This window comes from Miscanthus floridulus, chromosome 9 (assembly GCF_019320115.1).
Source record: "Miscanthus floridulus cultivar M001 chromosome 9, ASM1932011v1, whole genome shotgun sequence".
In the NCBI taxonomy this organism is placed as follows: Eukaryota; Viridiplantae; Streptophyta; class Magnoliopsida; order Poales; family Poaceae; genus Miscanthus; species Miscanthus floridulus.
Window position 1 is genome coordinate 39,079,339 of NC_089588.1, and position 72,089 is coordinate 39,151,427.

The window sequence follows — 72,089 nt, forward strand, 5'->3', positions numbered from 1 at the left end:
CAGTTTCTACCCTTATTATGCTCAACAAAGGTGATTGTGACATTACCAAACACATACACACCATGCTGAATCAACCGATCCCTATCAAAAACATTCCTGAATCTAACAAACGCCTGACCAAGATGTGTTGGTTGCATATCGGTGATGACAACATGCTGCTCATTCACCAAGAAATCTGAGACAACTTCTCTGATAGCCTGAAAAGTTACCTGCTGCTCAGGCATTGGGTCGATGGAGACGATGGCCAGATCATGATGCTTGGCATGCGGACGCATCAGAACCACACGCTCCATGGGCTTGCGCGCTTGGACGTCAATTTGGTGCAGACCCTCAGGGATGAAAGGCGCTGGATCAGCACGAAAATATGCCATTGCCGACCCTTCTTTGTGATGATCAGGAGAATGCGAGTGGTGAGGACTGGGGTTACTTGGGTGAGCAACACAATCCACCGATAGCTTCGGAGAGCACGGAGGGTCCCAATGAATAGTACGGGAAGGCCAAGGGGCACCTGAGAAATCCGAGAAGTCTAGGAACCGTGGTGGTGCAAACGGGCCTACAGTAATTTGGGCTGGGTTAAACCAGTTGGTGTGATCAGAAGATGGACCAAAATCCTTAGCGAAATTATCTAGGGGCCGTCCACCCAAGACATTTATCACATTTAATGGGGGCTTTGCATGCAAACCTCGAGTGGGATGAAGAGTGACATCACCGACAAGACACAGGAACCGAAGAGGAGAGATTAACTGAACCTTTGGAAGCCCCAAATAAAGATCCCAAATTCAAATCTAAGTTAAGTTCATCCCGCTCAACACTGAGACCAGGAGAGTTATGATCAGAACATTGTAATCGTACCATTGTAGAAGAGCTAGAAATTGGCTGATCGAACTGTTTCTGAGATACTTGATGTTTCACTGAACGCTTTGGAACCCAATTCAATCGATCAAAGGCAGAAATTCTTGGAAAGGATAAGCGATCAAAAACTGACTTTCGCTGGGCCCTGGAAGTGGCATTCTGTCGAACAGGTGCCGAGCGGATTGGAACTCTGTTTGCACCGGTAAGAACTGCAGCCGGTTTTTCACTACATCAGCATAAGAAGATTTCTTCCTTACTTCCACCCAAGGGAAAACCAGCAGATTACTTGAGAAAGAGCGAGCAGAGGCCAAGCCAGAGTCGTTAAAAAGATGGAAAGAAAGCTCAAGCTCATCACGAACAAACTTTCTGATTGTGTAGATTTCAAAACCAATGGCCTTGGACGAAACAGAGAAGATGAAGATTCTATCCTCAATCAAACTGACACGAAAATGCTCAGCAAGATCACCTAGAATGGCACTGAGAGTAGTAGCAACGAAACTTTCATCTAGTCGGAAACGACACCTGCCAAGAGCGACCAGCAGAGCGAAGGCACCGGCAGATGATGCACCAGGAGCCACAGGCATCCCAAACTTGCCGAGAATGAAGGAGGAGAACTCCCCCCCCCCCCCCCCCCCCCCCGCCGCCGCAGCAAGGGAGGGCAGCTTAGCAGGGGTGGCCATGGCAAAGCACTGCCAAGAAGGGGAGGAGGGGGCGGGGGTACGAAGGGCTCACCGGAAGTGCAGAGGGAGGGGAAGGGAGGGGAGGCGCATCAGGCAGCAGCCGCCTAGGCCGCCGAGCCGCCTACTCCCCGAAGATATTTTTTTAACAGGATGTTCTGTTATATGCATGTCATGTTAATTAGAACATTTTGATTGTCCATGCAGGTGAAACCAGGCCTGAGCTCGTATGCTGGACGACCCAAAGAGGCCGCGAAGTCCATTCTGCCTCTTCTTGACAAGGCCCAGAGCATTGTCCCTTCATGGCTTATGAAAAGAACCCCTCTTAAGCTTGGAGTACGTATGTGAACAATTTACTATTATGTTCTCATCACTTTCAAATAATTTTGAGAAATGTGTACCTTCTTCTCTAGTCGCTAATTGCAGGATCCAGTAAAAGCAGTTTATATATAACCGTGTTCATAGTTGTTTTGGTCCAAAGGTTTCATAATTTGCGCAAATCATAGCAAATGACCCTTAAAAGTTATAGAAATGTGTGTGAAACACTACTTCCTCTTGCTACCGTTAAAATGTTATACACTATTATTGTTTCTCAGTATTTTTCCTTGTCTTTTCATGTCAACAATAAACTTGCAGGCGACTGCTGGGTTACGCCTTATCGGAAATCAACGAGCAGACCAAATTCTTGATGCGGTAGATTCATTTTCTTACTCTCCAGTCTTGTGCTGGCACATGATAAATATGTATCATCATCCATGAATTTTGTTACTTTGATCTTTAATACAGGTCAGAGATCTTGTCCACAAAAAGAGCAAATTTCAGTACAAGCCCAACTGGATCAATGTTCTTGAGGGATCTCAGGAAGGATCCTACCTATGGGTATGAGTTAGCAGTGACACAACAACAAATTCATGTATACTCATGCATAGTTTATCTTTACATCACCACATATTTACATGCACTCTGTAATGTTACTCCAAAACCTTAGCGTGCATGCCCTGAGATGTAGATTGCTCTGAATTATTTGCTGGATAAACTGGGAGGGGACTATTCCCAGACGGTAGGCGTGATTGATATGGGCGGTGGATCGGTGCAAATGGCCTATGCTGTCTCTCCATATGCTGCTGCGAGAGCACCCACGGTGCCTGATGGCGAGGATCCCTATATTACCAAAGAGTATTGTAAAGGAAAAGAGTACAATGTATATGTTCACAGGTTTGAATCAATCATACTCCATTAATTTGTGAGACAGACAGGTGTAATCAGTTGGACTGATCACTCAAGACCTTCTGCTTGCAGCTACTTGCGCTATGGTTCCTTTGCATCACGAGCGGAGATTTTGAAGTCCAAGAACGGACCATTCAGCTTCTGCATGCTGCATGGATTTAGTGGTATTTTAATGACTCTGCCACGGGAATTTATGCTTAATTTGCTAATTTTTGAAAGAACATTGTCCAGCATAACTCTATATACAATGTCCTTCGTTCCTTAAACTTTTTGTGAAGGTAAATACACCTATAATGGACAGCAATACGATGCAACTGCCAGACCAGAAGGAGCATTATATGAGACATGTAGGGAAGAGATTGCCAAGGCAATGAATCTGAAGGCACCATGCAAGACAAAGAACTGCACCTTCGGTGGTGTGTGGAATGGGGGAGGTGGAGCTGGCCGAAACAATATCTACGTCGCATCAGGCTTCTACTACCTTGCCTCACATGTAGGAACAAATACTATGCTTAACCTATATATAGGATTATAGGTACATTTAGTTTGGATGTTTGCAAGTAAAAGGAACTGAATTTCCTCACTTAATTGGCAAGGTTGGGTTCATAGATAGCAAAGCTCCCAGCGCGAAGGCCCCTCCTGCCGCACTCAGGGCTGCTGCTAAGAAGGCTTGCCAATTGGATGTCAAGAAAGCAAAAGTTGACTACCCTAATATTTCTGACAGTGATGTGCCATACTTGTGTATGGATCTTACTTACACATACACATTGCTCGTTGACGGCTTCGGTAAGTTGCATCAGTTCTTAAACTCAATGATTTTCTTTGTTGCTTTGAAGTATTACTAGTGCTCTTGACAATCAGAGTTCAGAAGGCAGAGTTCGATTTATATATATGTGATTGGATGCATTATCGCAGGTCTGCAGCCAACGAAAAATATCACATTTGTATCCAAGGTGAAGCATGGAGAATACTACATCGAAGCAGCATGGCCTCTGGGTACTGCTATTGAGGCCGTGTCACCGAGAAAGCAGATCGGAAACTAATGATTCAGTATCTTGGTCAGTAAGGACACTTGGGCTGTTGGCACTGGATTCTGGATTCGTGGGATGTTGTCATGATTGGAGTTAGCGCTCCTGACCAATAATGTTTGACTCTCAAATAATTTCTGTACTACTGCTCGGCAGCGTGCATGCAAATTGTACATTACATTGGAATTTTGTCCTAATTTTTTTTCCGAGAGTATATGTAGCACGTATTTCATTAAGAAGAAGAGATTGGATAGAAATGACGAGTCTAAAAGGCGAGATGCCCTAAAGACACCCTACAACTACGGGTTTACACTAAGATGATATTACATGACGAGTTCGCGACTATGGGCTTTTGCGTTTGCAAGCAAGCTCAGTCCGAGACGGATAGCACCACTACAAGAGACGGCTTCTTTGCCGAGTGTCCCAGACTTTGCCGAGTGCTTTTTATCGGGCACTCGGCAAAGAGGCTGTTTGCCGAGTGCCGGAGAGAAAGCACTCGGCAAACAACTGGCACTCGGCAAAGAGGTTGTTTGCCGAATGCTGAGCACTCGGCAAACAATAACACTCGACACAGAGGTGGTTTATCGAGTGTCAGGATAAGACACTCGGAGGGCCGCCTCCGTTAACGGTAGGCGGGCACCGTTAATCCTTTGCCGAGTGTCTTATCCTAACACTCGGCAAAGAGGCACCTTTGCCGAGTGTCATTTTTTGACACTCGGCAAACCATATTTTTTTTATCACTTTTGACCTCCAAACTTTTTTTTAGTCCTCATACAATACCTGTTACTCCATGTTCCAATGTGGCACATTTCGGACTTTTCTATATTTCTTTAATTTATTTCATTTAATTAAATTTTCTTGGATAATTCAAATTATAACTGCTAGTCATTCGAATAATGAAAAAAATGGAAAAATGGTATTCATGTTATTTAGTATAATGTGAGGCCGTATCCAGGAACATACCACCAATTTCGAACATCTTGTTCACGAAACATGACTACGAACTTGTGGTCGAGTTGTTTTTAAATTCTATAAAATGCAAACGAAGTTCGAAAATCATGAAACTTGTCAAGATGTCATGATATCATATGTGGAGGCTGTGATAAAAAATTAAGAATGTTTCACACAAGTTGTCACGTACAATGCTTACAAACCGAAGAATCTGTGAAGAAGTTTCATGATTTCGTGAAGAGGGCGACGAGGTGGTAAGCATCGTACATGACAAACTTGCACGAAACCTCCTCAATTTTTTATCACAGCCTCCACATATGATATCTTGACATCTTGACAAGTTTCCTGATTTTCGGACTTCGTTTGTTTTTTATAGAATTTAAAAACAACTCGATCGCAAGTTCGTGGTCATGTTTCGTGAACAAGATATTCGAAATTGGTGGTCTATTCCTAGATACGGTCTCACATTATACTAAATAACATGAATATCATTTTTTCATTCATTTTTTTCATTATTCGAATGACTAGAAGTTATAATTTGAATTATCCAAGAAAATTCAATTAAATGAAATAAATTAAAGAAATATAGAAAAAGTCCGAGAAATGTGCCACATTGGAACATGGAGTACCAGGTATTGTATGAGGAGTACAGAAAAAGTTTGGAGGTCAAAAGTGATAAAAAAATATGATTTGTCGAGTGTCAAAAAATGACACTCGGCAAAGGTGCCTCTTTGCCGAGTGTCAGGACAGCTAGCACTAGGCAAAGATTTTTTAATTTTTTTTAAAAACCCCATCTTTACCGAGTGCCAGACTGGTTGGTACTTGGCAAAGAATTTTAAAAAATTAAAAAATACTTTGCCGAGTGCCGAATCGGGGGCACTCGGCAAAGAAATTTTTTTAAAAAAAAACCTCTTTGCCGAGTGCCAGGCCAGGTCGCACTCGGCAAAGAATTAAAAAAACCTTTGCCGAGTGCCAGATCGGGGGCACTCGGCAAAGGGGGGATTTAACCCTGCCGGCTGGGCCGACCCACACACACCGCACACACGCCCGCGCCGCCCCCCGCGCCACGCCGCTGGAGGAGGAGGAGAAAGAGAGGAGGAGGAGGAGAGGAGGAAGGAGGAAGAGAAGGAGGTTGCCGAAGCAACGGCGCCTTCACATCCGGCCATCTCGATCGCCATTCTACAATGGTGTGCCCCTATGCCATCTCCGCCTGATGGATGTGGATGCATGAATAGATTAAGATGTCCTGGTTAGGGTGCCTTCGTGGACGCTGGTTATGGTGCATAGTTGCAAATCTAAGGTTTAGCATGGATGGATTGTGGATGCATGGATTGATGTTTGTCATAAATTAATATAGCTTATGGAATATATTAGTAATGGGATACAAATCCTGAATTTGTAATCCCTGATCCTTGCTTATCCTAATTACGTTGCTAGGTGTTTCTTACATAATTTTGTGCATGTCGGCCATCATGACGTTCATATATATGTGCATGTCGGCCATCGTGCTGTTGGTTTTCTTGTAGGTTTTAGAAACCTCACCGTGCAGGGGAGGTGCTGCCGAAATTTTGTATTGATAGTTTTATATTTCTTTTTTTGCAGAGAAGAGCCCGTCGAAGCGGAGCCGGAGTACCTCGGCGACCCTGATCGCCTTCCTCGCTGCTGCAGGTCTGCCTGCACCGCGTCGCCTCGCCACTGCACCGACCCGCCACGGCCCCGCTAGCCGGACTCCACCACCACCCTAGGTATAACCCCTCTTTCCGTATCATGGTTGTAGATCACGTAACCCAGTTAGGTGTCTCCCGTTCAAAAGAGATATGGTTGGAAATATACAGATATTTCCATATCTAAAACCGTATCTGTTTCGAATTGTCCACGTTTTTTGGATAGCCCGTGGATGCGTAGGTGGGGTTAGTTTCCATGGTCTGCTCCAATTCGAGACAGAGTTTCGGTATCATCTCCCTTTTGTTCTCCAGATACACACTCTCCCTAGCAGGATGTGTATTTGGAGAACAGCGGGGAGGTGCTGCCGAAATTCTGTCTCGAATAGGAGTAGAGCATGGAAACTAACCTCATCTATGGATCCTCACGTGGGATTAGGACATATCCTCACCTATTAGATAGTAGGAACGTTGTGTAGATGCAATTGATGTTTATATTACTCGTCGCTATATATGTTAGAGGATGGAGGACCTAGAGTGGATGTACATGGGCCGCGCAAGTCAGGGGCAAGTCACCAATGAATGGATCGACAAGACCGATGCTTTCTTGGAATGGACATTTGGTGTGGCTGCTAAAGGAGCGAGTAAAATTTGTTGTCCCTATAGCAAATGTGCAAACAAAAAAAGACAAACGAAGAAGGTCATGGGGGAACATCTTTGGAAGAATGGATTTACGGTAGACTATACCCGGTGGGTTTACCATGGTGAAGCCGATCGTATGAGAGAGGAGGTGGTGAGACCACATGTCGAGGATTATGATGATGATGCCGGGGTAGCAGACATGTTAAATGACTATCACGAGGCACAGTTCGCTGGAGGACGTACGGAGGAGGAGCCAGAGGCAACCGCAAAGGCGTTCACGGCCAGACAAAGGTTTCTCAACTGGATGCCATTGGACGCATAATGGCGTTAAAGTCCCAGTATAGCCTGAGTCGAGACGCCTTCGATGGTATGTTGATAGTTATTGGCAGCCTACTTCCGAAGGGTCACCTTCTGCCAAGGAGCATGCACGAGTTACAGAAACTCCTTCGTGCACTTAAGATGCCGTATGAGCAGATACATGCTTGCCCGAAGGGGTGCGTCCTATTTAGGAAAGAATGCATGGAAGCAAAGTACTGTCCAAAGTGTAAATCCTATAGGTTCCTGGAGGTAGATTCTGGTGATGGCTAGAAGAGGCAGCTTGATATTTCCATGGCAATCCTACGGCACCTTATGTTCATACCGAGGATCCAATGGCTATACATGACCGAGGAATCCGTGAAACAGATGACATGGCATAAAATGGCAAACAATATAATCCTAACAGGATGGTACATGCATCCGATGGTGAAGCATGGACCCACTTTGATGGCATTCATCATGAGAAAGCTAAAGAGGCTCGTAATGTACGTGTTGCGCTGGCAACAGATGGGTTCAATCCTTATGGAATAATGGCTGCCCCATACACATGTTGGCCCGTGTTCGTTATCCCCCTCAATCTCCCCCCCCCCCGGCGTATGCTTTCATTCAACGACAAAACATATTCTTGTCATTGATAATTCCTGGACACCCGGGGAATAATATGAGTGTATTCATGGAGCCTATGATTGATGAATTGGTCCGTGCTTGGGAGGAAGGGATATGGACATACGACCGAGCTATAAAGAAAAACTTCAAAATGCATGTTTGGTACCACTACTCCCTACATGACTTCCTGGCGTATGGCATATTCTGCGCCTGGTGTGTTCATGGAAAGTTCCCATGCCCAGTATGCAAGGAAGGTCTGAGGTTCATTTGGTTGTAGAAGGGTGGCAAGTATTCATCATTCGACAAACATCGACAATTCCTCCCTCTTAACCATGCATTCAGATGAGACATCAAGAACTTTACAAAAGTTGTCATAGTGACAGACCCTGCACCACCAATAATGACTAGTGCCGCAGTTTGTGAACAGATAGATGGTCTCGTGGTCAATCCAGAAGGTGGTTTTGTGGGATATGGAGAGCAACATATGTGGACTCATAAGTCAGGCTTGACTCGGCTCCCCTATTTTGATGACCTTCTTCTTCCACACAACATTGATATAATACACACTGAAAAGAATGTCGCTGAGGCAGTTTAGGCAACAATCATGGACATTCCTGACAAGTCAAAGGACAACATTAAGGATAGAGTGGATCTAGCAATGTTATGCAATAGACCAAACCAACATATGAAGCCTCCTAGTCGCAGCAAGACATGGAGAAGGCCTAAGGCTAATTTTGTCTTGAGCAAGCCCCAAAGGAGGGAAGTACTAGAATGGATCCAGATGTTAATGTTCCCTGATGGGTATGTAGCTAATCTGAGGAGGGGAGTGAACTTATCTACTATGCGAGTCTTAGGTATGAAGAGTCATGACTACCACATATAGATTAAGCGGCTTCTTTCGGCGATGGTTCGAGGTTATGTCCCTGAGCATGTCTGGCTAGTGCTGGCAGAGTTGAGCTATTTCTTTCGCTAGCTTTGTGCCAAGGAGTTATCTCAGACCATAATTGCTGACTTGGAAAGAATGGCACCTATGTTGCTCTGTAAGTTGGAGAAGATCTTTCCACCCGGCTTCTTCAATCCGATGCAGCACTTGATTTTGCACCTCCCATATAAGGCACAAATGGGGGGCCATGTAGGGCCATTGGTGCTATCCAATCGAGAGATGTCTAAAGGTTCTTCGAAAGAAATATACAAATAAATGCAAAATCAAGGCTTCCATTGTAGAGGCATACATTCTGGAGGAGGTGGCGAACTTCACAACAACATACTATGGTGACAACCTCCCTAGCGTGCATAATCCAACCCCTCATTACAATGCTGGCGAAAATTAATCGAACCTCAGCCTTTTCCGATGGCAACTCGGAAACGCAAGTGCATCGACCCCCAAGACCTTGAATCATGAAGAGTGGTGCCATATCATGCTATACGTGTTGACCAACCTTGACGAAGTGGCGCCGTACATGCAGTAAGTTCTCAACGAACTTGTTAAATACGTCGTCACTATTCTGCATCCAACCCCTTATTTCTCATTGGTACAGGGAATTTCTTCATGAATTCTGGCATCAATCAAGGGATCCTACTACGCAACAGCTAGATACCCTTCTTAGACAGGGTGCGAGAAATGGAATGCCCGATTTCATTTCTTGGTTCAAACGGAAGGTACCGTCCAATTTAGCTCATACTTAGTTTGACATTCTAAGTTACTCATACGTGTGAATAATATAACGATGTATTCTGCTTGAGCTTGCAGGGCCAGAGGGATGCGTCTATGCGTGTCGAGTTGAGACAGGTTGCCGATGGCTTTGCCTATAGGGTCAGGTCATTTTTCGGTTATGACGTGAATGGATATCACTTTCGCACAACAAGCTACGAGCAGAGTCGACCCAATCCAAGAACCACAAGTTCTAGAGTTTTTACGCCCAGTGTTGATGAGGTCGAGTATTATGGAAGAATTGAAGAAATATACGAACTCAAGTTTCATGGTTCAAAACCTTTTAATCCCATCAAATTCAAATGCCATTGGTTTGATCCTGAAGCAACGAGACGGACATATTGCAATCTTGGTCTAGTCGAAATTCGACAGGATTCCGTCTTACCAGGAGACGATGTCTATATTGTGGCCCAACAGACCACGCAAGTTTATTATCTCCCATATGCGTGTCAAACCAAAAGGCATCTTAAGGGTTGGGATATTGTGCACAGGGTATCGCCACACGGTAAAGTGCCTGTCCCAAACGATGAAGATTACAACTTAGACCGAAACACATATGACGGAGAGTTCTTTCAAGAAGATGGACTAGAAGGGAGGTTTGAGATAGACTTAACCGAAGCGATCGGAATGGAAGTAAACAATGAAACGGTTATTGAAGAGGACGCTAGAGATGAGGTGCAAAATGTGAAGGACTTACAAATGCTTGAGCGATTACATTTAGACAATGACAATGGCAACATTGCTCATTCGGATAGTGTTGATTATTTCGACATGATTGATAGTGATGATGAGACTTATGATGCAGCTAATCCCGATCATGAAGATTATTTCTAATACATGTAATACTATTTTATTTTGTAATTACGTTTTGTTTATTTTGCATCTCTTTCTAAGTACTTCTTGTTTATCTGTGCTTATTGGTTTACTCTTTTTAATTACAGGTGATTGAACAAAGATGGTGCGTGGTGGGATGAGGAAGCTAACGTCCTTGTACTAAAGGACAAGCACCACTGCACCAGGGGAGAGTAGGAGGAGGAGCAGCCGCAGGAGGGAGCCATCGCCTGCCGCCCCGTCGCGTGAGGAGGAGGAGGAGGAGTAGGTACCCTAGGACGACGCCGAGGAGGCGCAGGAGGATGCGCAGGAGGACGAGGAGGAGGAGGCAACAACAGGGGGTTCCGCTTCCTCTAGTTCGTCGAGCGTCTACTTGCGAGGTCCTGCGAGCCTCCCTCAGCGACCGATACCTCGTGAGAGACGCCCGCTGATTCGACCCGAGGGGGAAAAGTAAGTAACTTTAGATGTTATCACTACTTTATATGATATGTTGAAAATCAAAATAGGAACTACTAATTTTTCTTAATCACTTGGGCAGGAACTGGACGATTGTGGCGAGTGGAGGTGCTCACACACGCTAAGTCAATGGCATCCTCGGTCTTCTGTGCAAGGAGCACTTCCCTAGCCTAGTTGAGTACACCGAAGTGACGGGGCCGGCCTACTCGTTTGACCACTATGCCGCCGCCCCCGATGCTGCAGATCGGGCCCGTAGGGTATTCAACAACAAGGTGGAGCGGGTGAAGCAAGAGTTGTGGGTAAGTCCTCCTCGCACTACATTGCTCAATACATCGCATTCATTGGACATTCTTGAAATAATGAATGGATATATCGTGTTTGTATGCAGGATTTCTTTAGATGCCAGGACAGACATGAGGCCAGGGCGGATGCGGTGGCTACCAAATGCTACAAAAAAACTCATCGTGGACATGCATTACGAGGCGTGCATCCAGGCCATCGTAACTTACCACGGGACCGTCCTTGGAACGAAGGTCACCAAAAGGGACGCAAGGAGCATGACGCTGACCCGAGACCAGTACTTCTAGGTAAATATAGAACATTAATATTGATTCATTTTGAGATTAAGTAGGCTTAATTTCATCTTCTGATATGTCATGTACTTGATGGCCTATAGATGATTCCTTATTGGTGCGCCGCGCATCCCCAGTGCTGGGAACAGATGGTGGACAAGTGGTGCTCACGCGAGTGGGAGGAGACGCACAACTTGTGCCGGGAGCGGCGTTTGATGATGCCAGGTGTAGCACACCATCAAGGCAGCCACAGCCTTAGTGGATACGCAGAAACATGGGTACACGAATTCATTTATTTATTCTAACGCTCAATTTTGCATGATTTCTAATCATCTTGCTGTTTTTCTCGCAGTTGGCGTCACATGGTGGCCAGCCTTGCTCCATCTTCAAGGCATTTGCTATGGCCCACAAGGGCAAGGCGACGTCCGACGTCGACTACAACCCGGAGGACGGACCCAAGGCGTACAGCAATGCGACCGTCCACAACCGCCTCAGTGAGTACACATCGATGCAAGGGAGGTCCATGGGCCACAGTACGATCCGAGCATCGAGGACCTTGATGGAGAAGTCGTCATGAGGGTGGGAGGAGGCAAGAAGCATGGGCGGTACTGGATTGGCGACGGCGCAATCGACTCGGCCGCTACTCCCAGTCTCTCCCAGATTCGAGCAAGCAGCACGAGCAGGAGCCCGACCATATGATCTCGGCAGGACACTTCACACCATCGGGTGGAGGCACTCGAGGTTATTCCTGGTTTATTCGTTGTTCATTGGTTTTTTTCATACCTTTCCTTTGCATTATTGTAACCTTGGGGTAAATATATTATAGGCCCAGCTGGAATAAGAGAGGAGGATACGGGAGCAGATGCAGGCGAAGATGGAGAGGGTGGAGGCCGAGCAACGGAGGATGGCGAAGATTCTTCAGTACATGCAAAGTCTTGGCGCTGCTACGGGTGTAGTTCTGCCACCTTCGTTATTCGGTCCACCTCCACCTCCAACTCCTCACTATTCTACTCATGTGAGTATAAATGTTTTAGTTTGTATGTTCATGCTTACGGTCAAATCTAGTGGAGTATGAAAGTTTTATTCATGTATGGTATATATTTATCTTATCTCACACATGCAATCTCTTCTTCTTTGTGCATAATCAATCGGCGGCATCGAACGATCCTCATGCTTCAGCGAATCCTTCACCAAATCAGTGATGATACTTGTGGTTGTTAATGGTACTTCTATTTGCAATTGTGGTTGACGATGATGGAGCACTTGGATTGCTTGTGAACTTATTTGTGATATATTGTGAGACATGTGACGTTTGTGATATATATGTGGTGTTGGTGATATATATGTGGTGTTGATGATATATATGTGATGTTGGTGATGTTTGTTATATATATCTTCTGTTTGTTTGGATGGGATGTAAAAAACAAATAAAAAAGGCTGTTTTCGGTCACTTTGCCGAGTGCAATGACCATGACACTCGGCAAAGTAACCACCTAGGAACTACCTGGAAACATGCTTTGCCGAGTGCAATGGCCATTGCACTTGGCAAACATCACAAATTTGTCGAGTGCCACGGGCCAGACACTTGGCAAAGGTCGTCTGTTTGCCGAGTGTCTTGTCGGCGGCACTCAGCATAGTGGCCACCTTTGCCGAGTGTCTAAGTCAACAGCGCTCGGCAAAGCGGGTACCTTTGCCGAGTGCTTGACCTTGACACTCGGCAAAGCCACCGTCACGGTGGCGCTCACCGTCACGACCACTTTTCTTTACCGAGTGTCGGATTGGCACTCGGCAAAGCCTTTGCCGAGTACCCGATAAAGTGCACTCGGCAAAGAGGTCTTTACCGACAAACTGTTTACCGAGTGCCCTTTGCCGAGTGTAACACTCGGCAAATGCTTTGTCGAATGTATATCGGCCTTTGCCGAGTGCTTGAGGCACTCGGCAAAGAAGCCGCCTCCGGTAGTGCACCTGACCCCTCCTTGCACCCACCTTCAGGAACAGCTTCCGCATAGCAGCGCGATTGGAAGAGGAGAGCGGCTCGGTGAACGTCTCATGGAACCCGGTGGTGATGGAAACATCAGGAGTCTGCGAAGCCTTCGCCAGCCGAGGATCCCACTTGTTGATGAGGACCTGCTTCTCTGGGTTTGGCACGAGGGCGGAGTCATCACGACGCGACCTGCGCAGACGTGGGGGAGAGTTGAGGAGGCACTCCTGCAGCGGCAACTTGAGCGACGCGATGAAGTCCGAGACCGATGCCTGCTGGCCGACTGGCGGCTTGGCAATCGGAGGCTCGACCATCGCTGATGGAGATGGCTGCGTGACTGTAGGCGATACGGCAACGGGGGAGGCAAGCAGTTCGACATCTGGCCAAGGTACCTCCGAGGCAAGCCCCGTACCTGCAACCAACATGTCAGTCTCCCCAGGCTCAGACCCTTGGCCGGGCCATACTCCAACAAGCCCATGGGCTTGAGCAGGAGGCGACGAGTGAAGAGAAATTTCAAATAGAAATGAAGAGATTTTTGCACCAGTTACATTTCTGGTTCGAAACTAGCTAGAGGACCATTATTAGGAGACCCGTAGCTAGCTGGCTTGCTTTCCAAAATTGGTAGCATTAGGGAACCAAAGGTAGTCTATCCATGAATCGCGTTCAGTGAACCTATTTGATAAGAAAAATAATTTTATTCAAATGTTCGAATTGTTGGTAAATCTCAATTTTCAGTCCAAATAGTCAAGATGAGTGTAGCTACTCTCCGTTTAGCCAGACCTTGAGAAATATTATCACATACTTTCATCAAAAAGTATTATTACATACCTCCGATATGGTAACAGGATAAATACATCTTTATGTATTTTTTTTATTATTTATTTTCATAGGATTGACATAATATCTTGTAATTATCTACTCTATCCGTCCTAAAAAATGGAAGCCTCAATTTTTGAGAAGTCAAAGAATCTAAAATTTTGACTAAATACATGTAAAATGATATTGATATGGGTAATAAGTATCACAAGATTAATCATAGAGTATTTTTTTTTCAAAATATACCTAATTGAAGATCCAAATATAGATAATATATTTTCTAAAAATCTAGTCAAACTTAAGATTGTTTGACACCTTAGGAAGCGAAATTTCCATTCTTTTTTAGACGGAAGAGTAACAAGCATGCACATGGATCCATATAGGATTATATGTTATGAACGTGCATAGTTGGTGTAACATTTTTTATTCAATTGTGACTGATGACAGTCAAAAGTGGCCAAGACAATGGTCGCTTTTGGAACTCCGGAGGATAAGAAGACGGTTTTGTGCCTGCCTAGAAAAATTGGCCTAGACGGTTTCTCTTAAATGCACCGTGTCGGCCAGCCCGAGAGACCGAGGTTTTCCTGCCTACTCCGAGACCGGTTAGAGTCCAGCTCGTTTTCAGCTCGTGTTTTGACGTGGGAAACATGCAATACATTTTTGAGATATGTTTTCTATTAGGGTAAGACCACCCTCTCTATATATATCGGAGTATCACGGCCGATTGAGGGATCCAACATCCAATCGTCTTCTTTTACATCTATTAACCCATTTGACCTACTTTTCCAATCTCTTGATGTTTGCTGGATCTCTTCGCGAGATCCAGTAGCGTTCTAAGTGCCCTTGCCAACCCTAGGACGATCAACCTTGGTGTGCATCTCCTCGATGAGTGTTCCTGGGATGTGTTCTCGAGTTCTATCGCAAAGGACGGGCTCCAAACCGGCCTAACAGATCTCTCGATCGGTCTCGCTAATCTTGAAGTTCTTCGCTGCATGTGATAGGACATGTGTAACCTCGGGCGTTCTAGCTCTTGCTGGTGGGCGTTTCGAGATCCAATTTAACGTCAACACACTTTTTGGCAATTCCACTGGGGAAAGAAGATCAATTTGAGTTCAAGGTGTCTCAAGATCACGACAATAACGGAAAGGGTGATCTCACTGACGCATCCAATGAGAAGAATATCATTCATCCTTCAACTATTGATCAACTCCTAGAGGAACTCTGCAAGATGGTGGAGGATAAGAACGCTGTTAATGTGGCACCCGCTCTAGCGAGTTACTCAATGTATCGATGGTCAAGTAGCGTTGCAAAGCAATTCAAGCCCATGAACACTCTTGTAGGGCCATGCCTAGGCTGTAGGCACAACCCATGGGCTGGCACGCCACGACACAATGAACTCATAGGGCCATGCCTCATTGGGCCTAGCCGTCATAGGCAGAGCCAGGGGTATGCCACTGTATTCTATGGAATACCCATGTTTTTTGCAATATATATATATATATATATATATAAATAATTGTACAACATGTTGTAAATTGGTCCATAAGCACAATGGGCTTACTACCGGTCCACAAAGTCACTAGAAGAGCAAGTACATTGCCTCATGTCAGTCTCATGCTCTGTCTTATGCAGTACCAATTTTTGTTGATGTGGAGGAAAAAGAGAGAGAATAGAGCAAGAGGTCGTTGTTTTGTGAAACAACCACTTCATGAGCTAAATTAAGGATTGTATGAGTTGTTGTTGTCATACAACTCACAACTTTACTTTTCTTCTATGCATAAATTAAGGATTGCGAGTTACTACGAAACAACTTAATTAAAAGACAACCATTGTGCATATGTTTTAAGTCGTCTTAAAATTACCTGGCACTATATAAGACTGTCTACAAGACAACACCAATATACTTGCCCTAAGCTGTATCTCGTCTCCACTCTCCCATCCGTGGCACAGCACCTCAACGGACCAGTTGCAGCGCATTGACTCGGAAGTTGGAAGCGGTGGTGGCTGTTGTCAGTCGTGGCACAGCCAGCACCCCTCCTCAGCTCCCCGCCCCGCTCCTAGCTTCGTTGTCTGCTCAACTCACCCCCTCGCTCTTACAATCGACGACCAATGTCCAGCGCCAGAGCGGATTGTGTTGAAGTTGTTGGCAGTCACTGTAGTCTGCATCAGCCAATACAGCAGGACCCCTCTCCCTTGGCAGCTCGGCCCCCCTCCCAACTCCACTCAGCTCGACTCGGTGTCTCCCTCTCCTAGATCCATTCTGTAGTCTAGACTCCAGCATGCTTCTACGTACATATTTCATTTTCTTCTCTAATATATAAAAAAATAAATAATGTTGATTAATGAAATCTAGAGTGAATCCCTGCAATCTAATATATTGCATATTTGTATTAGAATTTTTTTAAGTGGAATACCCAGCTGAAAATCCCCGGTTCCGCCACTGGTCGTATCGGGTTATGTTGTCCTTTTGGCCATCTATAGTTGTAGCACACTTTCTCTTTGACAAATATACTATGGGGCCGTTTGGAGCAAAGGATATTCGTAGGAAAATCAAAAGAAACAAAAACGCAGGAACGGGAGGACACTAGAGCGTTTGGAACCATCTTTCCTTTTCCTATGGAACACTGTAGCTTCTTTGCAGTTTCACGGGAAAGCAAAACTCCACTCAAATCTCTTGTTTCTGATTCCTTCGCGGAAGCCCGAGATGACTACGGCAGTAATTCATCGGATACATGGTTGTCTGCCGCTAAAAGCGGGTGAATGAGGATGAGTAAGTGCATCAGTCCGACAATCGTAAAAAGAGCCTAGTAACTAACACAGTATATCATTTCATTAAGCACTAATAGTGACTCTTTATCATTCACAGTCTTATAATTCATGTGTTATGGATTCCTGCGTTCCAAACACCCCTTCTTAATTATTTTCTACGTTTTTCCTCTTCTCAGTTTTACCACTACACACTCACCTTATTCTTGCGTTTTTTTCCTATTCCTATGTTTTTTATTTCTGCGTTCCAAACATGCCCTATATATGCATGATTCATTTGTGAAAACTATAATTTTTATGGCAATGCTCCCGTGAGGACGCCCAGACAAACAAACACGGTTTTTCACTCGCTACCGCGCAGTCCGCTCGTTCTCATTTGTGCCTCTTTAAAAAAATCTCTCTACCCATATTTAGGGGTGCTCGTAGGTGTGCTCATGCATGCCAGCCAGGGGTGCTCGCCAGCTACGACTAGCACAGCAGGTGGTGCTTGTACTTGCCAACCAGGGGTGCTCGCCAACTGCTGGCCTGCTCTTGCTTGCTAGGCAGGAGGTGCTTGCCGGCTGCTGGCCGCTCGCCAAGGGTGCTGCGAGGGGTGCTCGCCGAGTAGGCCATTGTTGTCGCTAGGTGCTCCTCGTGTAGGTGCTCACCTAGTGCTACTCTCGCTGCCTCACGCAGGTACTCACCCAGTGCAGTGCCTCCGCTAGGGCACCAATGACGCTGACTCAACTAGGGCACCGGTGAGCTCCATGCGCCATCGCCAACCTCTGCGCCGGCGTCGAGCTCCGCATGCAACGACGAGACTCCATTCGTCCAAGCAGTAAGCTGATATTGCGCTGAAAACATATGTTTCAAGTGTTTTAGAGGTGCGTTGCAAGTGTTTCACATCGATGTTGGAACAGTAGACTGAGATGTTGTATATGTTGTAATGTCTATACACGCATGTTGCAAGGGTGTGTTTCAAATGTTTCATCTTTTTTCAAAAGCATGTTGCAAGTGTGTTTTTTTTTTTGATGCTGTAAGTGTTTTATTTGTATGTTGCATATGTTTGCAATGGCTTTTGAAGTGTTTTTAGACATTTTGCAAGTTTTTCAGACGTATGTTGCAAGTGTTTTAACTATTTCAGACGTATGTTATAACTGCTTCATCTCGATATTGTAAAAGTAGATCTGGTATTGCATAGCAGGGTAGCGGGCGAGCAGACGTGCCTAGGCGGCCGGGCAATCAGACCGGCCAGTCGGACGAGTAGAGGCGAGGAGACGCGAGCAGCGGCCGAGCGAGCAGACTGGCCAGGCTGGTGAGCAAACGCGAGCAACGGCCGGGCGAGTACACAGCAAGGCGGACGATGCGAGCGGGTGGCCGGACGAGCAGGCGGGGAGGCGCAGCTGGCCTGCAGACGTGGGCCTCCGGACGCCGGGCGTCTGTCAAGACGTCCGGGCACTAGCCACGCCGTAAATTTTATGTATGATTTATTTGTGTAGTTTCTACTATTTCTCAAACGTAAATATATAACGTGTTACAAATCAACTAAAATTTACAGGAAGTAATTGCTGCAAGTTTTTCATGGCATGGAGTGTGGGAAGAGACCGGTCAGAATACGTCTGAGAGATGTTTTCAGAGGGAAGGTGCATCTGGTTGCTTCTCTGGCAATGCAGCCAAGAAGGCAGGATGTTCCAGGAACGCTTCATGGAGCCTCGCCAGGACAGGGTAAACTGACTGCAAGGTGAAAAAATGGTTCCTTAGAGCCAACAGCTGAATATGATGATGTTCTAAGTTCATCAGTTCGCTCCCATTTTCAGTAATAGGCAACTGTAGCTGAAAGTGTTATGCAAACCTACTCCGTTTTCTTATTCAGCATTTCAGAGAACAACAAAATATGGAGCATTCGCATGAGGAATTGTGTATCTTGGTTCAAGAAAACAGAACAAACAAGGTCTTGTGCTTGTACTCCGTTCTATGCCCTTTTGCGATTATAAATAAAGAATAAGCCGTAATTCGCAATGGTAGTGGTACCTACCATATCAATTCCAAAGCGCTTAATTCCACCGTATATCTGTGGTTCAAGAAATACATCTGCCTGTATAGTGTCAGCAAGTAAATATCACCATCCTTAGATAATAGGGTAGAACTACGAGATTATAAGCTAAAAGTTTTAGCCTAAACCTTGTAGTACCATCGTTTTGAACGGACATTTTTGTTCCCCAAAGGGTTCATCACATTAGTAATTTCGGCGTATAATGGTGTACCATTTTGATTTGGTACTTTTGAGTTGCTTATGTGAATAAAGATTTTTGGACAAGAGTAACAGAACTTTTTAAAACCATGAATCCATGGTCGCATAGCATTGCAGCTACCTATTTAAATAAAAATGCTCAAACAAATAAGGAAATGAGGTTTGAAGAGCAAACCAGCTGGATTTCGTTTCCTGTGGCATATTTGGTGCTGCATCCTTTCAACAACTTCTCAAGAGCTGAACATGCATGGAGAAATAGACAATGAGATGTTAGGGCAGCAAAAATTAGGATATCACAAACTATAAAACAACGGAAGTGGACAGAGAACTTTTAAATCATGATTGTCGTTTGATTGGTGTGGTTGTAGATTTCTTTTTCATCTCTTCGCAAAAACAAAAAAAAAAAATCTTTTTCATCTAATCTTCACATAATTGACCAAAATGATGATAGGGTACAGAACCTGTGAAGCCCCTATTGATGTGATGCTGTGTCCACTTAATTGCTTCGTTGGAGTCTAACTTCTCCTCGATGAAATTCTGCAGTTAAGGCGAAGAACAAGTTTGCCACATCTACATCAAAAAAAGAAAGAAACAATCGATACAGTTATTGATATGCGACCACGGATTCATGGTCAGCAGGGAGCTCCTGCGAACGAACTCACCCAGACAGGATAGTTTTGTAGTGGCTGGATGCTTGAACCCACGATGCTTGCAATCTGCAACTCAAAGAAAATATGACCATTTCATTGAGATGCAAGGATTTGGAGGAGTTGGCAAAGTAAATTAGGACGTGTTTTCGTTTCTGTTCTGTTTATCATGAACGTTAAGTGTCTTCAGGATAAAAATTATTTCGGTAGTGTTCCTTTTTCTGAAACTACTTGAAATGATTTTGGTGGCACAGAAATAGAGACTAACCTGGATATTCAGTGCTCTCTTTTTGGGGTCCTGTGGTAGCAGAGGATACTGGGGGTACTTGTCCTCTAGGTACTAGTCCACCATAAGAAACATGAACTTCATGATGGCCATTCAGGATGCAAAAAATACTAAAAAAATCTCAAATTGTACAACCTGTATTACTGTACATCATCAGTATATGTACCCCATGCATGCCTTACCAGCAAGATTGCAAACGAATCTGCGACAATCGTTTCGCCATCGACCAATGCCGGAACATACTTGATTGGGTTCAGTCTCTCAAACTCTGTAGCCAAAAAGGGGGGCAAATTGAGCAGTTTTCAGACCAATACTTCTGCACCTAGATTTTGTGGAGGAGAACACTGGTAGACATGTCTATGCTGAAAACCATTTGTATGTAAGCACCTGGATCTGACTGCTCGTTTGCGAGGAGATTCACCGGCTTATACTCGTACTCCAGTCCTTGAGCCCACAGATTATTTCAGAACGTTCATGTTCAGTTAACACCTCTGAAGCAATTGCCCTTGCGGCACAGACCTGACAGAGCCATGAGGATTACCTTTGAGATTAAGGGCTATGCGGACGCGCTGCGAGCATGAGCTTCGCCAGAACGAGTAGAGCTTCAGCTTGGGGCTCTTCACCGGCGGCACCACTGCCGCCGTCGCGGCTGCCGCTCCGGTGAGCTCCTGAGTGGAATCGAACCAAATCAAAGAAGAGGCGGCCGTGATCAGTTGCTCTGCTATAGCCTACAGGTGATGAAACGGAGACCAAGCTGCATATACCTGTAGTGGCACGTTGGATGAATCATCGGACGCCATGACGCGATCGAGGCGATCGATGGTGTGTGTCGGGGGTCAGCGGCTTCTGTTCTTGGTTTGGATGGTTTGGAGCTAGCTGCCGTGGAGCTAGGACAAAGTGTCCCTCGAGTGGGGTGGGGGAATACTAAGCTCTTGTACAAAAGGCATCCATAGTCGTGAAAACCACCTGTTGTGCTGGTGTGACGGTGACTGTACGAGCTTATCAACCGCAGAGTATATACCCTCTCCCTCGAATGCGACTGTATAACTCGTAGTTTAACTTTAATCAAATTTATAGTAAAAAAATAGTATTAATATTTATATCTCCAACTAGTGCTTTATCCAAGATGGTTGCAGAAATTTAAAGTTAAAATCAATATTTATTTTGCTATAAATGGTTGGAACTTTAGTTATCGCCTTGGGAACTAGTTTGCACCGGTGAACTCTAAGTTTTATTTAGAGTGAGATTGTAATAAGTTTGGTTTGATGTTTCTCTAGAAGCTAAAGCCGGAACATTTGTTTCCATTATTAAAAAAGGTTAATAGAAAATATGTTTTATAATTCATTTAATGGTACTTATTTTGTATCATGAATGTTAATTTTTTTATCTAGTTTTTGTCAAACTTCAAATAGTTTGACTTCAAAAAAAAAGTACACCATGGCTAATTGGACATGGATGACCCTGCCACCGGTGCACCTCTTTAGTGCTTGTCTGAGTACGTTTCTTCGCCTTCATTTGTCTAAGCTTATCATGTATGATGTCTTGAGATTCTTGCTTGTCTTCTGGGGTCTTTCATGCTTCTCTTTGATATTTCTCTATTTGAAATGTTGATTGCTTGATCTTCATTTTAGCCTAACTCAAGTTCATATTGCATCGATGAAACCAAGTTTCTTGTATACTAGAAAACATTGTTTGTCCTAATACTTATGGCCATTCAGCCACCAAAATCACTAGACCCATTCCCAGTGGAAATGTTTCTTTAGGATGGATGAAATGAACCTATATCTAAGAGAATATTCTCTCCTGGGATCAAACCTACTTGTATATCAAATGAACACTACAAATTTTGGGTTCCACCCATCTCAACCTACTTTAACCATCGAATCAAACACATATACTTGTGTTTAAAGCTGGTTTAAGTGCATATTTGGTTTGTACCCCCATTGTACCAAGCCAAATTTTTTGCAATAGCCAATGGAGGGCATGGCAAAAAATTGATCATACACAAGGTGTTTGGATTAGAACCATGCAAAAAATGCTAAAAATCCTATTTTGAATAGCGATATAAGTATGACATGTGGATCCCATGTGTCAAAAAAAATGTTTAATAACTAATGATAGGTAATATGGATCTTAATATGTTGATTTAAATGCAAGAAATACTTTATACATTGGAAATGTTGTTTAACTGGTATAATAAAATGAAACCAAACAATAAATGCTACTAGTGACAACATCAATCTCCTGCTACGTCAGGTTGGCATGCATTTCGGCCGCCTAGACAGCTCGGTTGAAGGACCCAAAAATGACATAAGAGCATCTCTAACAAATTATTTATACTACATCTCCTAAAAATGACAATTAAGAGCTACTCCATCCATCCACAAAAAGATGCAACTATGAGATTTGTACAAGTCAAACTAGTTTAAGTTTGATCAAGTTTAGGGTCTGTTTGGAACTAAGGAATACAAAACAAAGGAACATGGAAAAACATAGGAAAGGCGTAGGAATAAGATAGCAAAACAGAGGAATAAAAAACATAGGAGGACATAGAAAGAGATGTTTGGAACACGAGGATTAAAAAGTATGGGAATTAAAAAGACCATTTTAACAAAACCATCAATGCAAAATACGTGTACTTCATGGTACTAATTAGCGGCCAAAATCTTGGGTAGGTCACATGTCAGTCTATCCTTTTCAACACCACCCGTGATGATTCACTGCTAGCTGCTGCTGTAAATCAAGCTGGAGACACGCCATTGGCCATCGAATGATGTCTGTGCTTCGGGCTTACGCGAAGGCGAGTGAAAACCAGAGACGAGAGTGGATTCTTTGGTTCCTGTGAAATCGCAGGGTGGCTACGGGGTTCCAGAGGAAAGGATCCGATGGATAGGAAGTTCCGCTACTTTTCGTCCACAATTCCCTTAGGGCACGTACAACGGTCGTTGCGGAGCCATTTATGTGCGGTCATTTTTACAAATACATGCTTGGCGCACGTATGAGATAGCGAGGTCGTCGTCTCATGAGACGACGGCTCGGGCTCGTGCTCCCATGTGAAATTAACGTCTCCACACCTATTGCAACGACTCAGACAGAACCGGTGCGGTTGTGCAGGAGAAGAAGAATGCGCGTAGACACCGGAGCTGATGAATGCGGCAGGCCAAAGACAGTCGGGCATGGCGCGGAGGACGTACGACACGAGCTCGTCGTCGCCGCCGCCGTGGCCGTAGACGTCCGAGGGACACGCGCTGGTCGTCTCCCCTTGCTTGCCGTCGCGCCGGCTGTTCCGATCTCTCCAGGACTCCAAGTGAGAGGGCCGTTCCGATCGAGACGAGAGACTGGTCCAAGTCTGGACTACGGAGTGTGAGAGAGAGTACAGATGCAATGATAGAGTTGAATGGATGGTCGCACATGAGTAGAGTGGAAGAGTTTTTTTTTTTATTTCCTGTACTTTTAATATTTGTTTAGTGATACTCATAGGGGTAGATGATCTGTGACAATGGTTCTAAAGAAAATTTGTAATTCCATTCATCTTATTTGTATGTGATTGTATCAAGAATCAAGATGCAACAAAATAATGATATACAAAGATCTTTCTATTTGATCATGGTTTATTTGCGTACATTTAATAGTTCACAGACAGAGACGGCCATTGTATAAGCTGTGTGTGCATTCCTAAAACTTTACAATTGACGGGTTGTACATGGCCTAAGCCTAATCTATGGCCTAATGGACGCAGCAGCATTCTTATTCTCCTCGGCCCAAGTGAGCACCACTCGGTATAGTCCATCCATTCTTCAGGCCTACCGGTTAACTGAATGCTTGATTGCTTGCCATCAAGCTCATTTTCAGTTACGTGATAACAGTGTGTTATATTTGATCTATGAAATATATTATATTACATTATATATGTAATATATGATTTACTTTGAAGGATTTGTTTTGCATCAATTAGAAACACAATGGTACATAGAAATGATATTCATGATTGATCATGACTATATGCAAGCATTAAACGATTTGTAGACAGGCAAACAAACAGCAGCTGTCTGTGGGTTGTATGAGCTGTCTATGTTGTAAATTCCAAGAACTTATAGACAACAGCTGTCTCTCTGTTGTACATACCCTAATCCAAACGAGGCCTTACAGTAAATATTATTAATAATTATGTCTTCAACTAGGTTTACTTTGAAAATAGTTTTAATAATTAATTTAATGATACTTACTACCTCCGTCCAAAAAAAACAATTCTAGCACAGTATCGTGTTTTAGTACCTTAAGTTTGACCAATTATAGAAAAAAGCATGAATATTTATGGTGCCAAATAAATACCATTAGATTAATTACGAAATATGTTTTCATATTAAATTAATTTAGAACCATAAATATGAATACTATTCGCTAGAAACTTAGTCACCACTTTACGTGACACGTAACTCATAATTACATTCTTTTTGGAACAGAAGTAGTATGAGATTTGTACGAGTCAAACTAGTTTAACTTTGATCAAGTTTACAATAAATATTATTAATAATTACGTCTCCAACTAGGTTTACTTTGAAAATATTTTTAATAACTAGTTTGCCTTCTTGTATGTAAATGTTATTAATTTTTATATAACTTTGACCAAACCTGAAATTGATAGACTCCTTGAAAAGTGACAATTGAATCCTTCTGTAGACATCCATGGTACCCTACCGGATTGTAACAGTGTCAGTTCTGTACATCTATATTCACAAAATCACAGTTCTCATAGTTCTTGCTTGGGAATTTTTGCCGTGGGACATCGCGAAAACGGGTATTTGGCTGGAACACACCGCCAAGCGTAGTATTTGCTGAGTAACATTCCAAATTCGTGTTTATTTGCCGTAACACACCGCGTCCATTAAAATAATTATTTCCAGAGATTGGGAGAGAGAAAATTTGTAAAATGACCACTGATGCCCCTTGGACCGCACTTGGTCGAGCCAGACTCGATTTGGTCGAACCGGACCACGTTTCGCAGCCCTGTAGGAACCCTAGCCGCACCTTTTCTCTGCAAATGGACTTTCTTCCTTCTCCGAACACAGCCATGGCTGAGCAAGGCAGCAGCGCAGGGGGCCGCGCGTGGGGAAGACCCGGTCGGGGCTCTCCGGCCGGCCGGTCGGTGGCGAGCTGCGGTGGTGAGGTGGCCTGCTGCTGCAGCGAGCGGCGGCGGCGTGAGGCGGGGCCGAGGTGCTGGCCTGCTGATGCGGCGAGCGGCGGCTGCTAGGAGAAGACGCCGCCGAACTGGTCCATGGTCTGGGAGACGAGCGAGAGCTGGCTCCGGCCGAGCCCCATGAGGCCAGACGTGCCGCCGAACGGCGGGCCCTGGTTGCTGGTGCCGCAGCCGAACACGAAGCCATCGATGACCTCCCCGGCCAGGCTTAGCCTGTCGTGCGCCAGGACGCCGCGGGAGTAGGAGCCGTCGCGGTAGCTGAGCGTGTAGCTGCAGGCCGCCGCCGGCTGCTGCTGGTCCTGGCCGCCGTCGGCGCCGCCGCACGCCGCGGCGCCCGACATGCCGCCCATGGCCAGCTGTAGCGCGTCGCAGGAGGAGGAGTTGCACGGCACCGCGGCGTAGGACGGCGACGAGGACGGGTCGAAGAGCGGGCCCTGCTGGTCGTGGCACGACTCGCACGGCATGCACTGCACCCAGGTCAGCTCGCTGGCCGTGTCCACGATCACCGTGGCCTCGCCGTCGCCCAGCCCGACGGTGGCCACGTAGTTGAGCGTCCGGAGCTTCGCGCCCGAGGTGACAGGCACCTGTGCCTTGGACGCGGTCACCGCCACCGCCGCCGCCGCGGTCGGCGAGGTGGTGATCAGCCTGCTGTACTTGTCGATGCGCCGTTGCAGCGACGAGACGCGCGCGGCGTCGGTGGACAGGAGTCCGTCCACCTCCTCCTTCCTGCTACTGGCCGACGCGGAGCTGAAGATGTGGTGCCTCAGCTCGAGCACCGAGGCGCCACCCACGGCCCCTGGGCTGGCCGCGCCGCCGGGGAGCTCGCCCCTAGGCCGGCCGCGCACCTGCGCCGCTGGGGAGCGTGCCCATGGGCTGGCCGCGCCGTGGGGGAGAGCGCCCCTGGGCTGGCCGCGCCGCCGGGGAGCGTGCCCATGGGCTGGCCACACCGCCCAGGGAGCTCCGTGCACGTGCTTGTGCGCCACCGGCAGCGGCAGCAGCGGCATCGTCTTCTTCTCCATGGCCGGCCGACCATGGCCCTGTTCCAACCCCCCACCGAAAATCAGTGAACCGGAGCGTGAAGACGGGGGTATAAACGACATTTTCCCTACCTTCTCTCTCCGCGAATACGAAAAATGAATAAAATAATGGACGCGGTGTGTTACGGCAAATAAACACGAATTTGGAATGTTACTCAGCAAATGCTACGCTTGGCGGTGTGTTCCAGCCAAATACCCGTTTTCGTGATGTCCCACGGCAAAAATTCCCTTCTTGCTTTGTTGACAAGCAACAGAAGATGTGCATGAAGGGTTTGTTTTCGGGCTATTGCTGCCCTGCGTGCTACTTCTGACATCAGTCGCGACTGTTGGTCTGTTGCCACTTGAAGAAGGCTGTGCGCTTTTGTACCGTCGTACTCGGAACCAAATCACAAACATTCAAAATAAAAGATACAACAGTTATGATTCAAAATTCACTGCCATTTATGAAAGCGTTCTTCTGTACTTTGTTCGTCCTGCCAAAAATGCTGTTTTTTTTCTATCGATGAAAGCATGTTAGGCTGGGAGGTGTTTGACGTGGAGTAAAGTATACGAGGCGTCGCATCGAACGTCGTATGAGATATTGGGGTGTTTAGATATTAATAAAAAAATAAATTATAGAAATTCTCAGTAATCTATAAGACGAATTTATTAAGCCTAATTAATCTATTATTAGCATATATTTATATAGCACTATATTATCAAATCATGAACTAATTAGATTTAATAAATTCGTCTTGCAAATTAGTCTCAATTTATTCATTTAGTTTCATAAATAATATATATTTAATACTTTATGCATATATCAAATATTTGATAGAACAATGACTAAAATTTAAAATTTAGAAGATGAAACCAAACACGCACGCTAGCCTCTGGGGCCTTGTTTAGATTGGGGTTAGGAATCAGTATTTGACACTGTAGCATTTTCATTTGTATTTGACAATTATTGTCCAATCATGGCCTAACTAGGCTCAAAAGATTTGTCTCGTAATTTACAATCAAACTGTGTAATTAGTTATTTTTTTATCTATATTTAATACTCCATACATATGTCTAAAAATTTGATGTGATGAAGAGAGAGTGAAAAAACTTACAATCTAAACACCTCCTGCAGCCATGCTAATGGTGTTATTTTTATCACATCATCAGATGGGTAAAAGCAGAGGCTGACAGAGCTACAGTCTCTGGGGAATGGGTCCCACGTGACAGCGGGTAGGCTTTGACCGCACCAGAGCAGAGCAGTGCAGCTGACCGTTTCCCATCAGGAGCGAACTGAAATTCACACTCCAAGCAGGGGCTGAGATGCAAATTCCTACAGGGGAAAAGGACCAAAGGAGGGAGCCCTTGCGAAACGTTTCATCTACCCCCTCGACGTGATTCAAAATCCGCGCCCTGGTCCCCCATCCCGTCCCTCCCTCCAGCCTCTTCTAAAAATCCTGGTGGCTCTCGCTGTCCTCAAGCTCCGCTGCCCCCCACACCCCGCCTCGCTCCCAGCCTCCCCAAAACCCTAACCCTAGCTAGCACCCGCGCTGGGAGATGGACGGCGGCGGCACGCACCGCACGCCGGAAGACGTGTTCCGGGACTTCCGCGCGCGGCGGGCTGGCATGATCAAAGCGCTCACCACCGGTACGTACGCGCCTGCTCCTCACCCATTTCTCCCTCTCCCTCGCGGAATTTGAGGATTCACGTTCGATCGATTGGTTTCCTGGTGGCTAAATTGGTTTGATTTGCTTGGTTTTCTTGCAGACGTGGAGAAGTTCTATCAGCAGTGTGACCCAGGTGAGCTCGCTCACGCCGCTCCTCCGATTCGCACGATTCGGTGGCGTTCGCGCTGTTTCTCGCCGGACACTTGCGGTCTTCGAGGCGCTTGACTGGGAGGTTTTCTGTGATTTTTGTGTTCGTCGCTGAGAGGAGGAAGCTTTTTGTGGATTTGGCACTGGTTTTGGGTGGTTTGGTTTCTCGCTTCGATCCATCCCTGGATTTTTACGGGAATTTGTATTGTGCTGGTTTTTGGGAATTTTGGCCTTGAAGTTCAAGGCAAAGCTTCTCTGCTTTTTGCCCCAAGCAGAAAAGCTTGGTCGGAATTATTCTCTGCTGGTTTGGTGCTTCCATTCAGTTGTGGATTAGTTTTGTGCAAAAAAAGGATGTTGGACGAATGAGGTATAGGAGGGTGCTCTCTTTTTTCTCCCCTTGGATTGAGCTACTTTCTAATTGGATGACGTTTTACATGTACTATCTTGAGTTTGGGAGAGCAGGGGGGAGTACTACGGTCATGATTGGTTACCCTTTAAAAGCTTAATGAGCTAAAATCTAGATAGAATTTGTCTAAAGAATTAAATATTTTTTTTAAAATCTTCTAAAAGTTTTAGGAGGCTAGTTTTTGTTAGAGCTTCATCCTTCCTAAAATCTCCTAAAGTTTTTTCTGGACCTCTATTATCTCTCATTTATTGTCTTCTCCTCTTCTTTCTCCTTAAGAAGGGAAAAAGTGTTTTTGTTTAACAACATTTATTACTTTTAGTCAGTTTTAGAAGATTCAACTAAGGCCTTGTTCGCTTGTCTTAAATTTGGCTTGTTTAGCTTTTTTTTTAGCCGGAACAGTATTTTTCTCTCACAACAATTCAGTCAGAACAGTGTTAACAATTCAGCCAGAACAGTGTTTTTCAGCCAGTTTCAGCCAAAGTTCAGACCAGCGAACTGAGCCTAAATATTCTTTTAGAAAGTTTTAAAAGACTGCCTGAAACTTTTAGAAACTAAAAGTTTTGGGAGCTCGAAACCAAACAGGCCTTACGTATATATAAAACTGGAAAAGTAGTGGCAGGTGACCACGTTGCCAGCCCACCTCACGCGGGGTATTTTTGGGCTTTCGTTTGGGCCAGCGAGAACTTTGGGTAGCTTTCAGCGACAACGTCGAAAGGAATACTTAATAGGAAAGTCACTGTTTTCTCAAAAAAAAAAAAGGAAAGTCATTGGAGCATAGGTGGCACTGACAGTCTGGCACAATGTTTCATTGGCGTCCTAGTGGAACTGTGCTCTCTTTTTTTTTCTATTTCTGTTATAACAAAATATTTTTACCATTTTAACTCGTAGGTTCCTTGTTGCTATGTAGTTCATGGCTGCTGTTCTACATTCACTAAATTAGGTTATAGTAATACCTTCCTGGACACTAGTAGGCAGTAGCATCTTATCCTTGACGGATATAGCTCTGTACAAAGTTGTGGATTAGTACCCTGGTTTTCCTGTTTGTGTTGTAGCAATGTTAGGGAGGGTATGAATTCCAATTCACCCACTCTGTTTCCTTCTTTGGTCTCTAGGTTTCATTTTCTTGTGTAATTTGCAGTCCTTATCGAACTTTCTTGGTTATGGATTCTTTTAATTAGATAGCATGGAAGAAAGAATCTTGACAAGGACCTGGAATCTTAAGGTTTTAACATTTTGTTTGCAGAGAAAGAGAATCTGTGTTTGTATGGTCTTCCCAATGAAACATGGGAAGTGAACTTGCCTGCAGAGGAGGTTCCTCCTGAACTTCCAGAGCCAGCTCTGGGAATTAATTTTGCTCGTGACGGGATGGATGAGAAAGATTGGCTGTCACTAGTTGCGGTGCACAGTGATGCTTGGTTGCTGGCTGTGGCCTTTTACTTCGGTGCAAGATTTGGGTTTGACAAAGATTCCAGGTATTGTATTTGCTGCTTGTCTATTTCTATGGCTTTCTTATGTTGTGGTAACCAATCTTGTTACGATATGATGCTTTGCTTGTATGCTATTGAATAGTGGGGTCTCTAGTCTTATTGGTGTTTTCTTGCAGTTAATCCTTATCATTGTATGCATTGATTGTCTTGAAAACCATAAAGTTACTTTTGTCATCAAAGTCATTGTGGAGCATATACTGTTATTTTGTCAATTCCAATCTGCCTCCATTCTTTTGGTTGTTTTTATTTCAGTTGTTTCGTACCATTCTTTGTAACAAATTTGTCATCAAAATTTGAAGTTGAATTGGACATCAGTGTCCTACAAATGACTTGCTAAGGATCACTTTTTGTTTATACCAATACTGAAACTTGTTGTTACATTATGTGTGAACTTGCCTAGGTGAATTACAAGAATAGTATATTCTTCACAATCTGCAATAACCTGTGGTCTTTGGACATTGACATGGTTTATATGTGCAACATTGGCTGCACCCTTTTTATATGAACATTATAATAAAACTTGTAAAATCATTGTATTTTGAAAGGATTTTGTCACAACAAATAGATCAAGTTTTCACTCAAATCAATGGTCATAATTAGAGAAGTTTGGTTCATACATTTACTAACACAGGTAGTATCTTCTATATGTTTTACCAAAATAATCTAAAATGCTCGTCATTTACCATTTTAATTAATGAACTTAGCAATCATAATGTATCTCTGGATGTGCATTCATCGGACATAATTTTTTTTGAACTAGATGGAGTACTATTAATAGCCTTTACTATGCTCACGGGAATCAAATATGCGTTGTAACAAAGAGGAATGTGGTTGGGAAGTGCTGCTTTTTTTGAAAAACAAGGTGGCAGGAGCTCTGCCTTGCATTGAAGTAGGAGAAATAAAATAATGACTCAGTGGGCTGCATGATGTCCCCTAGAGAGAGGGGCAAACAGGATACAAAGCAAACAAATCTAGATCCTTCCTTACATGGTTTGAAAAGCCCGTTGCCGTTATTCCATGTCTTCTTTTATGTGTAATGCTACCGTTAGAGGCGTTGAGCTCTTATTTTGGAATATCCTCTGGTTTCATTCTTTCCACAAATTCCACGTGACGTAAATGCATAGGCCATTGAATTTTTGTTTTTTCCTCTTTTGGCACTGTCTTGACAGCAGCTTCCCACCAATCAGCAATGGAGGTGCAGTGTTCCAAAAGGCGGTATAGGTGCTCGCCTAGGTGCGCTTAAGCGCTGGGTAGAGGGCACCACCTGCTGGGTAGGCGGAGAGATAGGCGACGAGCCCACAGATCCAGGGTCACTCTGCTTGAGGGAGGGAGCGGCGCCGTCGCCTCTTGTCCTCCCTCCTACATCTTTGGTCCAGAAACGTTGATGCTCGTTAGTTTGAAGGGGAGGAGAAGGGAGCAGAACTGCAGAAGGGGAAGGTCTTAGGGTCGTTGCCAGTGTGGGGAACGTACGTGGTGGCGCCGCAGCTCGTGGTGGTGTGGGGAGCGCACGGGGCCGTTCCACGGCTGGCCTGCAGCAGCCGCCCTCCACCGGAGAGAGAGAGATCGAGGAGGGTGGGGGGGGGGGGGGGGGAGCCCACGAGAGAGATGCTGGGTACAGCGTACAAGATAAGGATAAGATGGAGCAATTTTGTGATTTGCCCCCTTTCTTTCTAAGAACTTCTGGAAACTTCCTTACTATGATTCTCTTTACTGGTTTCTTACATTCTGCTCCCTAGAAGTTATATTTTCTCACAAAATACTATTAGATGTACTTTTATTTGTTATTTCTCCTCTCATAAACTCCTCTCTGGTACTGTAGCAACAAGAATTACACACACATGTTAGTGTTTAATTCACAATTGGTCAATTAAGTATACATAGTGCAGACTGATATAAATGCCTAGGAAAAGCCCAGGCACGCCTAAGCTCTATGCAATGGGTCACCGCCTAGAGAGCGCCTAGCGCCTTTTGTAACCTTGTGGAGGTGTAACTAGCAACCTGGAAATGTGAAGGTAGAGAGAATTTTTCCCATGCTAGCAATTGCCTCCAAATGTCAGCCTCAAAAGGGCAAAGCAGACATAAATGAAGACCTGTGTCCCCTGTTGACCATGAGATAGTGTGCAAGATGTTTGATGTGGCCATCCTCTTTTTGCCAGATAATCAACTGTTAGAATTTTATCTTGGATTAAGGTCCAAGTGAAGAGCTTGCTTATTTTCTGCCTCTGCTTTCCAAATCAAGTTGTTGCAGAAGGTCTTGAAGGACCCAGCGAATTGAATCTGATACGCCGACTTATGGTGTATTCTACATTCGAAGCCCATCTCTAGGTGATGGAGTCCCTCCACATCCAGCTGCAGGTGTACATCTTGGGGTTGAATCCACAGGGTGATAAATTGCACAAGCCTAGTAGCGTCATTTATTCTACCCTGCAGCATACATTGTTATGTAGCTCTTGGCTGACAGATTTGTTCTTACGCTTAACTAAGTTATAGGGATTTGGAGCCAAGGTTCCGGAGCGACTTCATGCAGCCAACTGCTTTTCTAGAATTTGCCTTTTTTTTTCCATTCACTATGGGTGGATGAGTTGAAAAATAAGCGGTCTGTGGTGTCGCAAGGGGTGTCCATGCCGACCCATGGTTTACAGTCACTGACCCATTCTAGCCAGAGCCATCACAGCCTCAATGCTCGTCCAAATTTTTGCAAGTCTGGGATGCCTAATCCGCCAAGCTTCTTTGGCCGTTTTAGTCTTCCCCAGTTGACAAGCAGTGGCCTTCATTGGCCTTTTCTTTTTCCTTTCCAAAGTAAGGACCTATGGATCTAGTCTATTTCTGTCTGTGCCCATGCCAGTACAGGGAAGGTAGTGAGGAAGTAAGTGGGTGTGGAGGACAAAACGAAACTAGTGTAAGCCTTCCAGCCTTGTTGAGTAGGCGACCTTGCTATCCTGACAATCTTTTATTGATCTTTTTTATTAGTGGCTGCACATGCATTCTTTGAAGTTCAGGAGTGTGTAGTTCAAGTCCTAGATATTTGCATGGAAAAGCTTTCCTCTCGCCTTAAATTTTGGCTTCGTTGCGCACGGTAACTGTCGTTACAATTATGTGGATATGTAATAGGACAAAGTTAACTTTGGCCTGTCGGGCCATTCGTTGTATGCATATATCCCCTCAGATTTCTAGGTTTGCGTAACATGGTATTGGAGCATCCTTAGCGAAGGATGGGATCCTCACATGCTGTCATTGGCATTCGAGCTGTGCTATGTGTTGTGTCCATTCTTGGCTCTCATTTGGTCAGATTTGACTTTGTTGTTACCTACCCACGATGCTTGTTGTGCTTCCTTTTTCTCTACTTCTCTTTGGGATGTTTGGGCCCAGATCATCAGAATCTTAATTGAGAAAATTCCTTCATTGCCATCCAAAGCTATATTAATCCCTTCATTGCCATTCAGATTTACATGTTCCCTTGGTTGCCATTGGTTTATATTTTTTGTTCTCTTATCTGCCATCGTCGTTACTTTCTCGTTAAACCATCGTATGCACCGTTAAAACTTGTGGCGGTCTCGTCTCTTTCGCTCTTAGCGCTCGCATACCGTGACCGGCTCCGCAGTCCCAGGCCCCTGCCCTGACCCCTCCTCGGCGGTCGACGTGACGGGCGGCGTAGATGCGCTGCCGGCTGGCCGTCCTTCCACGCTACGGCGCGCGCGCTCACGTGCGTGCACCCGGCACCCCTGTAGCCCGCGTAGCCTGTACCACGACGCGACCGCGCGCATGGGGGAGGGGTGCCGGCCTGCCTGTGCTGCCTGCCTCCGATTCAATTCCTGTCCCGACACCGGGGGCGGGGCTGGGGCTTCGCGTTCGCGTTCGCACGCACGAGGGGCCTCATCACTCGCGCCGTGGCTGCCCAGGCAGGCCTTCAATGGCCGCAGCTAGCGAGCCGCTGGCTGGAAACTGGAGTGGCGTTGACATTTGCGCATGCAAGCCAGCAAGCCGCACAGGCTGCCTCGGCGATCGGCCACCGGGCTGGCAACTGGCATGCATGATGAACGTACTCCTGCTCGTCTGCTCCTGCAGCAACCAAATGCAGGCTCCTGTTACTGCACTATTACCAGTGTCTTGCTCTGTTTCATGGGTTGTCAGACAGTGAACGAGCCGGCTGCCGGCGGACGTGACGAACCCCCCGATCGCCATCGTTCCGTACGGGCATGACACAGTTGGCGCGTGGAAGCAAACATTCCAGAACGTCCCCGGCCGGCCAGGACAGGAGAGGTGGACGCTCAGTGCCTCCAGCTCGCGCGAGAGAGGACGACGACGGCACAACTCTCATTACCCGTGCTCAGCTGCTCAGGTCATCCGATGGCGTGGCCTCGTGGGTCACTTCACTTTCGTCGTGAGCTGCTGCGCCTGCGCGACAGACAGGCACGCGTCGCGGATGCGATGGATTGAAGAATCCCCAGTCCGTTCACGCACGCAACGGAGACGGCGACGGCGACGCACACGCCACATGTTTTAACGGTGTATACATGGATTAACGAGAAAGTAACGACAATGGCAGATAAGGGAACAAAAAATATAAACCAATGGCAACCAAGAGAACATGTAAATCTGAATGGCAATGAAGGGATTAATATAGCTTTGGATGACAATGAAGGAATTTTCTCATCTTAATTGGTGCCAACTTCTATAGAGATAATTTTTGCAGCACTGTTTGCTAAGATTTGTGATGTCTTTGGTCAGAGTTCAAAAAACCTCGTACATTTATACTCAATAGCTCAGTCATAGCATTCGAAACACCTTTCACTGAAACATCCTTGCTCCTTTTGTTAGTTTTCATTGGTGACTCCATCTTATCAGTTCTGGCTGCTCAGTGTCCTCCTGGCTGATGTTTGACTGCACCTGTCCAATGTTTACACTCAGAACTTAAGAGTCAAAAGATCCTGCATGGCTATGTTGTAGGCTTGAATGGTTAGAAAGGTCATGCATTTTCCCTCTCAAAAAAGAGTGAAAGGATTTATTCCTGTGCTACTTGCTGGTGGAGGTTGATATGAAAAAAAATCTTATTATCTTCTGCTACTATCTCCATCACTAATTCTTTAGCTCCAGGAGAACAGTAACTCAAACTTGCGTCACATTATTTGTTAAATATCTGTATCTTAGATGAATCTTTCTTCTGTGTCAAGACCATGGGCATATTCAGAATTTCAGACCATCTCAAACTTCCTACCACGCGTTGCTAATCTATTGGACATTCGATGCTTCTGCTCGTTACACTTTACACAAGATGCCAATTTGCTTTGGTTATGCTTTATACTACACTAAAGCATCTTGTATTCAGACAGCTGAATAGTTGATAATACATCATTACTTGTTTCTTCTCATTTGGCTCCCTCCATACTTCCTGTTTTATTACATTGGAGTTGCTTTACATGCCTAGTGGAATCAATCCTATGCCTATATATGACTCTGCTTAGCCCTTATGTTCCCCACATTTTGGAGATGAAGTTGGGTCCACTATTGTTTACCGTACAATCTTCAGGTATTATCTGTCCGCAAGGTTGATGTGCAGGTGAATATCCGTTCTTCCTCTCCCACAGTATGATCATCTTTGATTTCTTTGCTACACCTGTTATTTTCTTTTTCTTCATGAGCATATCAAAATTGTATTATCACATGAAGTGTTTTGTTTTGCTGGTTACAAGCACTAGGGCTATGATGCTATGATCTTTCTAATCATTATCTTTGTTCTATCATATCTACGATTTCTTTCTTTCTCATGAGCAAAACCAAGTTCTCTTCTAAGTCTATGGAAGTTTTTTTTCCCTTTGGTCATGACTTCGCACAAGGGATACAATGTTATGATATTTTCTTACCAGTGTTATGTGAAGTCATCCGGTTAATCGTCCTAGTCGGTGTCCTAGTCAGTATCCTGGACTTGACTAGGGGCCACGACTCTATTAGTCCGATTAGTTGATGGCTAATTGTGATTACTGCACCGACGGGGGGGGGGGGGGGGGGGGGGGGGGGGTGGTGGTGGTGGGTGGGATGACCACAAACAGAATGGAATAATTGCTCGGCTGCATCTGGGATGGCTTAGGCCACTTGGGCTCATGTTTTTCAGCCCAATTTGTATCCTGACATGCAGCCACCATCAGAGATCAGCAATGCTTTCCAACACGGGAGCTGATCAGCAATGTGGTCAATAATGGGCTGGACATGTTCCTTGGTGAGTTTCTTTAAAGAGGGGGGCAAAATCGTAAACATTTGCATGGGAAGTCTGTAAGTGCACAAGGCAGCAGGTTTTGTACAGCTGCTGTTGGGGTAATTGTTGTATACCTAAACCTATGGGACTTCTTATCAGATTTTTATTTGCAACCAGATGTTGAGGACAGACATATATGGTGGCTTTCTCCAAATGGACAGTATTCGGCCAAGACAGCATATGATGGCTTATTTCAGGGGTCTACACTTTTTGGGTTGTGGGAAAGAGTTTGGAAGACATGGGCACGGCCCAAATGCCGCTTCTTTGTATGGTTGTGGTTGCTCACAACCGATGTTGGACAGCGGATCGACTTGCGCGCCGTGGGCTCCCTCATCCTGAGTGTTGCCCTCTGTGCGACCAGGCTGCGGAGACCATTGATCACCTCTTAGTCCTTTGTGTTTCCGCAAGAGAATTTTGGTTCCGTTTCTTTTCACGAAGGACTCAAGCCTTCTCTCCGCAGCCCACAGAAACCTCTTTCCATAATTGGTGGGAAAGAGTGAGCAATGCTGCTAGTGGCATGATAAGGCAAGGAATGAACTCTCTCATAATCCTTGGAGCATGGACTTTATGGACACACCGCAACAGGTGCATTTTTTATGGCGCAGCTCCAAGTATCGCAGGCGCACTTGTTTTAGCTGAAGATGAACGAAAGTTGTGTTTGGCGGGTGGCTCGAGGTATATTCCTCTTGACTTCCCCCGCTCCAGGAGGTTAGAGTCCTGTTTTTGATCAAATTTAGTACCATTCACGGGCACGAATGTAATCAAAGAACAGTGGAATTGCTGAGTGGGTGTGAGTTTAGGGGTGTGTGACTTGTGTTGTGTTGTATAGGTTCTTGTCCCATTTTATGTTCTTAATATAATGATGCGCAGCTCTCCTACGTTTTCGAGGAAAAAAAGAGTTATCTTATGCTTGATTTGTACTCTAGAACATACAGGATATAAGTATATCTTTGGTATATTAGTCTTGATATATAGGACGGTTAGGACCGACCAGGGTGGTCAACGACTAATCACGACTGTTCACCTGGTCGGTCCCATGGCGACTAGGATGGACTAGACTTGATAACATTGTTTCTTATTGTGATCGTTCTACTCAATGTATTGGCGTCTTGTGTTGTTTCATTTGTTTTAAAGTGTCATTTGATACATCTAATCACTCATTAACCATTGTCTTCACCATCTTCTGTTGGTTTGCCTTAGATATGAATCCACATGGTTACGGTGTATGGTTGTTTCTCTTTACTTTTCCAATTGTTTCCGTTTAAGAGCTTAATCTATCATGATACGTTAGGATCAAGCGTACTGTCACAAATTCATGATAGATTTGGGAGCTCTGTCCTGCTGACTGCATGCAAACATTGTCTTCATTATGGGCTTGAGCTTCTATTGTATGAATTTAGCCTTGTTGCAAAACTACATTACCTTCGAAATCACTAGGCACTAGGAATCAGTTAATGACAATGTGGCATGTGCTTTTCTCACAGTTTGTTAGGATAACTCTTTAAGATGTGGCTATAGTTTTCTTCTTTATACAAAAAGAAAAAGATAACACCTTTTCTTCTTTTGCTTGAGCTACTGGGGTGTAATTCTAGTTTGTACTGCGTTGCTGAAGTTAACTGAGAAGTGGTCAAAGTAACTTTAGTAGCATTGTTAATTTGGTAATCCTGTGCAGTCCTATATTCCTCTGCTTCAGCATTAGTTTGTTTTAGCGTCGATTAGTTATAGTGTTCTGTGAAAGCTACAGAAATCAATGGTAGATATCATGGAAAGGCTGTCCTCCATTGCTATCTAGACTGAAAAGTGTTGGGTATATTGAATTTGAGTCCACATTTGAACAACAAAATTCCAAATTTGGAATTTTAGCAGTCAAACTCAAAGATGAAAGTTAACTACGCCCTTGTTTAGTTCCACTCCAACTTCTAAAAAGTTGCTACAGTACCTGTCACATCGAATGTTTGCGGCCCGTGCATGGAGCATTAAATGTAGACGAAAAGAAAAACTAATTGCACAGTTTGGTGGGAAATTGCGAGACGAACGTTTTGAGCCTAATTAGTCCATGTTTGAACATTATTTGCCAAATAAAAACGAACGTGCTACAGTAGCTCCAAAATCCAAATTTCTCCAACTAAACAAGGGCTACTATATGAATGTCAAATCTTTAAATAATTAAATTTATTTATCCTGGGAGAAATGAATTTGAGTTTTGCAATTACAAGTTTAGATGCATCATTGAACATTTAATTTGAATTATCTACATCTAATCTATAAATATTCAATTTTTATATACGCTTTTGTGAGTGGCCTAGATATTTTCATATTCATGTTAAGGATACTGGCCTTTTAATAATACTAGTTTGTTAAAGAATTGCCTTGAGGTCTGCGAATGTCTTTTTTAAACATTGCCCCAATTCTCGTGTTCATCTGTCTGACACTCTTTCCCTCTCAAGCAGTCATGCAGAAAGGAAGTGTTCTATTTCCATCCAGTGGGAATATCTCTTACCACTGAAATAGAGAATTCTCTTCCCAGATTAGAAAATCCTAGCAATAGATAATCTAGTCCCGGTTGTTTTGAAATAATAAGCTCTCCTGCACTTAAATTATCACTGGTAGCAGGGTGGAGAAACTCATTAAGGAATTCAATTATATGTCCCTGAGCTTTGAAACTAATGCTTTCATACATGTGCTGATCTTTTCTGTTAAATTTTGGTTATACGTGATGCTTCGTGTGTGCATCAGATGCTGATGTAAATCATAATGTAAAATCCATCTGGTGTACCTTAGATTTCAACATGTGAATGATAAGATAGAAAATGTTTGTTGTTTTATTCAGCTAGCATATTTTCCTTACAGTTAAAGCATTCTAGGTGTTCTACTATTCTATGGTCTAAAGCAATTTGATGGATTCTTTAACATTCGCAGTCAGCTAGAATGTAATCGCTTTTTGTGATTGTTGCAGGAAGCGGCTTTTTGTCATGATTAATAACCTCCCTACCATATATGAAGTTGTCACGGGAACTGCCAAGAAGCAAACCAAGGAGAAAACTCCCAAAAGCAGCAGCAAGAGCAATAAATCTGGCTCAAAAGTATGATTGAGATTGACTGCTTTCTTCTTTTAACCTTTTTTTTTTTTTGCCATAAATAACCTTCTAAATTCATTCCATTATTCTTGTCACTAAACACATATACAGCCACCACGCCAGCCAGAACCCAACTCAAGGGGTTCCAAGATGCCACCTCCAAAGGATGAGGATGACAGTGGCGGCGAGGAAGAGGAGGAAGAGGAAGATCATGAGAACACATTGTGTGGTTCTTGTGGTGACAACTACGGACAGGATGAGTTCTGGATATGCTGTGATGCCTGCGAGACTTGGTTCCATGGCAAGTGTGTCAAGATCACTCCTGCCAAGGCCGAGCACATCAAACACTACAAGTGTCCGAACTGCAGCGGTAGTAGCAAGAGAGCGCGGGCATGATCCTGCTGGATATATCCGTCTCTCATGCCTGAATGAAGAACCCAGAATTTGACTTGCTGTAAAACACCCCCGATGGTAATGCATTCAGTTGTTGCTTTCAGTGTAGGACCAGCTGTAGTCTTGATGTGCTGTTTGTTGTATGTCAAAGACGACGTAGATCTATTGTTAGTAACTAGCAACTAACTGTAGTAGCCTGTATTTCTTCAAGCTTCTCCCAGTGCGCCTGTACTGGACTCAGAAACTGTTTTAGATCTAAGTTGTGCATTATGTATCACCGTGTACTCATGTTAGTTTGTTAAAAAGTTGTGTGTTGGCATTCTCTGCGTGCATACTCATATGAAACTCTACATCCCGATTAACCATGTTTACAAGTTAGTTGACTTCAAGTCTATTTTGCTCGCACCTGCCGCCTGATGGTTTTTGTCTTCCCAGTTACAGTTTCCCAAGTGTGTGCCATATTCTGTGTAGATTTTGAGATGTGTTGCTGCGTCAGCTTCCCATCCAGCAGCATATCTTTGCATACTTTCTGAGGCAGCTTATGGATGGTGTATGTAAACCACAATCTAGTGGGGTTTGACTTTGGCAGTGCTGCAGCTTGTCAATGGAACATAGCATACAGATTGGCAGGAGAGAGGACTGCATCGGATCCGATGCCCTGTGTAGTTTACAAGCATATCTGCATCGATCACGGTCTGCTTTCCCCTGCTCTGCTTTTCGGTTTTCTGCTGTGTTCATGTCCCTGTCCAGTTTGCAGCCTATCAAGCTTTTTTGACTTGTCCATGTTTATTCCGATTCTTTTTCGTGGTCTGTTTCGGCGCCTTTATTTCATTTTCCACCCTTCCCCAGGCGTTCCAAAATCCAAATGACCAAATCCCATCGACAACAATGGGTTTAGGGTTCTTGGCAGTAGATATTATGATCCGTGTGGTATAGCAGCTCGCATGCCACCTCAGCTTCTTGTGGCTTGCACCGGATCGCGTGCCCGGCAGTTGAAAGAACTGCACCTTTTTAGCACTTAAAATAGAAGTTGAAGTTCATTTTTTGGTTTTATCTCTCCAATGTCCATTAATCGTCTTTTGGATAAAATAAATACTATTAAGGACTGCAGTTGAAATCTCTCCTTTTAACTCTGCACTTTCAATGGTTTTTTCACTTGATATCACATCGTCACTTCATCCTAATGCATATCCAATGTTAGATTTCACAAGTGGTACTAGACAACTGTATTTGGAGCCCTCTTTATAGTATGGTTATCTATCCTATCAATCCGTCCATTTTAACTCTTCTAATCAACACATGGCCAGTGAAAGACAAAATTATAACTTTGTCTTGTACTTGTCTTTCATCTTCTCCAGTTTAGCATCCATCAGTTCCCATCTCACCACCTTGTTGGGCATTTTTTTTTGTGAAAGCCTCTCGTCTTGGTACACTGTTTATACACGCACACCCCACACACACCACGCGTGCACAACTAGATCTACAACTACACGCATACTAGAAGACCGCGTCCTTCTAAAGATTATCGGGACCATCTCCACCATGGCTTTGATATAGCCGAACTTTGCTTGTGGACACTCGCTTAACCTTTCATGTCTCATATGAAACTATTAGTCTAGAAACATCGTCATGAATTACAAAAACGCAAAGGTGACTTTCAACCTACGAGGCCTCTACACTAGGTGGTGAGGAACTAAAAACTTCAGATAGTGATTTGTTTGTGTCTAGCTATGTTTTATAAAGACAAGGTCGTTCTCACAGGTTGCATTTCCCAACTACTTGTCTTATGAAAACATAGTTTGTGACCCATATTTTAAATGTAAAGGATCTAAAATAAAGAGAATCTTGTTTTACATTTATAAGACTAGCCCAAAAGAGAGTCCCTAGTTTTGCATTAAGCCTATGATAGGGGCTTATAACCAAGATATTTGTTGGGTAGTATTTTCTACCATGGTTCATCTATGACAAACAGCTTGAAAAGACATTTACTAAGCAGGTCAATGTTCTCAATACTAAAATCATGAATTTCTAGACCCACTTGATCTTTAGGCTGATACAATATACTTTATTTACAAAGGCGGTACTTTCTCTTCTCGTCATCACTTTGCCAATAAAACCTAGAGTGAAACTAATTCAGTTTCTTATGTACACCCCTTGGGATCGTGAAGAAAGACATCACATACATTAGCAAGTATTGAGCACTGAGTCAATCAATGTTAGGTTCCTTCCCGTTGAAAATTTTTGTCTTTCAAACTACCTAGTCTCTTCTTAAAACACTACTCTCTACTCCTTTCCAATCAACCTAAATACTTGAATGGAAACCACTAGTTTTACAACCATAACAGTTCATATATTGATCCGTCCATTACATCTTAATTAGGTTTTCCAAAGCAGAACACCTTGCTCTCATGGGAATTGATTTTCAGTCCTGATAACAGCACAGACATACAAAGCAATAGCAATGTCAAAAGCTTTTTCCTAGTCATGACCCAGAAAGAAAATTTTGTCATCTACATATTGTAAAATGATTAATTTGCCATCCACAAGGTATGGCACACGCTCCACTAACCCGTCCACCTTTTTTTGGCTCTATTGTGTTAGCACTACTAACATGTTAACTACAAACTTAAAGAGTATGGGAGATAGGGGGTATTCCTATTGAAGGTCTTTTTGCTATTTAGAATGGTGCCCGATGTCATTATTAATTAACATTAATTGCTATTCATCCACCCGAAAAGAAAGACCCAAAGATATCCATATAGGTGAGAAACCTTTCATTAGTAGTGCTTGCACTAAGAAGGGCCACCTTACTTTATCATATGCTTTCTCAAAATTGATCTTAAAAATAAACCTACTCCATTTCTTTCAGTGCAACTCGTGTACAGTCTCATATAAGATGACGACACCCTCTCGATGTTGCATCCACACAAGAAAGCTATTTGAGTTATTAATGTTATCAACTACCGAATTGATTCCAGTAGTAGCTACTTTAGTGAAGAATTTGTTGATCGCATTTAGTAGACAAATTAGGCTACATTTCTAAATCAAATTTGCTTCTTGAACTTTTGGGATCAAAGTTATAACACTAAAATTTAGGCAAAAAAGTGGTAGTTCTTGAGCATGGAGTTCTGGAACATTGGCATCAAGCCCCCTTTGTTGACATTCCAGAAACTTTGATAAAACTCGTCTCGGAACCCATTTGGATTAGGTGTCTTGTTATGTTGCATCTCAAAAAAAATTCCTGTGAAGGGCGCCATTTTCAGTCTACGTAACATGATGAATCAATGATGGAGATGAGTGGGAGAGCTTTGGCTAAGCTCACAAGGTTGCTATGTCAATACAAATGGCCAAGAGAGTGAGCCTGAGCCAGCCATGGGGCTTAAATAGAAGCCCCCACGAAATAGAGCCGTTGTATGTCACACCAAATTTTAAGGATAAAATGGGGTGCATAACCTTATGTGCGCCCAGAGATCAGTCACACACATAAGCCGACAAATTATGAATAGTATCATCACCAATGTCTATTACATCACGAATATGACAGAGTTATTACATAAGTATAGCACAAATACTAAAAAGATCTATCACGGAAGCTCCAATTCACAGGGACGTCGACTGGTTGACCACAAGTCTAGTAGTCCTCAGGGAAATCATCATTCTTAAGGTCATCTGTTACCCATCTGGGATTTTTATCCAAATAATAAAAATAAACAAGCGTAAGTACATGTCGTACTTAACAAGTGTAACACGGGGTTCATGAGGCTCAAAAGGCTAGACACAGGCTTAACAGCGGTCAGCTTTTAGTGGTCACAATTTTAGCTTATGAGTAGCATCAAGGTGTTTCAGTTCCCAAAGTAGAACACATGATCAAATGTAAACATGAGTAATGAATAGCATAAACAGATATTACTTAGTGATCATCTATTCCATAAATGTTCCAAGGCCGCTCGTGACCGAGAGCATGGCTGATATACCAGTTTTACACTCTGCAGAGGTTGTACACTTTAACTGTGAGTCGTGATTCCCATATGCCCGGGTTTATAACTCCCAAAACACTTCCAAGGTGAGCAGGCAGGGGTCACTATGAAGCCTTTCAAAGGTTCGTCTAACAAGTTAGGGTCATTAGATTCACTCGGCAAACAGTTATAGGAACCCCCTGTCAAATGGCATAATTCCTTCACGGCTATACACATAAGAGTAGAGGCTGTCCTATACCTGATTCGTCAAGCCATTCTTACGCCAATAAAGGTAACCACTAACAAGGTAGAAAAGGTCCTCATACTGAGCTAAAGCCAGAGCCATGTAGCTCTCACAGCTGTACTGTTAGTCCCGGATGATCACTTATAGATAAGTCCTTAGGGAGAGGAATCTGAAGCATTTAGAAAGTAGCTAAACACTCCAGCCCCCTATTTCCATGTTGCTAAAAAGTTACATTTTATGTTTATTGCATATACCATTAGTCAAGTTACAAGATCATGGTTTAACTGAGCTCTAGCAAAGCTACCCATATACATAACCCATAGGTGACAAGGCAATAGTCCAATTTCTAGGAAATTCCTAACAAGAAGACACATGCAACATGAATTTAATGATTTAAAGTGAATAGGAAACAAGGTTGATCCCATGCTATACTTGCCTTGAGCAACGTACTCCTGCTGGTCCTGCTCGTCAAAGTCGTACCCTTGATCTTCCGAGAACTGCTCACCGTCTATACTCGATAACCACAGCAACATACAAGCATCCAGGAGCAATCATGCAAAGCAAACAAGGCTATAGATTAGAACGGTACACCAACAGCAAAGAATCAAGATGAAAAGTTTGGAAAACGAATCTACGTCTCGCTATGAACACACAGACGCGAAGATCACAAAAATCGGATCTAAAACAGAAAAAGTTATGGTTTAAACAAGATTTCCTATAGACAAATAATAGATTAGATCTAAGCTCGTATTATAAAAGTTGGAAACCTACTTTACAGTAGCGTAAACGTGTAGATTACTTAATTACGAACCCAACGCAACTTGAACGGATCTAATCGGAGTTAAAACGAAGATTTTACGGCTAAAACAAGTTGAATGGCAAAACTGTGAATAACTGAAAACGTATTTCAATAAAACCGAACCAAAATACGCTTTTATATAGAGAAAACGAAATCTGGAAACACGCTTTGGACTGCGGGTTGAATCTGGAATAATTATAAGGGCGTATTTGAAAGATTGGCAGCGAAGGGGTATATGTAGATCTGGGCCGTTGGATTAGAAACCGACGGATGAGATCTGATTTGGCGGAAAAAGAAAAAAAACCCAGCCGGCACAGTACTGCCGGCGGCTTGACCACGGCGGCGCCATGGCCGGCGTGCTGGAGCTCGCGGTTCCTGGCTTGCAGCGCACTCCACGTCGAAAGAAAAAGACAGAGGGAGAGAGGAAGGGATGGCGAACTCACCGGACCCAAAACGGAGGACCGAGAGGCGGTAGAAACGACCCGGCGCGAGCTGGCAGTGGAGGTCGGCGGCGGCGCTCGAGCGAGAAGCGGCTGCGGCTGCTTGGCGAAGAAAAACGGATGCTAGATGGGATAGGGGAGAGAGGAGGGGTGCGGGCGCTATTTATGGGGACAGAATTCCTTGGGCGCGACGTCAAGGAGAGCGTGGCCGAGGCGGACTCAATCGGCGACGGCACAGTGTCCGCCTGGGACACGAACAAGGGGAAGGAGATGGGTCTGACTCGCGGGCCCGACCGGTCAGCGGTGGGGAACGGCGCTCGTGCGAGCGCGGCTTGCGGCTGGGCGCGTGACTGGGCCGGGGATGCTGGGCTGTGCGAGCTGGGCTGGCTCCAGAGCAAAGCCGAGCGGGCCTGAGCAGGTAAGAAGCAAAGCAGGCCGGCGCGGAAAGAAACTCTGGGCTTCGGCCCGAGCAGAGACAAGGAGCTGCACAGCGGCCTGGAGAAGGGAATGGGCCGCGCGGGAAAACCATGGGCCGCGGCAGCAGCAGGCCTTCGGGCCGAAAAGAGGAAGGAGGAGAGATTCCATTTTTTTTCCAATTTCTTTCCAAAGCAATTTTGAACGCAAAAATTCAAATCAAATTCAAACTTGAGTTCAAATCAAACCATTCCAAAAATTGATATGCAGCAGCATGAATGCACATTCACTGTTGTTAACCTATATTAAAATTTAATTTGGTAAACTTTATTATTCTTCCTAAATTTAAATGCTCACAAAAATGCTTAGTAAATCAATTTTTCTCTAGTTTCAATTGTTGTAAATTTAGGGTGTTACAATTCTACCCCCCTTAAAATGAATCTCGTCCTCGAGATTCGGACGATGCTTACTCAAATAACTGTGGGTATGTTTTCCTCAGATCCTCTTCTCTTTTCCAAGTAGCCTCATCTACTGTATACCAATTCCACTGAACCTTGCACATCTTTATGACTCGGCTCCTTGTAACTCTTTCTGTCGTCTCCAAAATTCTTACCGGAAACTCCTCATATGTGAGATCTTTCTTAACTATAAGCTCCTCTAACGGTATCTGTTCCTCAGGTACACGCAAACACTTCTTTAGCTGAGACACATGGAACACATCGTGTACACCTGACAAACTCTCAGGCAATTCCAACTGATAAGCTACCTCTCCACGTCTCTCTAAAATCTTGAAAGGTCCAATATACCTTGGTGCTAACTTTCCCTTCATGTTAAACCTTCTCACACTTCTCATAGGTGACACCTTCAAGTACACATAATCACCTACTTCAAAAACCAATTCTCTTCTTCTAGTGTCGGCATAGCTCTTTTGTCGAGACTAAGCCACTCTCAAGTTATCCCTGATCATCCTGACTTGTTCCTCTGCATCTCTTAGAACATCTGGTCCGAACACTTGAGTTTCTCCCATTTGATTCTAAAACAATGGGGTCCTACACTTTCGTCCATACAAAGCTTCGAAAGGTGACATATTGAGACTTTTCTGATAACTGTTGTTGTACGAGAACTCTGCATAAGGCAAACTCTTGTCCCAACTTGTACCATACTGCAACGCACAAGCCCTCAACATATCCTCCAGTATCTGATTAATCCTCTCAGTTTGCCCATCTGTCTGAGGATGATACGCCATACTAAAATTCAACTTGGTTCCCAACAAACTATGTACTTGCTGCCAAAAATGAGATGTAAATTGGGTACCTCGATCAGACACAATTTTCTTGGGAACCCCATGTAGACAAACTATTCTCTCCATGTATAGCACAACCAATTGGGGTCTAGTATAGGTAGTCTTAACCGGTAAGAAGTGGGCAACCTTAGTTAACCGATCTACTATTACCCAGATTGAATCATATCCTTTCTGAGTACGTGGTAACCCAACTATAAAATCCATACCAACTTCTTCCCACTTCCACTCAGGTATCTTAATTGGTTGTAACAATCCTGCAGGTCTTTGATGTTCAACCTTGACTCTCTGACAGGTATCACACAAAGCAACATATTCAACAACATCTCTTTTGAGTCCGTACCACCAATACTTCTCTTTTAAATCTAAATACATCTTGGTACTTCCAGGATGAATAAAATAAGCAGACTCATGGGCCTCACGAAGAATTGCCTCTCGTATAGCCTTATCCTCAGGCACACACATTCTTTTCCCAAACCACAGAGTTCCATTGTCATCCATACTAAAACCTAGTGCCTTACCAATCACTATGTTTTCTGCTATCTCTTTCAACTTCGCATCCTGTTACTGTCCCTTACGTATTTCTTGCTCCAATTTAGGCTCCAACACCAACTCCACTGCATTGGTAACAAAGCCTAAATTTAGTCGCTCAAATTCAGCACACAACTCACTTGACATCGATGTCACTTGCACCTCATTGACATAACTCTTCCTACTAAGAGCATCGGCAACAATGTTCGCCTTCCCAGGATGATAGTGTACCTCCAAATCATAATCTTTGATCAACTCTAACCATCGACGCTGTCTCATATTCAGATCTGCCTGAGTGAAAATGTACTTCAGACTTTTGTGATCAGTATAGATGTTACTCTTATGTCCAACGAGATAATGCATCCATATCTTCAAAGCATGAACCACTGCTGCTAGCTCCAAATCATGAGTAGGATAATTTAACTCATGCTTTCTCAACTGCCGAGATGCATAAGCCACTACTCTGCCTTCTTGCATAAGAACACATCCAAGTCCCTAATGAGATGCATCACAATAGATCGAAAAACTTTTATTCAGGTCTGGCAAAGTCAACACTAGGGCTGTAGTCAACCTCTTCTTCAACTCTTCAAAGTTAGCCTGGCACTTCTCGGACCACACGAACTTAGCATTTTTCTCCAATAAGGCTATCATTGGCTTAGCAAGCTTAGAGAAACCTTCAATGAACCTTCTATAGTATCCGGCTAATCCCAAGAAACTACGTATCTGTCCCACATCTGTTGGTGGCTTCCAATTCAGCACATCTTTCACCTTACCGGGATCTACTGCAATTCCACCGTTGGAGACAACATGATCAAGAAAAGAAACTTCCTTCAACCAAAATTCACACTTGCTTCGCTTGGCATACAACTTGTGTTCTCTGAGCTTCTGTAGGACCAACCTCAGATGTTCAGCGTGCTCTTCTTCTGTTTTGGAGAATATCAATATATCATCGATGAACACCACCACAAACTTATCCAAAAACTCCATGAACACCTTGTTCATCATGTACATAAAGTAGGCAGGTGCATTGGTGAAACCAAATGACATAACAGTGTACTCATATAAACCATACCTCATAGTAAAAGCTGTCTTGGGTATATCTGTTGCACGAATCCTTAATTGATGGTAGCCAGAACGAAGATCAATCTTAGAGAAAACACAGGCACCTCTCAACTGATCAAACAAATCATCAATTCTAGGCAACGGATACTTGTTCTTGATAGTAACCTCATCGAGTGACCGATAATCAACACACATCCTCTGAGTACCATCCTTCTTGTCAACAAATATAACTGGTGCTCCCCAAGGTGACGAACTAGGACGAATAAAACCTTTCTCCTGTAACTCCGTAATTTGTTTCTTAAGTTCTTCTAATTCTTTAACCCCCATTCTATATGGACGCTTAGCTATAGGTGTAGTTCCAGGTAATAATTCAATAATAAACTCAATGTCACGGTCAGGTGGCATACCTGGCAAATCATCGGGGAGCACATCTGGAAATTCATCCACCACTGGGTCCTCCTTGTTGCCGCTATCATCAAGCTGGTTCACTATGGCGGTTGGCTGTGCTTGTATTACAACATCAACCTTGATTCTTTCTCCATTTGGTGCGGTCACCACAACTACCTTCTCCTTACACTAAATCACTGCTTGTTGTTTCATCATCCAATCCATACCCAGAATCACATCTATACCAGATGCTCTCAACACCATGGGGCTCACTTTGAACTCTACCCCCCTTAAAGTTAAACTAGTCGGCAGACAACGATATGAAGCTTGCATACTCCCACCCAGTGAGTTTACTAATATGGGATTTTGCATGACACATAATGGTATGCTATGATTTCTAACAAATGCTTGCGATATAAATGAATGCGAAGCTCCAAAATCAAAAAGAACAGTGGTGGGGGTTGAGTTGACGTTGAACGTACCGAGCATGACTTCTGGTTCTGCAAGCGCCGTCTCGGTAGACACATGGTTCACCCTTCCTGTGTTGGGTGCTGGCTTCTGTGGCGTTCCCTTCTGATTACTCTGCTGACCCTGAGATGTCTGCTGATTCTGCTTCCGGGGGCAATGATTAGCATAATGCCCAACTTCTCTGCAACGATAGCATACGTTGGGGGTACTAGGTGCACTCATCTTCATGGGGGTGCTGTTGGAGGTTCCCTGTCGTGGTGTCTGTGGAGCACTCTGCTGCTGAGGACGTGCATTGCTAACTTGCTGCTGGTTAGGGTTGCGCTGAGGGTACTGACCACGATTCCACTGACTGGGAGGTCCCTGGAACCTCTGCTGGAAACCTTGCTGAGGATTAGTACGCGGACGAGTATTGCTCCCAGAGGCTTGTCTCTGAAGCCTCCTCTTCTTGGCCTCCATCTCCTTGCGCTTGTTGTCAATAACTATAGCGCGATTCACCAGCGTCTGAAAGTTGGGGTAGGTGTTTGACATAAGCTAGAGCTGCAGACCATCATACAGACCTTTGAGAAAGCGGCGTTGCTTATCAGCATCATCAGCCACTTCATTTGGAGCATAACGTGACAACTGAGCAAACTTGTCACGGTACTCAGCGATAGACATGGATCCCTGCTTCAAAGCTTTGAATTCCTCTTGCTTGAGCTCTATCAGTCCCTCTGGTATGTGATAAGATCTGAAATTCTCCTTAAACTCCTGCTAGGTGACAGGAGGAGCGTTGGCAGGACGCCCATACTCGAATGACTCCCACCAGTCCTGAGCTTCTCCCTGAAGTTGTCCTGAAGCGTACAACACCTTCTGCTGATTATCACATTGAGCTATGTTGAGCTGCCTCTCTACTGCACGAAGCCAATCATCTGCTTCCAGTGGATCAGTGGCTTGAGAGAACACCAGGGGATGGCCCTTCAAGAATTCACCACGCTTATCACGTGGTGCTCCACCACCCTGTTGATTCTGCTGATTCTGCACCAACGTTTGCATGAGCTGCGTCTGTATTGCCAAGAGTTGTTCAATAGTCGGTGGTGGTGGTGGTGGATGTGGGGGAACACCTCCACGACCTCGGCCTCTTCCTCTTCCAGACATCTGTTATCAAACATTCAAAATTCAGAAATCTCCAAGTTAGAATACATTCTGAAGATTTTCTGGACGAGTCTCAACAACAGCAGCTCTGTAAAACAGTCATATCTCGAGTTCTAGAAATCCGATTAGAGTGTACTTTATATGGTTGGAAAGCTTACGAAATTTTCTACAACTTTTATTCAGACCACTTTCCCAGATTGTGTCGTTAGATTACTCAAAAATAGGATACAACCGAAACTATTCCCAGATTCCAGACTGTGCAGTAACTTCAACTTGAAACAGAGATATCTCACGAACCAGATCAGATATGGGGGTGATTCCAGAGGCATTGGAAAGATAATTAAGTCTAGTTATTCCCATATCAATTTCATAATTTTTTGGTCGTGTATATTTTATTTGGCATTAAGCTAAAGGCAGACTGCTTCCGAAAAACAGATTCCGAGAGAGCAAGATGTAACAAACCCAACTATTTATTTATTGACCCAAACTTTAATATTCTTAAATATGAAACTTGCGGGCATGCCCACAAAGTTCCAGCACACATTACAAAGATCCAACTCATGCATAAACATAAGAACAAATCAACTAAACACGCAATGTTCACACCGCACTAAAAACTCGACCCAACTCGACTCACTCGTTCTACTATCGTGCTATTACATAAAGAGGGACTCCAACATCTAGGGGCGATACTTATGAGGAAGCTCCTCATATATCTTTGGCAAATTGAGGCACACCCTTTGTTCGTCTATCACTTGCTGGTGCCTCTTGATTGCTTTCTGCTAAGCCTTCAATTGATCCTCCAATCGGCGAATCCTTGACACAGACTCGTAACCAAAGTGTACCATCGCTTCCGTGGTTGGATCCGTGCCCTGCGGGTCCATCATCGCCCATCCCAATTCTGGGTGTTGATGAGGAAGGAATCGATATTGATCATCCTTCATGACCTCGAATCGGCGACCACGGAGGCCTATGCAAGCTTCAGCGGCTGCATCTTCTATGCCGTCCTCCATGGTAGCGCGGTGACCATGGTGTGTGTAGTTTGAATCTAGCTAATACGCACCTTTCTGCTCATCCTTGATGGTGATGCACACCCTAACCTTCCAGTAGGTGTCTTCAAGAGGGTGTGCATGCTCTTCGCAAGCGTATTCTACAGCTGCATCCTAGTCACTGTAGTATGTCTGAAGCAGGCTCATGAGTCGATGATGTGAAACAGAGAATTCACATCCCGGCTTATACCACACCTTTATTGTCCACCCCAATGGCGGGATCGGCTCATCCTCTTCAACAATGTCTTCCTCTTCATTTTCGGACAAGTCAACGATCTCAACTTCTTGAGGGTCATCCTGGGCTGGCTCAGGTGTGGACTCAGGCATTGGCGGTGTTGGCGAATCCAATTCCTGTTCCTGAGGTTCTTCCTCCTCAGGATCCATGGACAAACCTTGTGGCGGGTAATACCCCCCAGTGCTCATGCGGGCAGTCTTGTGGGCACGAGGCATCTACAGAATTAGATTTAGTTAGGTTAGATTAGAAGCAATAATTTTCATAATAGAATAAGGCAAAAGAAGCATAAAACTTTAGCAAATAACAAGGGTGAGATAGAAAGCATGAAATGAGTGAAACAAAAGAAGCTAAAACAACCATTGCTAACTAGGCTTGCGTCCTACAGTCAACACGGCTCTGATACCAATCTGTCACACCCAATTTTAAGGATAAAATGGGGGTGCATAACCTTATGTGCGCCCAGAGATCAGTCACACACATAAGCCGACAAATTATGAATAGTATCATCACCAATGTTTATTACATCACGAATAATGACAGAGTTATTACATAAGTATAGCACAAATACTAAAAAGATCTATCGCGGAAGCTCTAATTCACAGGGACGTCGACTGGTTGACCACAAGTCTAGTAGTCCTCAGGGAAATCATCATTCTCAAGGTCATCTGTTACCCATCTAGGATTTTTATCCAAATAATGAAAATAAACAAGTGTAAGTACATGTCGTACTTAACAAGTGTAACACGGGGTTCATGAGGCTCAAAAGGCTAGACACAGGCTTAACAGCGGTCAGCTTTTAGTTGTCACAATTTTAGCTTATGAGTAGCATCAAGGTGTTTCAGTTCCCAAAGCAGAACACATGATCAAATGTAAACATGAGTAATGAATAGCATAAACAGATATTACTTAGTGATCATCTATTCCATAAATGTTCCAAGGCTACTCGTGACCGAGAGCACGGTTGATATACCAGTTTTACACTCAGCAGAGGTTGTACACTTTCACTATAAGTCGTGATTCCCATATGCCTGGGTTTATAACTCCCAAAACACTTCCAAGGTGAGCAGGCAGGGGTCACTATGAAGCCTTTCAAAGGTTCGTCTAACAAGTTAGGGCCATTAGATTCACTCGGCAAACAGTTATAGGAACCCCCCTGTCAAATGGCACAATGCCTTCACGGCTATACACATAAGAGTAGAGGCTGTCCTATACCTGATTCGTCAAGCCATTCTTACGCCAATAAAGATAACCACTAATAAGCTAGAAAAGGTCCTCATACTGAGCTAAAGCCAGAGCCATATAGCTCTCACAGCTGTACTATTAGTCCTGGATGATCACTTACAGATAAGTCCTTAGGGAGAGGAATCTTGAAGCATTTAGAAAGTAGCTAAACACTCCAGCCCCCTGTTTCCATGTTGATAAAAAGTCACATTTTATGTTTATTGCATATACCATTAGTCAAGTTACAAGATCATGGTTTAACTGAGCTCTAGCAAAGCTACCCATATACATAACCCATAGGTGACAAGGCAATAGTCCAATTTCTAGGAAATTCCTAACAAGAAGACACATGCAACATGAATTTAATGATTTAAAGTGAATAGGAAACAAGGTTGATCCCATGCTATACTTGCCTTGAGCAACGTACTCCTGCTGGTCCTGCTCGTCAAAGTTGTACCCTTGATCTTCCGAGAACTGCTCACCGTCTATACTCGATAACCACAGCAACATACAAGCATCCAGGAGCAATCATGCAAAGCAAACAAGGCTATAGATTAGAACGGTACACCAACAGCAAAGAATCAAGATGAAAAGTTTGGAAAACGAATCTACGTCTCGCTATGAACACACAGACGCGAAGATCACGAAAATCGGATCTAAAACAGGAAAAGTTATGGTTTAAACAAGATTTCCTATAGACAAATAATATATTAGATCTAAGCTCATATTATAAAAGTTGGAAACCTACTTTACAGTAGCGTAAACGTGTAGATTACTTAATTACGAACCCAACGCAACTTGAACTGGATCTAATCGGAGTTAAAACGAAGATTTTACGGCTAAAACAAGTTGAATGGTAAAACTGTGAATAACTGAAAACGTATTTCAATAAAACCGAATCAAAATACGCTTTTATATAGAGAAAACGAAATCTGGAAACACGCTTTGGACTGCAGGTTGAATCTGGAATAATTATAAGGGCGTATTTGAAAGATTGGCAGCGAAGGGGTATCTGTAGATCTGGGCCGTTGGATTAGAAACCGACGAATGAGATCTGATTTGGCGGAAAAAGAAAAAAAAATCCAGCCGGCACAGTACTGCCGGTGGCTTGACCACGACGGCGCCATGGCCGGCGTGCTGGAGCTCGCGGTTCCCGGCTTGCAGCGCACTCCACGTCGAAAGAAAAAGACAGAGGGAGAGAGAGGAAGGGACGGCGAACTCACCGGACCCGAAACGGAGGACCGAGAGGCGGTAGAAACGTCCCGGCGCGAGCTGGCAGTGGAGGTCGGCGGCGGCGCTCGAGCGAGAAGCGGCTGCGGCTGCTTGGCGAAGAAAAACGGACGCTAGCTGGGATAGGGGAGAGAGGAGGGGTGCGGGCGCTATTTATGGGGACGGAATTCCTTGGGCGCGACGTCAAGGAGAGCGTGGCCGAGGCGGACTCAATCGGCGATGGCACAGTGTCCGCCTGGGACACGAACAAGGGGAAGGAGATGGGTCTGACTCGCGGGCCCGACCGGTCAGCGGCGGGGAACGGCGCTTGCGCGAGCGCGGCTTGCGGCTGGGCGCGTGACTGGGCCGGGGATGCTGGGCTGCGCGAGCTGGGCTGGCTTCAGAGCAAAGCCGAGCGGGCCTCAGCGGGTAAGAAGCAAAGCAGGCCGACACAGAAAGAAACACTGGGCTTCGGCCCGAGCGGAGACAAGGTGCTGCACAACGGCCTGGAGAAGGGAATGGGCCGCGCGGGAAAACCATGGGCCGCGGCAGCAGCAGGCCTTCAGGCCGAAAAGAGGAAGGAGGAGAGATTCCATTTTTTTCCAATTTCTTTCCAAAGCAATTTTGAACGCAAAAATTCAAATCAAATTCAAACTTGAGTTCAAATCAAACCATTCCAAAAATTGATATGCAACAGCATGAATGCACATTCACTGTTGTTAACCTATATTAAATTTTAATTTGGTAAACTTTATTATTCTTCCTAAATTTAAATGCTCACAAAAATGCTTAGTAAATCAATTTTTCTCTAGTTTCAATTGTTGTAAATTTAGGGTGTTACATTGTACCCCTTCACTGGGCATAACACGGGGTGACCGGACGCTCCGGTCATATGGACCGGACGTTGGACCTCAGCGTCCGGTCACACGATGCGTGCCACGTGTCCCCTCTCTTCAAATGTTGATCGCCCGATCTCAACGATCAAGTGACGACCGGACGCAGCAGCTCAAAGTGACCGGACGCTGAACCCCTGCGTCCGGTCATTTCCAGTAAGCATCCAGAGATGACTTTTCACGACCTAACACGTCCGGTCATGCTTGACCGGACTCACCCAACGTTCGGTCACACGGCGACTCCCCTGTGCATGACCTTGTCAGTGTGATCGGACGTAGCCAGCCAGCGTCCGGTCGACGACCGACGCTGCACTTTTTCTGCTGCTACTGACCGGACGCGTCGGTCCTTCAGAGACCAGCATCCGGTCACTTACAGTGACCTCCGTCTTTTCTGTCTAGGGTGCCGGTGGCACCGTCGAACTGTCCGCCGGTGAAGTTCCTAACCCTTGCTCAAATGTGCCAACCACCAAGTGTATCACCTCGTGCACATGTGTTAGCATATTTTCACAAACATTTTCAAGGGTGTTAGCACTCCACTAGATCCTAAATGCATATGCAATGAGTTAGAGCATCTAGTGGCACTTTGATAACCGCATTTCGATACGAGTTTCACCCCTCTTAACAGAAGGGCTATCGAACCTAAATGTGATCACACTCTCTAAGTGTCTTGATCACCAAAACAAAATGGCTCCTATCATTTATACCTTTGTCTTGAGCCTTTTGTTTTTCTCTTTCTTCTTTTCAAGTTCAAGCACTTGATCATCATCATGGCTTTACCATCATCATGTCATGATCTTCATTTGCTTCACCACTTGGAGTGTGCTACCTATATCATGATCACTTGATAAACTAGGTTAGCACTTAGGGTTCCATCAATTTACCAAAACCAAACTAGAGCTTTTACCCATTGGGTACATAAATTGTACATGCATCCCTAGAGTGTACTTTCATCAGAACAATTTCTAGTCACCATCGCTTGGATTTCACAATCATTTTATATATGCTACCGAACAATCATTTTATATATGCTACCGAGTTAGGTGTAATAACTAATAACTTTTGTGTGTTGCTTCAAGTTATGATCAAATGTAATGTAAAATATATTTTGTTGACGTATTACATGTGCCACAAATACGTGGAAGCTTCAACACTAACATGGTCCCTACAAATGGGAACTTGTGGGCATCTATTTCTATCACATTGAATTATCAATTTTTCATATTTATATCTTTATGAAAGTCTATTCCACGACTGACCTTCATATTTCAGTCTTCTATATCCATAGCAAAGGCATTGCAGGAGAAAATTCAGAATTTTGGCTTAAATAAAATCAAAATGGTAGTTTCTTTTTACCATAGGGAGTACCAATTTACTTTATTCAAACATCTGGATTTTAAAAAATGTAGTTCAATAAATTTCAGCAGAAAATACAGAAAAAAAGGTTTCTGGCAAAATAGAATCAATAACTTCATTTGACTTTTGAAAATAATATGATGGATGCTTTCATTCTATATATATTGTTACACACTTTAGGTTCATATCTTGTTTATATGTTTTATATTCAACTATTGGAACATATTTTTGTCAATCTTATGACATTTAATTAATGGTGGACAAACTAACTTTCCTTTTTAATGTATTTGCATCTGATGCTGTAGCAAAGCAGACGTCAAATTGCACTATTGTAATCTCTGAAGATTCCGAGCTAGTGTTGCATGCACCACATGAAGGTTGTGCTCTGGCCCCTTGGCATTATTTTTATTTTACCTTCTCTTTTCTGTGGAATTTGTCAAACTAAGGCGCGCGGAGGCCAGAAAAGAATAACATCTAGCAGAAAAAAAATTAAGCTCACTACTGTGTCTTTGCACTAATAGACAAGTTATTAATTATAACAAACAGAAACGCTTCCTTTGCTTTTAGTCTTGTCGAGTATCACATTTTCACTTTCCTCTGCTCTCTCGTCCATGGAATGTTCTTTCTAATAGTCCATGCAAGGGGATGTCTTTTGCCATGTGAACAATATGACCCACCACTAGAAGTGGAAGAAATCAAAGGGGATCAGAAAGTTTGTCGTGTTTCTGTTTTAAAACTACAAAATTTGTAAAATTGAAATATTAGCTGATTTGGACTGAAATCTCAATGATGTTAATACCAGCCCATGTGATTGATCCTTTTGTTGAATAAGAAAGCATGGCCGGTGAACTGAAGCAACAAGTGGCTTCGAAGCTTCGAAGTGTCGACATAGCTAGATATATGAATTTCTTTGTGAATAACTAGCTAGCTGAAAAATCAGTCATTAGCTGATTAAGAAAAAAGTCTCTTAATCCAGACATTTAGCTATATGAAATTGCATAATGACATAATTATTGCATTATTCCTCTTCCCTCTTGTTATAAGAAAAAGGATAAATTTGTGGTTCTTCAACTATTTCTCCTAGCTAGCTTCTTTAACCATGCTGCTATCACATCCAATATTTATAACACAATGAGAATATAAGTGGGGTTGGGTTGTTTCAAATGGCTAGGAGGAATATATCATGCACCATCAATTTTTTCTTTCCATTGAAATAATCTTTCTAGTGAAATTGTTCAGCTTACACTTATCGTAATCCGATTTGCCCACGCATCTGGTGACACACTTTGTCCTACAAAGTGCCATGGAGCAGCAACATAAGCACCATCATTAAACTACACCATGAGCAGTTCAAAAGCACGCTGCCCTCCATTCTCTTGTCAAGTAAGTGTATATATTTGAGCTGATTATAAAGCAAATCTAATATTATCCCCTCACCTATGTTTCTAGGAGTATATGTATATATATATATATATATATATATATGTATATATATATGTATATGTATATATATATGTATATGTATATATATATATATATATATATATATATATATATATATATATATATATATATATATATATACTCCTAGAAACATAGGTGAGGGGATAATATTAGATTTGCTTTATAATCAGCTCAAATATATATATATATATATATATATATATATATATATATATATATATATATATATATATATATATATATATATATATATATATATATCCCTATTTGGTACCCAGTCCCACCAACGCCTCGCTCACAGACACCGACCGTAGGCATAGTTTTTTTTTCCTCCGTATGGGTGTTTGCCGTGCCGGTTTTTTTTTTTCCGTTGACTGAATTTCTGTTTTTTCATTGGCTGAGTTTCTTTTTTCCTTTTTTTTGTGAGTAGAGAAGCAACGTTTTTTTCCCTTTCTTTTCCATGGACAGTAGAGAAGCAAACATTTTTTTTCATGTGCAATGCGTCAGTTAGCAGGGCTCGCGGCCATACTATCTATTCAATTTGTGCTATGTTTTAAATTATTAATCCCCGTATCCCAACAAAACAGTGACTTTTATAGTTAACTATAAAATTGTTATAAGTATGTTTGTATCAAGAACAATAAAATTGGCAAATGAAAGAATGTGCAACATTTTTTTATTCGTGTCTAGGATGCATAAAAGTAATTTCGTGACAAATGGTGTCGTTAAAAAAACTCCTAGTCTTGCAAACATTATCTGTTACCAAAGTAACATGGAAATTTGTAAATTTAATACAATTCTACTGACTACTTGACTGATCGTTGTATGTTGTATCATGCGGTCATGCCCATGTACAAGGAATATACAGCTGCAAGCGCCATTATCGGTTATGCTGCAGCAGTAGCATTGCATAGGGAGCAGAAGCAGAAGCAAAGCATGAACCACACTTTTGAAAGCTGGTTAGACAACCCTGAATGCATCCTGCATGATCAAAATCATCACAAGTAATAATACAATTAGTTCAGTACAACAATCTCCACCTAATATATTTTTGCTTAAGATTGTTTAGCAAGCTGAAAATTACAAATACTTATAATAATTGTTTCTTTCAGATGAATATGGTAAAAATGCATGTCATCCATGGAGTGTCTCATCTTTTCATAGAGAAAAATATTATATGCAAAACGTCTCTTTCAGTTGAGTATATCTTAAATGTGTGTCACACATGCTATCTCAAATAATCTTCTCATATCTGCAACTGCAACATGTCCCAGTAATTTCAGCATGCTTGTTTTTACAGGTGACACATATCAATCAACAAAAGATGGTAAATAACTAAATATCAGAAGTGTATATGAGAAGCAATAACATATTTTTATGAGCAAACGAAGTATGGTGATAGCATAACTTCGTGTGCAGTAAATCTGTAATATCAACAAGTGAATACATAGATCTAGATAAATCATAAAATCAATGCCACATTTATGACTGGAGACAGTGATCAGTCCAAACAAGTGTCTCCAGCATACCTATTTCGTGCTAGCGGCACGCCACTGTTGCTGGAATGCAGAAGAAGCCGACGTCTCCTACCGGTGGAAGGCTAACTAAAATGATAAAAAACAGCCATAACTAGTGTTAATGATTTGGAAGCTACAGCAGCCATAAATTAAATGTGTAAAATTGGAAAATTAGCAAGGCTGAAAAAATAAGCTAATTTCCAATGGAAACAAATGCAAAATTTATACTCTTGTAAATCTTCAAGCATAATTAGCCACACAAACAAATCAGTAATAGTAGAAGAAACCACCTATGTGAGTAATCATGGGGAGTAGATGGAGGATGCTTTGATGGCGAGCGCCTGGGATCAACACAAAAAACAAAGAGAGAGGAAAGAGGATAAATAACGCTGATAAAACTATTAGCTCTAGTACATGATGTACACCTCTATTTTATTCTAAGCTCAAAAGAATTTTCACAATTCAAGATCTAATACAGGAATCATGTTTGATTACTGATTAGATTCACAAATAGATGAATGATTGCATGAAAATAATGAAGAGACATATATGTTAACTATACACTGAGATGCCATATAAAACAGGGGAAGAATATTAAAAAAGAACTACTAGTACCACACTAGTTGGCAATACCCTGATTTTTCTACATGCATGTATGTACACACCTCAGGTCAACATATTAATGGATCCATACCAGATGCAAGCATATGCAAATAAGGATGCAATCTAAGCTATGTTTGCAATCTCATTAATTTACTCTGTTTTATATCTTACAAGTTTAGCTTTTTTTAAAGTTGCGTGATTAATCAGCCTACAATATGACCATCGCAATATCACTTCAAAAACCCTGAATTACTAATACTGCTAGTCGCCTACATAGTTCTACTAGCAGAAAAATAATCTAGGCAAGCACTGTGTGTATCACTTCAAAAGGCACCCATTCTGAACTGTTGGACCAAATATGATTGAAAGCATGCACTTGTGACTTGTCTATATAAAGGTGCTGATCAAAATGGCCTTCTAGGGAGCTTGTGTTTCTCTCTTATGGATTACAGTTTCTACTATTTGAAGACTTATGCAGCGAGGCCAAAACAAGTAATGCTATTCCTAGTATTACTAATTTACTATTAGTTCCAGCTTCTTATCGTTCAGCCATTGTTTGCAAAAAATTGAAATAATGTTAGTCTGATTTCTCACATAAAACCTCATTAATTGTAATTGCAAGATATCTACTTCTGGATGTAATGCAAGTATAGAAGACGTCACTGTAAGATATCTATTGAAGTACTTCTCCCTGATATGGCTAGCCTTAGAATGCCTCTTCTCAATAACGCAAGGCCTAACAAGTTAAGAGTTCAGTTATGTACTCTGAATAAAAATCTAAATTTTGTGAAAATATAGAACAAGTGTGTAGCTGAGTGAGAGCATGTTGGAAATCAGAGCTGGAATTATCAGTCTATCAAATACAATTTGAAAGGACAATTGCACAAATTGTAAGACAGAGTTGTTATGCCATGGTTGCTACTTGGTAAAATTACCATTTTTACCCCATCCATTAGTTTTCCGAAAATATAGATTAATGTTAAAATTGATGTAGCACATCAAAAGCTTTGAGTGATATAATTTTAGTTTATTCAGACAACCCTTAACTCGACAGGATGCATATTACCAAAAGAAAAGTAGTATGCCAACTAACTAAAACTCTTACGAAAAAAACTAACTAAAACATCGTGCCTCAATATTCTCCAAGTCTCCTAGTAACAATCAAATGACACCTGAAATTCAACAATTCCCTCCATGAGATGCATAAAGTTACACTAGATTTATTCAAAATTGCACCTGATATATGGAGCAGCAGTAAATGTCGCACACGTCTTCCATGTAAATCCAGAAGTATGCATTCTGCGAGAACAGAATCATTGTCAGTTGTAAAACAACAACAAGAATATTGCAGTTCTTATTAATGAATCAGACTGCCAAGTCTTGTGCTCACATTAATGTCCCAGCAACATAGTAGTAATTAAATAAGTGAATAACTCAAACAAATTGTATGGACAATCAAAAAAGCACAATAGGTGAGACATTACATAATTCGAAAGCTCATAATACCAAGTCTTGATCACTTAGATAATGCACACTAAAAAACACAACCAAGAGCACACACCTCACAATCACACTTGAGTCATTAATCATTTTCCAATTTTCTACTAAAAACTGAAACACTAATGCACAAATTCAGTAGAATCTGCGAAACAATTAGCTAGCTAATTGAATAATCATAAATCTGGTAAGATGATGGTGAACTGCATGCACGGCACAGAAGTTAGAATCAGACATTTATGAGCCAACTAAACAAATTCAGAATGGCAAAATAACCTTCACTAAAAACTTTACTATATGCAAGGTATCCTGATAACAAATAATTAAATATATGTTGATGGGAAGACATACGTACCTTCCAAAAAAAAGCACGTGGACCATAAAAAATGGTTATTTGCACCGGAACACACGTGTGACTAGGAAAACATCAATTATTATATGCAAATCTAGCAAGTTAAAGTAAGTTTTCTCGTCACAGATAATATGTAGATGCAAAAACCTCTTATCCTCCAACATGACAGGAGCAAACAATAAATAATTAAATTATTTGCACACTACCCTAATTGAAATCTTGTCATGTGTGAACTAGAAAATTAGGGAACCATGCATAGAAACCTAATGTGTGCCCAGAAAAAGCACTATATGCAATCTGGATTTTGAGTTCTGTTGTTTAGGAGCATAATCCATGTGAAGAGCACTAGCCAAGCTGTGCATGTGGGGAGAAGTAGCAGAATATAGGAGTCACAAATAGTCGACGCTGGAAGTCAGTAGCGGACGATATGGGACGCGCAGTTATAAATAATAGTAATTTATATAGACCAAATTTGTCTGCGATTTATGCATGAACTGAGTTGTAGGAACACTTGCATGCAGTAAATATCTAGTACATAATTGATATTTCCACAACATTCATCTGTATAAAATCTTAAAATACATTGTCTGCACATACTAGATTGCCACAGAATGATCAGAGAATTAGATTTTCAGGGGATACTAAATAAGAAAATTTATCAAATGAAACAAAATTCAAAGCTATGAATAATCATACTTGGCTACAAGAGCCAAACCCTCCCTCCTATCACTGTCTAACACACACAATTATTGGTTGTGGATACTCACAATCAAAACATCAGCATCAGTATATTTAGTGGGTTTGAAGCTGGCTTCGGCTGTGGCGCCACCTAATAATAAGAGTCAAAACCAAATTATCCACCAGTCATGGTTCATTATACAAAATAAAATGAATAAAGTCTGTGTCATAAACCCATGTATGAGCAGCAAGGTTAAAATAAAATACAGATGCACCTATAATAATCACACAGAGTGGTGAGCCTGGAATAGACTTACCAACTAAGACAAAGCGTGTCAAGCATGCATACCTGCATTTGCAGAACAAAAATGAACTTCATTTCAGATTGCAACAAATATATTTATCATAATAGCTATGTTTCAGACATCACTTAATGCCATAATATTTAAGATGGATTTAACCATACATTTCTAACAGCATTTAAGATTGTTTTTTCTCATAATATGTGATCAGTTTCCAATACATTTGTAATGCTAATCCAAACTACAGGACCTCCGAGGTATTAGTTAGCAGGAAGCTACAGACACTATTATGAAAGGGACATTTCACTCAAAAGTGAATTGATGCTTAGCTACAGTCGCTACTACTTGAGATAAGAGCAAAGCTACTGATGTGTTGCTGTCCACCTGCTTTTGCACAAGAACTGAGCTGATGCTGGAAATCGATAAACAAAGGACCTCCCATCCCATGGTGCTCTTCTGAACTGCTGAAAACTGCAAGCAAACAGAAGGTAGGACAGCTAACTTAAATTATGTCTATATAGTTTTATTTCTGACTTGAGCACTAGTGATCACTCAACTAAAAAAAAGAACAGATAACTCAAATTGGCGGTTGTGCATATTCTAGCATGATTTTCTTTTTGGACATCTAACTAATCAAACAGCATGATGACTAGCTTCCATGACGAGTGAGGCTAGAGGCTAGGTTTTACCCAAACATGGCAATAGACCACTAAAAATGTGCTATTAATGTGCTTATGTAATCCTGCTTTAACCACTGCATGAGCATAGCAGCTATTGTTCACAGAAGCATATATCTCAATTTTGTTAATAGTTCTGGAGTGCATTACTGTTCAACCCATCTGTATCTATAATCTCTCTTGATTACCTCGTATGCTGAGGTTTAGATAAAAAAACAATATGTGGATAGATTGCTTACAACAACCGTTGATAGCCAAATCATTTTTTGATGGGATTGTTGACTTACTATGCTAGCATTGCATATTACTAGATTGTGAAACAGACATCCCTTGGTTATTTTTTAAACAACAATTTAGGTTAGTATTAAAGTTTTCCCAACACTTAATTGCTTTAGAAAATATGGTTCAGATAAATTTTAATTGCATCAGTCTAAATAGTAAATATATTTAGTCACAACTTTGATGGTTAATCTTTTCTTAGTTATCATTTTGGGTTTTGTTAATGGTAAGAAGAGAGATCAAGCACACTATATATAGAACAACTTAATATATCTGAACAGTAATATCAGCGTCCCTCTAGTAATTAGACATTTCTATTTTTTTTGTTGCACCAATAAATTAACTATTTAGATGTGATGATTTTAGGAATGATGTACATGCTATGCTTACTACAATTCAACGAACTTCAAATTATTTTGTTCGAAGTTGCACATGCTATGCTTATAACAATTCAATGAACTTCAAACTAGAGAAAGAAAAACGGGACCAAAATAGTCCACGAACATGAGCTTTATATTGTGATTTTTTATACAATCCTAGCAGTAGCAGCAGCAATGCTCACTTGAAACAAGAGCAATGGAGGCGGAGAGTAAGGATTAAGGAAGGAGCGGTGTGGGGGGTACGATCCTGGATACCCACGGCAGACCACATGGGCTGCACCCCTAGGGGTGGCCCAGCCCACAAGAAGAAGCTTTGCGAGGCACGACTCTACTCGGCGCCTTTCGCAAGACATCGGGAAGATATCCTGAAGATACTACGAGATCTGTTAGGATATGCATGATCCAAAGATTCTTGTAATCAGTTATTACTTTCCGGTTATCTCTCAGATCTAACCAACTTGTAACCCTGCCTCCCGGACTATATAAGGCGGGCAGGGACCTCCTCTAAAATCACGGCATATCATACGGTAGCTAATACAAACCAACAGACCACAGGAGTAGGGTATTACGTCATACTGATGGCCTGAACCTGTCTAACTCGTGTGTCTCTATTGCTTTCTTGTTCTTGATCTCGCGCTCCTCTACCGATCAATCTACCTTCATGGGATACCCCTCGGAGGACTGCTGACGATATTCTGTCGACAGTTGGCGCGCCAGGTAGGGGCTAGCGTGCTGTTTCCTCATCAAACAAGATGGCTTTTTCCGCAGGCTCTTCGTCCCTCCCGTAGCCCGGCCAAATCTTCACGGTTGGATCCATCTCATGGGTCATCAACGCCGACGGAGTCGGAGAGCTCCTCGAGCCGGTGTAGATCCGCTCTGTGCCGACCACCCTCGCACCTGCAACTGCAAATCCGATCTTGGATCCACTTCTAAGGTCGCCTTCATCAACGACTCGCCATTCGCTTCCTCGTTATCAGAGGAGGCACATCAACAATGATGACCTGATCGAATCCATCGATCGGGACAGCCTGAAGCTCGCCGATTGCCTCTCCGTCGCCGAATCAGCTCTGGACACTTTCGTTCGGCGCCGGCCACTCTCCGATCTGGATCTATCAAAAGCTGCTCGGCAAACTCCGGGGGTTACGGCCCTACCCTTCGGGCTCACCAACACCGCCGCCACATACCAAGACGCCCCGAGGGCCAGATTCGCCGACCAGGTGGGGGATATCCATCCTCTCGCTGACCAGATCACCGACCAGCTCCCGCCGATGGTCAACATGCTGCACGCCAGCCGATGCCCCGGAGCATCCCTCCAAACCATCTTGGAGGAAAGCCCGGATTCCAAATCTCAGGGCTCCACGGAGACCCTCGCCGAAACCTTCATCGAGCAACCTCCTCTCCCGCCTTTTCGAGGTGGTGCCATCTTCAACATTAGTATCGACAGCCCCCCTCGGAATGGCAAAACCGATGAGGAACGTGCCGCTCGTGAAAACAGGAACGTCAACCATGCGTAGCACCACGAAAACGAGCGCGCCCTCGCGATGGCTGAGGCCGCTCACGACAACCAATTCGACTCGCAAGGGAGGCTGCTTCATCGCAACCTTGATGAAGATTTTCTCCGTGTCGACGGTCACGACGTCTACAAAACTCCAAGCGCTAACTTGGCCGTAGCTACCAATGAGCTCGCCCGGCTGCCACAAAATCCTGAGGTCGCCAAGGTCACTGCCATGCTAAAAGCGGCGCACTATCAGGTCAACGATATCCGCCAGGACCAAAGACCTTCGTTCTCGATAAGCATGATTCATCGATCAGCCATGCCAAGATCCAATCGCTGCCCCAGCCAAAGTTGTTTTGCCGACCAGTCACTGCCCCTCCATGGTGGAGTTGGGGGCCATCATGCCAAGCACCATCGCCAGCACGACCAGGAGGTCAAACAGGACGCTCGAGTGCACCTCAGCAATCTCTGGGATGCACGACGGCATATCGAGCAGTGTTGCTTCGATCGCCATGAAGATGAAGTATGCCGCCGCTAGGAGTACGAGCGAGAGTATGGTAACCCGGACTCAGCTCTGGAGCCAATCGCCACCAGCAACGTTGCAGATGATGGAGCCGACAATCTCAAAGGACCTCCGGCATTCACCAGGGCACTCCGAACACTCCAGTGGCCACGTGGTTTTAAAATCACTGGGGTCGAGCCTTATGAAGGAAGGATGAACCCAACCTAGTGGCTGCAGGCTTACGCCACGGCCATTCGCACCGCCGGAGGCGACACCAACGTCATGGCGAATTACCTCCCTATCATGCTCACGCCAGCCGCCATGAGTTGGTTCACAAGCCTCACCCCAGACTCCATCGCATCTTGGGAAGAGCTGAAGAAAGTTTTCATCGACAACTACATGGCTACATGTACATGTCCGGGCACCAAGCATGATCTCAACCGCATCACCCAAAAGCCATCCGAGCTCCTCTACAGCTATATCAGACGCTTCTCTGAGATGAGGAATTCTATTCCCAACATCACGGAAGCTGAGATCATCACTGACTTCATCCGAGGACTTCATCACCGCGAGCTCCATTCCAAGTTCAACTGAAAGCCACCTACAGGCATCGGCGAGATGATCACGACCGCCAACCAGTACGCTGATGCCGAGGAAGCCAAGGTGCGTTTTAATGAAGATACATGCACTAATTGCCTGCCTCGCCACTACGACGATCGACAGCACAATGACCGCTGCTACGACGATCGTAGTTTCCACTGAGACAATGGACATGATCGGCCAGAAGGGTTCAAGCCTGGTCAGAATCACCGCCGCCGACCAGACCACTTCGTTGCCAACGTCAATGAGCCACGAGCCAAGTGTAACTATGATGAGCAGTACAAGAAGATCCTTGACGGCCCGTGCCCCCTGCACAAGAACACCAAACACAAGATGAAAGACTGCCTTGGTTTGGCCAAGGAGTTCTAGGACAAGAAGCACGACGACGACGCCAATGGTGGGAACGGAGGCCGCCGACCACCTAGGGGTAATAACAATGCCTTCCAGGACCATGACAAGGTGGTCGCCACCATCTTCGGGGGCCTTGCCTCCAATGAGAGCATAAGAGAATGGAAGCTCGCCGCCCGACGAGTGCTCGCCGTCGCCTCAGAGGAAACCGCCGCTAACCCCAGCTATTGCCCATGGTTCGAGGTCCCCATCACCTTCAGTAGGGCCGACTAGTGGGCGGACATACCCTACATAGGACGTTTTCCCCTCATCCTCGACGCGACTGTCCAGAAGGTACTCTTCAGAAAAGTCCTCATCGACGGTGGGAGCGCTTTGAACCTACTCTTCGCCGGAGCCCTAAGAGAGTTGGGTCTCAGGACAACAGATCTCATGCCCTCGGATTCCTCCTTCTAGGGCGTGGTACCTAGTAGGGCATCCAGACCACTTGGAGAGATTACCCTACCAGTACAGTTCAGCACGACAAGCAACTACCGTGTCGAGCATATCAACTTTTACGTTGCCGACTTCGACACCTCCTACCACGCCATACTTGGTCGGCCAGCTCTGGCCAAGTTCATGGCCGTACCGCACTATGTGTTTCTGGTGTTAAAGATGCCTTCGCCTGCAGGAGTCCTATCTCTACGCGCCAACCTCTCCGTCGCCTACGCCTGCGAGATAGATAGTCTCGCCCTCACCGAAGCCACCGACCTCTCCATCCAGATGGCTAGCGTAGTCACCGAAGCCAAGATGGCGCTTGCCGATGACATGGAGATCCTAGGGCTAGAGCTTCCTCGCGCTTCTACCAAGTCCAAGGAAGTCAAGGAGGTCGGCCTCGACGACCCCTCCAAGACTGTGAAGATCGGGGCTCACCTTGACCCCAAATAGGAAAGCACGCTTGTCTCCTTCCTACGTGCCAACACCGACGTATTTGCTTGGAAACCTACAGACATGCCAGGGGTACCAAGGGAGAAGATCGAGCACTCCTTGAATGTCTCACCGACCGCAAAACCAATCAAGCAGAAACTCCACCGATTCGTGCCCGACAAGAAGGAGGCTATTAGGGTAGAAATAAAATGGCTCTTAGCTGCCGGATTTATAAAAGAAGTGTATCATCCAGATTGGTTAGCTAATCCTGTTCTTGTTCAAAAAAAGAATAAAGAATGGAGAATGTGTGTTGATTATACTGATCTTAACAAACACTGCCCTAAAGACCCCTTCGGCCTGCCTCGGATGACAAGGTTGTAGACTCCACCGCCGGCTACGAACTGCTCTCCTTTCTTGACTGTTACTCCAGCTATCATCAGATCTCCCTCAAGGAAGAAGATCAGGTCAAGACGTCGTTCATCACATCTTTCGGTGCATACTGCTACACCACTATGTCCTTTGGACTCAAAAACACTGGGGTGACCTATCAAAGGGCTATCCAGACGTGCCTCGATCAATAGATCGGCCGCAACGTCAAAGCCTACATCGATGATGTGGTTGTCAAGACCAAAACCTCCGACAATCTTATCGCCGACCTTGAAGAAACTTTCTCCAACTTGAACAAATACCGATGGAAGCTGAACCCTTCAAAGTGCATCTTTGGAGTTCCATCCGGTATACTGTTGGGCTACATCGTTAGTGCTCGAGGCATCGAACCAAACCCTGACAAGGTCTCCGCCATCACCAACATGAAGCGGCCGACATGCGTCAAGGATATACAGAAGCTTATAGGCTGCATGGCTGCGTTAAGTCGCTTCATCTCACGCCTCAGCGAAAAAGGGCTACCTTTCTTCAAGCTCCTTAAAGCTTCCGAGCGTTTTTCCTGGTCAGAGGAGGCAGACATAGCTTTTGAGCAGCTCAAGTTGTTCTTAACAAAACCTTCGATCATGACAGCACCATAGCCAGATGAAACTCCGCTGATCTACATCGCCGCCACTTCTCGCGTCGTCAGCACGACTATTGTCATCGAACGCGAAGAGTCCGAGCATGCCTACAAGGTGCAACATCCGGTATACTTCATCAGCGAGGTGCTTAATGAGCCCAAGACTTGTTATCCTCAGGTACAGAAGCTGTTATACGCAATTCTGATTACATCGCGAAAGCTCCGACACTACTTCGAGTATTACAAGATCATCGTGGTTACCGAGTTCCCTCTGGGGGACATTCTCCGCAACAAAGAGGCCAACGACTGCATCATTAAGTGGGCTATTGAGCTCGGCACTTACTCCATTAAATTTAGAAGCAGACCTACCATTAAGTCACAGGCGCTTGCTGATTTCGTCACTGAGTGGACCAAGATCCAAGAACCCATTGCCGCTACCTGCCTCGAGCACTGGATGATGTACTTCGACGGTGCCCTTAACATCAACGGTGCTGGTGCGGGCATTCTGTTCATTACGCCGACCAAGGACAAACTCCGATATGTTCTCCGCATACACTTTTCGGCCTCCAACAACGCCACGGAATACGAAGCATGTCTCCATGGTCTCCGTATAGCTGTCAAGCTCAGCGTCAAATGCCTCATGGTGTATGGGGACTCTGCGCTAGTTATTAACCAACTCAACAAAGATTGGTCCTGTTCCAGTGAGAAGATGGACGCATACTGCGCTGAAATCAGGAAGCTCAAAGGGAAACTCTACGGTATCGAGTACCACCACGTGGTACGAGATCAAAACCAACCAGCCGACCAGCTCTCAAAGATAGGATCTTCTCGCGCCGTGGTTCCACCGAGGGTTTTCGTTCAAGACCTCCTGGCACCATCCATTAAAGAAGAGAAGGAAGTTGAAGAAGTTCCCCCTGCCGAGTAGTTGGTACTTGTGGTACCTTCGCCGGTCGCCGATTGGAGGGAGCAGTTCATCAAATACCTCACCAGCGCCGAAGTACCCGCCGACAAGATCGAAACCGAACGTCTAATTTGTCGAAGTAAGCATTACGTGCTGATAGACGGTAACCTGATGAGGAAGAGTGCCAAGGAAGGGATACTGCAGAAATGCATCATCCAAGACGACGGTGTGAAGCTGCTTTCTGAAATTCACTCTGGTTCCTGTGGCAATCACGCGGCTTCGAGAACCTTGGTCGGCAAAGCTTTCCGAGCAGGTTTTTACTGGCCCACGGCCATCTCCGATGCAGAAGACCTCGTTCGACGATGTGAGAGGTGTTAGTTTTTTGCCAAGCAAATACATGTACCAGCACAAGAACTGTAGACCATCCTAGCTTCCTGGCCATTCGCATGCTGGGGACTGGACATGATTGAGCCTTTCAAGCCGGCACCAGGAGGTTTCCGGTATGTATACGTCGCCAATGATAAGTTTTCCAAGTGGATCGAGTACAAACCGCTCGTTTCAGCTACTGCAAAGAAAGCAGTCGACCTCTTTGAAGATATCATACACAGGTTCGGTCTCCCAAACAGCATTATCACAGACCTCGGAACCACGTTTACTGGCCATCATTTTTGGGACTTCTGTGAAGACTAGTGTATCTCCATTAAATACGTTTCTATTGCTCATCCTAGAGCTAATGGCCAGGTTGAGTGGGCTAATGGTATGATCCTTGACGCCCTCAAAAAGAGGCTATATTAGAAAGAAGAAAAGCATCCGGGCAGATGGCTCAAAGAGCTACTGGCTATGGTCTAGGGACTGCGCACTCAAGCTAGTCGCAGTACCGGCGTGTCTCCATATTTTTTGGTCTATGGCTCAGAGGCCATACTACCAGCAGATGTTGCCTTCCGAGCACCCAGGGTGGAAAATTATGTTGAAGAGCAAGCCGCGGATGTTTGGAAAGAGGACATTGACCGGGCCGAGGAAGAATGCCTGATCACCTGTGTCCAGATAGCCAAGTATCTAGAAGATCTGTGAAAGTACTATAACCGCAACGTAAAAGGTCGTTCATTCACCGTCGGCAACCTCGTTCTCCACAGAAAACAAAAGACCGAAGGGTTGCACAAGCTTTCTTCCCCTTGGGAAGGCCCCTATGTCATCAAAGAGGTCACCCGACCAGGATCTTATCGCCTATGTGACTTAGATGGGATTGATGTTCCAAACTCATGGCACATCGAGCACCTTATACGTTTCTACCCCTAAAATGCTCCAGATATGCACTCTCCATTTTATGATGAATAAAGTTTTGGTCTCCATAATTTGTCTCCATTTTTCCCCTTTAACTTTCAATCTCTGCGTACGGTCGCCGAGCATTACGATACTCCATAACGATCTCCAAAATCGTAGAACAGTTTTCTCCAAAATCGCCGAACGGTTTTCTCCAAAATCGCTGAACGATTTCTCCAAATCGCCGACCACGATTTTGCCGAATAAAGTTCTCCAAATCTCCAAAATCTCCGAACGGTTCTCTCCAAAAAACACTGAATAATTTTTCTCCAAACACGTCTCCTCCAAATCACCAACGTGTCTCGGTACATGTTTTTTCTCCAAACCGTCGAATAATTCGCTCTAAACCTTTAAAGATATTTTGCCGATTAGCGAGCAGCCTACTTTCTTTTTTGTTCTCTTCGGAGAAGACCCAGCCTCCGATCTCTCCCTACACGTGCCACAGGCTCCGCGCTATGCGTTATGGGTGGTCGGCTGTGGTTCTTTGGTCATGCCTATTTTTCCTTCACGTGCACGGGCTCTGCGCTCGACGTTATAGGTTACGGGCTATCCGAGGCCGAGAGCTCAGAGCAGAATTTATTGCTCGGTCGCCGTTTATGTCATCTACAGTCATTTCGATAATTGCCGAGCGGCATACGTTTCGCTTTTTTCTCTATGGAGAAGACCCAGTTTCTGAT

General features: G+C 43.9%; 4 protein-coding genes across 4 annotated transcripts in view; 2 read left to right on the plus strand and 2 right to left on the minus strand.

Annotated features, from left to right (window-relative positions):
* LOC136481777 (probable apyrase 3) overlaps positions 1-3,970 on the plus strand; it is a 10,336-nt gene extending 6,366 nt beyond the window's left edge. Inside the window, exons 2-9 of the mRNA XM_066479071.1 lie at positions 1,737-1,865; positions 2,166-2,222; positions 2,316-2,408; positions 2,539-2,744; positions 2,829-2,920; positions 3,035-3,249; positions 3,353-3,542; positions 3,672-3,970. Coding sequence (XP_066335168.1) covers positions 1,737-1,865; positions 2,166-2,222; positions 2,316-2,408; positions 2,539-2,744; positions 2,829-2,920; positions 3,035-3,249; positions 3,353-3,542; positions 3,672-3,799 — 1,110 coding nt within the window. The 3' untranslated portion in view covers positions 3,800-3,970. The remainder of the gene's footprint in view (positions 1-1,736; positions 1,866-2,165; positions 2,223-2,315; positions 2,409-2,538; positions 2,745-2,828; positions 2,921-3,034; positions 3,250-3,352; positions 3,543-3,671) is intronic.
* A 14,596-nt stretch (positions 3,971-18,566) lies between these two features.
* LOC136481778 (glutathione S-transferase zeta class-like) lies at positions 18,567-21,186 on the minus strand. Its single transcript, XM_066479072.1, has 10 exons — positions 21,023-21,186; positions 20,800-20,926; positions 20,646-20,702; positions 20,441-20,526; positions 20,241-20,312; positions 19,988-20,041; positions 19,787-19,862; positions 19,501-19,562; positions 19,110-19,169; positions 18,567-18,808 (listed from the first exon to the last, which is right to left on the minus strand). The coding sequence occupies exons 1-10, from the start codon at positions 21,056-21,058 to the stop codon at positions 18,707-18,709; spliced, it is 732 nt and encodes a 243-aa protein (XP_066335169.1). The 5' UTR covers positions 21,059-21,186; the 3' UTR covers positions 18,567-18,706.
* Positions 21,187-25,505: 4,319 nt separating this feature from the next.
* On the minus strand, positions 25,506-26,474 carry LOC136479687 (aspartyl protease family protein At5g10770-like). Its single transcript, XM_066477462.1, has one exon. It carries the CDS (start codon positions 26,472-26,474, stop codon positions 25,506-25,508), a length of 969 nt encoding a protein of 322 aa, XP_066333559.1.
* Positions 26,475-27,895: 1,421 nt separating this feature from the next.
* Positions 27,896-40,218, plus strand: LOC136483660 (PHD finger protein ALFIN-LIKE 8). Its single transcript, XM_066480786.1, has 5 exons — positions 27,896-28,119; positions 28,240-28,272; positions 29,936-30,164; positions 39,386-39,512; positions 39,618-40,218. Exons 1-5 carry the CDS (start codon positions 28,029-28,031, stop codon positions 39,900-39,902), a joined length of 765 nt encoding a protein of 254 aa, XP_066336883.1. The 5' UTR covers positions 27,896-28,028; the 3' UTR covers positions 39,903-40,218.
* The last annotated feature ends 31,871 nt before the right edge of the window (positions 40,219-72,089 follow it).

Coding starts and splice junctions, on each gene's coding strand:
- LOC136483660 (XM_066480786.1), top strand. CDS start 28,029: ATGGACGGCGGCGGCACGCACCGCACGCCGGAAGACGTGTTCCGGGAC. Junction 28,120..28,239: donor GATCAAAGCGCTCACCACCG/GTACGTACGCGC, acceptor GTTTTCTTGCAG/ACGTGGAGAAGTTCTATCAG. Junction 30,165..39,385: donor GGGTTTGACAAAGATTCCAG/GTATTGTATTTG, acceptor TGATTGTTGCAG/GAAGCGGCTTTTTGTCATGA.
- LOC136479687 (XM_066477462.1), bottom strand. CDS start 26,474: ATGGAGAAGAAGACGATGCCGCTGCTGCCGCTGCCGGTGGCGCACAAG.
- LOC136481778 (XM_066479072.1), bottom strand. CDS start 21,058: ATGGCGTCCGATGATTCATCCAACGTGCCACTACAG. Junction 20,527..20,645: donor AAACGAGCAGTCAGATCCAG/GTGCTTACATAC, acceptor TTTTGGCTACAG/AGTTTGAGAGACTGAACCCA. Junction 19,170..19,500: donor CAGGAAACGAAATCCAGCTG/GTTTGCTCTTCA, acceptor GACACTATACAG/GCAGATGTATTTCTTGAACC.